Genomic DNA, 72,089 nt, shown 5'->3' on the forward strand with positions numbered 1-72,089 from the left:
ATGCCATAGCTCTATGTCGGAGTCGACTTTCGTGCTTTTCGCGAACATGGCGGATTTCATCTCGTGCAAATTGAGAATGAACATCCGGCCCTCTCTTCTTCCGCGTGCCATGATTCGGCCTTCTTTTTCGATGAAGCACCCTTCTTGGTCGAATCGTACTTGCATCCCTTGCTCAACCATTTGGCCGACCGAGACCAAATTCTTTGTGATGGTGGGAACATGCAAGACATTTTTAATGTATGTTTGCTTACCTCTTTCGCCGAATGGAACATTGCCGATGTGCTGAATCGGGTGCGTAGTGTCATCTCCGGTTTCGACATAGCCGGGTCGCTCCGGCTCTCGAAGTTCGAGAAACCATTCTTTGTGGGATATCATATGGTTTGAGGCTCCGGAGTCTACAAACCATACGTCCTCCGGATTGAGGGCACTAGTTGAGGTAGAGGCCGACATAGAGTTTGCTCTATGTTTCATCATGAACATTCCGCCACGGTCGGAGTTCCATGCATACATTCTGCCACGATCTTCGTAGTCGGAATTGTGTGCGTAATTTGTGAGTTGTCGGCTTGTGGAAGCCGATTCACGCATCTTCTTTCGGCACTCTTCTTCGTGGTGGCCGAGCTTTCCGTAATATCCGCATTCGGTTGCGTTTTGACGGCTCGGGCCGGATTGGAAGCTCCCCCTTCTTGCGAAGGTTCCTCGTTGGCCTCTGTTTTGCGGCCGAAATTGGGAGTTGTTGTCGTAGGTCGGACCTTGTCCGCCTTGTCCTTGGCCGAATCGGCCTCTCGCTCGTCCGCGTCCTCTTCCTCCATTAGAGTGTGTGTAGAGCATGTGGCCTTCTGACTCATTGCTCCTTGTACGCACATGGTTTTCTTCGACCAATAGCATTGATTGAAGCTCGAAGGAGGGAGATTTCTCCCGTGCTAGAACGGCGGTTCACATCGCGCTGAACCGTGGTGCGAGGCCGCCGAGGCATATTTGCACCATCTCATCATCATCTACACTTACGCTTATTGAGCCGAGCGAGTCGCAAAGCTCCTTGATCTTCAAGGTGTATGTCATGATGGACATATCCCTTTGTTGAATGTTGTTCAACTCTTGGCGGAGTTGAAGCTTCCTCGCGGTTGTGTTGGCGGCGAAAATCTTTCGTAGGTTTTCCCACGCTTCCTTCGGCGTCTTGGCTTCTCGAATGTAACCGAGCATGTGATCGTGAACACATGTCGCCAAACAATACATCACGCAGCTTGCGGCTTGCTCCCATGTCGCGTATCCGGGAGCCGCTTCGGCGGGTCGGTCTTCATGCGCTCCTTTGCTGTAGCTCCAATAGCCTTGTCTGACAAGGTATTGGTGCATCTTGTACTCCCAAGATGCGAAGTTGTTTCAATCCAACTTCTCGGTAGGGAGAGCACTCCCCATTTGAGTATTCATTATATCGATTCTTCTTCTTCTTCTTCTCTCTTCAAATGCGAGCTATGTAGCGAAGCTACGATAGCTATGAGCCGGTTCTTGGTCGTCGGCGTAGAGCACAACACACGATCATGATGAGGCGAATGGGCTAGATCGAGCTACCAAATCGCTCTGATACCATGTAAAGAATCAAGAGATGGATTCTTGTGAAGCGGAAAAGATATGAGTTATGTGTGTGTATGAGAGAGAGAGAGAGAGAGAGAGAGAGAGACAAGGAATACGCAAGGTAGATTGTATTTACAAAGGAGAAAGACACAACCATATACAAGGTGGGAGGAGGGTGCTTTATGTAGTCACCCTCTCTCTTCATTAACTACAAGGCTCATGGAGCATGGGGAATGTGAAAGCTCATAAGTTATGTGTCATAGAGCACAACACACGATCACGATGAGGCGAATGGGCTAGATCAAGCTACCAAATCGCTCTGATACCATGTAAAGAATCAAGAGATGGATTCTTGTGAAGCGGAAAAGATATGAGTTATGTGTGTGTATGAGAGAGAGAGAGAGAGAGACAAGGAATACGCAAGGTAGATTGTATTTACAAAGGAGAAAGACACAACCATATACAAGGTGGGAGGAGGGTGCTTTATGTAGTCACCCTCTCTCTTCATTAACTACAAGGCTCATGGAGCATGGGGAATGTGAAAGCTCATAAGTTATGTGTCATAGAATATAATTCTATGACTCATACTAAATGCTAGAATACAAAGTGGTGACATAATGGTGACTCTTGACTGTTGAGGTGTCTCTTCACTCTCAAGGTGAGTTCACACACTAGACCAAGTTGAGCTTGATTCTCAACAATTATTAAAAGCAACATTTTTTTATGACTCTCAATTGTTGTGTATTAAAGATGTGGGCATGAATTAATGTTGTCTAGAGGACAGAAATGTAAAATTAGGAAATTAGCAAACGCCGAGTCCGAGTATCACGGGCCACCGACGGCCCGGTTGTGTATTAGGGGAAAAGTTATTTAAACGAGGAGCAGTACCTCAGAGAAGGGAGAGAAGAAAATATAGGCGGAAGCACTAGCTTAGTCATTCGAGATTAGATAAACTCGTAAGGTCACCGGCCATAGGCCGTGTTCTGTAATCTTTTCTACCATAGTAATATATCTTATTTGTGCCTATTTTTGCTGCATGAGTCTGTGCTTTGATCCATACCTATGAGTTTCACGCCGCCACGTCTATCAAGACCTCGCTAGTGTTTTCTCTCTAAGCCCTGTATCTCTCTCGACGCCTCTGTTACGAGCCTTCACGTACCACGCCCTTGAAGATTGATAGACGCAGATCTATCGAAGGTGTTCACCCAAAGGAACGGGTAACAATTAACCAATGATTGATAAGTCTAATATTTACAATGGTGAGCATTAATGAACCAATGAGTGAGAGGTTCTATATCAAATATGGGTGCCATTAATTAGCCAATGATTTTAACATTAATCCAACATATTTATGGCTTGGTAATGATTGGATTTATATTATACTTGATTTAACTTCATATAGACCTAGTTTGAATCATTATTGATATTTTAAATACAATTACTATATTAAAAATAATATTTTTATGTATTGTATTAATATAATATTAAATAATATAGACATTCTATTGAGGGAGCTTTTGTTTAGAGAGAAGTTTATGTTTAGAGAGGAGTATATGTTTAGAGAGGAGCTTATTAGTTTTTTGCCTTAGCCTAAGCACATAACTTAAAGAGCCTATCTAGACCTTAAGCCATGAGTGAAGATTCACCGTTCTCGATTGAAGAATATTGTTTGTCATCAGACTCATCGTTTTCTACTAAAGAGTATTGTTTGTCGACAGACTCACCATATTCTATTGAAGAATATTGTCTGTCGACAGACTCGCCATATTCTATCGAAGAATATTGTCTGAGCTCATCTTCACTTACAGGGAATGTAAATAATGGCACATGTGAAGAGTTCTCTATTGAAGAATACGATATTAATAAAGATATGGAGAATGAAGGTAGTGCCAATGAAACATCGAATAACATTGGCGATGGTCACAACAAAGAATTAGATTGTAACAAGGTTACACCAACCTCTATGCAGGAAGAGAAATCTGGAAGCCCTATGCATATTAGAAGAATCCCACGAAGAATTCGTCTGGCTAGATTTAGCTTGGTGACATCAGATAAACAGATTGGATTTGATGTCAAAAAAATATGTTGTGCCCGTGGTTGTATGTCTATGATTGGAAAATCAAAGTTGCGAGAATTAAGGCGATACTATTTTTCGATGACTGGTGATGAGCAAGACACTTACCTCGGGTCACATATGCAACTAGTATCTAACAAATGTACGGGGATCAAAGTATCATTCGAGTATTATATCTTCCATGCGCAACAGATATGTAGAGTTGCATTCAAAATTGTGTTATGTGTTAGTAACATGCGGCTACATAGAGTACAACAACGTCTACTTAGTGGGGATCAGATGCTCAATTGTAAAGAGGTTCCAAGTATGAATGGTGCAATTGGAAGACATGTTATTGGTTGGATGAAAAGTTACTTTCAGTTAAATTGTGAAGTAATGGCCACTACAGGTAGGGTGCACCTTTCTGATAATTATACACGTCGGGAAGTTTATGATGTCTATCGATCTGATATGGTGGGCTGACGTAATAAGTCTATCACCTATAGCCAATTCACAAGATTATGGAGAGCTCGGTTTTCAAATGTTATCATTCCACGTAAAGTACACATGGGGTATTGCTCCATTTGTGCAAATCTTAAAAGTTTGGCTAAAGGTGCAAAGACATCAATGGAAAAGGATATGAGTAAGAAGTTACTACAAGAGCATCGTGAGGCACAATCGTTAGAACGAAAGAAGGTGATGCATCATAGAGAGAAGTGTTTGAAGAGGCCCGAACAATACATGTGCTTAATGATATATGGCATGGACCAGAAGAAGACGTGCTTGCCGCATATGCAGAGGCTCCCCAAAGATGTCAATGATGAGTGCCTTGTTCAAATGCACTTGGTGGGATGCTTGGCTTATAATAGGTCTGTTGGACCTCGCGTCTTCATTACATACCCCAATGTTCACAATGACCCTAATCTAACAGTTACAGTCATTCACCGAGTTTTGATGTCGTGGGGCCAACCTTTCCCCCCTGTTCTATACATTCAATTGGACAATACTGCTAGAGAGAACAAAAATTCAACTATGTTTAGTTATCTAAGTATGTTGGTCAACCAAGAATTGTTTAGGAAAGTGAAAGTCAATTTTCTTTTGGTTGGCCACACACATTACCATATAGATCAGATGTTTAGCACATTCTCCAGACAGTTGTCTCGGCATGATGCTTTCACTTTACCTAAACTATTTGATGTCATTTGTGATGCATATACACCACACCCAAAAGTGTTACACTTGAAGGAGGTATATGACTTTAAGAGATATATATCATATGGGGGTGGTGGGAATGTTAAAGTGCTTGCTCAGTTAAACAATATAAGTTTCAATCACATTTTTATGATAAAGAAAAATGGAATAAAACCACGGTAACAAATCCTGAATTGGCTTACCAATTCGTTGAAGAGTTATTTCATTTTTATGGGTTACCGATGGATATCGTGAGTGATTGAGATCTAAAGTTTACTAGTGACTTCTAGACGCAAGTCTTTAAGAAGTTAGAAACTACGTTGAGCATGAGCTCCATGGATCATCCTCAATCCAATGGGCAGACAAAACGAGTAAATTAAATTATTGAGGACATGCTTCGAGCATACGTTGGTGCAAAAACAACAAAATGGGAATGTTATCTCCCAATTTTGGAGTTTGCTTATAACAACTCCAAGCATACATCGACGAGATATAGTCCTTTTATGTTGATGTATGGTTTTCAACCACAAGCCCCGATTGATGTTAATATACATCATGATGAGTTGCAAAGTACGCAAAACTTTCTTCGGGATATGCAAGATATGTTGCATATTGCACGAGATAATATAAAAACAACTCAAGATAGCGCGTTTTTACGCCAACCATAATAGGCAACCTCGTGTATTCAATCCTGGACATAAGGTATTTTTACGTGTACCTCACAATTCTAAGACATTGATTACGGGTAAGTGTGCTAAGTTAGCCCCACGGTTTTGTGGACCTTTTCAAGTCTTCAAACGCATTGGTTCATTAGCCTATCATCTCACTCTTCCCGATGGCGTTGAAATTCATCCAATTTTTCCTGTAAGTCGTTTAAAAGAACTTCTAGGTTCTTGCGACAATACAATTACAACTGAAAATCTGGTTACTTCTAAACCACATGTACCAGAAAGAAATCTCGATGTTAAAACAAAAAATCTGCGTAAAAAATTATCTGAGAATTTAAAATTAAATGGATGGATAAATCTATCAAAGATGCCACATGGGAACACGAAAATACTCTTAGACCTAACTTCCCTAACTTTCCATTGCAAGAGTGCAATGTTTTAAAGAGGGGGAGTATGTTACGGGCATGACCATATAATATCTCGTGGTGAGAATTTACCATAGTATTCTATACACGTGGATAATTGTGAGGGTTTAACGAGAGTGTAAAGAAGGGATGATTACTTTTAATCCTCGAGATTGAGACAACCCATTAGGCCAAGTGTGAACTTGCTTGGGGGCCTTGGGTCTCGCTATAAATATGAGGCCTAGCTACCCTCATTTCATCATCATCTTTTGACTACATCGAGACTCTGTTATTGTGGTGGGTCAACTCTTATAGCGAGCACGCCAGCACCAGGTACGACTCGACACCACGGTGGTGGTATGGGACGTCAATCGAGGCTCGAGTCTGTCTCGATCCCTTCGCTCGGGGGTGATCAGGTGGATCAGCACCTTTCTTTCTCTCTCTCCTTTCTTATTTCTTATATCTTTTATCCTTATCATATGCTTACGTTAGACCATAACTCTAACACTCTCTATCTCTCTCTCTCTTAGTATTTAGCCTCGTCGTCCGTGACAGTAGAAACTTTGTAAAAAAATGGTTTTGGACATTTTCAAACTCTTTCCAAGAAGATTTAGAGATGCTACCACCCCATATTTCCACCCTATAGAGAAGCACTGGTGTCACAAATGTGTCGAATAGGTATTTCTTGAGAACCCTACACTTAATATCTCCATGATCACATGTGTTCTCAAATGCATAATATGCTCTCTTTCCCACCTCTAAGCGGCATGTAGCATATTCATTCTATCTACGATTCGAAGGAATTAGAGGTCAAAATCAATTAGTCAGACAATCATGATTTCAGAAATGGGAGAATTCATGACATTCATACTAAAACCTATGGAATCAAAAGTGAAACATTTTCAAATAGTATATGTGAGGAATTTAGTGTCTTGAAGTTGAAATTTTGTGTTAACAAATATTGCAATTGAGAATGCACATTGTGTCTATACGATGAATGTGTGTAGGGAGTCAATCAGACTAACAATGTGTGGAAAGCAAACTCAAAACGAAGTTAAAGTCAGAGCATTGTATCGTATTTTGATACTCAAATTCTTGAGCATGTTTAGAGAAAAATATGAGGGGATGAGCTCTACCATGTATTAGCAAGTGTAGTTTCCCAATACGGAAAATATACGTTTTTATTTTTTTTGGTGCAACAACATATGTTCCCAAGTCAGGATATATTTGCATTGCAAAAAAATCTCATTTATGAAGGAATATGTTAAGCCATCATTAAGCAAACATAATGCATCCCATTTTCCAACCACTTCTTTGTATATTGCATTTTTTAAGAACCCATAGGTCTAGGATTTCTTTATTGATGATGTTGTGAGTTTCCACTAAGTATTCATGACCTCCTAGTATTTGATTCTTGGAAGTACTACACACAAGCCATCAATATATGTACATGAAGGTTAGCGAACTATTATTTACTTGAAGGTCCTCCTACTTCCCACAACATCTTGGGAAGTGATGAAGGATCCTCTAAGGGATATTCTAACTAGAATGCTCTCTCTCTCTCTTTTTGGTGAAAACACAATTATATTAATAAATATGTATAAAAAACAATAGTTATCATCCTGAATTACCCATATGGCCTCTTAAAATATTCACTTTTCCTAATTTACACATTCATTACTTTACAAGCTATGGCTTTCCAACATTTCACACCCATCAAACAATCAATAACCAACATTTTTTGCTTTATTTATTTATATTTTACATGTTTCCCATGCAAATGTATGAAGTTGATGCAAGGGGTTTTAAAGCCTTATGTACTCAATGAACTTTTTCACGGCCATGGCCCATGAACTCAATGGGAAGTGATCTAAATTCAAGAAGTAGGGGAATGTATGCCATTTGAACTCAATCCGAAGAAGCTTCATAAGGAAACACTTTTTCACGTTTTCAAATTCTTTCCAATTGGTCTTACGCATTCCAACCCCACGAAGAAGCACTAGTATTACCAAAGTGTGTGGTATATTTTTCTTGAGAACCTAACATTTAATTTCTCAAACCTTTTAGATGCTCTTGAATGCATACTAAATCCAAAATCTGGCTTTTAAGTGACATCTACCATATTAATTCCCTCCAATCATGGAGGGAACCTCAAATCAAAGGTAAGCAACCTTCGTTTTGGAGCTATCAACGCATCTTGTTATGCATGCAATAAAATTTGACACATTGATTTAACTTTGGGCATCTTCTAAATTATATATGGAAAGGACCGCATCATGTGTGTATAAAAGCCTTCTCTTCACCGCCATCGTCTTACTTCACAAACTCTTCAACCATTTGTCCCAATTCATTAGTGCACAAAGCAAATCGAGTTGGTAGAAAAATGTTTAAATTATATCTCCCATATGCACACGACATATCACATTCTCATATATTTGAGAAATTGCAAAACCTATATTCACTTGGCACATTAAGTTCTTCCACGAGTCGCCGAACATGCTCACAAGCATTATATAAAAAATCTCATTGTCTATGAAGCAGTCATATAATCCTTTGCACGTTGAATGACTTCCCTCCATCAACATGTGAAGAATGGCAACATGATCGATGATGTTACATTTTTTTAAACCAACTAATATGACAATCGTTTATCATTGCTCCAACAAGAATTGCACAAATGTTCTTCCAATCTTGAGAAGGTAAACACTCATATAGGTCGAGACGTGGATAGTTTTTACATTACTTAAGTAGGTTTAAAATGAATAGAAGGTGACATACACATTATGAATAATGTAAGTGTGAATCTTAAGTCTTTGTCAATGGAAAGCACATGCACATGGCCTGCATAGTCTTTTGAGAAAAAACATGTCAATGAAGACACACAAATAATTATTTAATGACAGACTTTCTCAATAAAAAGACATGACATCTCAGCATAACATGTGAATGATCACTACAATAGATAAAAATTTACGATCCTCAAGGAAGTAAAGATGTTTATATATTATATAATTACCAAAGTATTGCTTTAAATATAAAGCAAAGAGGGATACACTACATTCTATCAAATTGCATGCTTTAGACATCATAGATCATGTAGAACACAATGCTCATAATATCATAATGCCTCCCAATATAGATTAGGGAACTAAAGTTGGAGGTTTGTTGGGTTGATAGTGTGCTTATTCAACAAATGATTCACCTTTCTTTTTATAATCAATTGGTTCATGTAAATAGGATAAATTGCCACATACAAATTTATGGGTAAAGTTCAACCTTTTTGAAATATTCTAAACATCAAGAGATACCCATTTGCCCACACAAATAACATCTCGAACCATTATTTCAAACAAGTGCAAATACATATACAAACTTTTAGTGGTAAACTTTCCCATTTATATGCGTTGTCTATGCACAAATTGTGTAGAGGGCATGTTATGCATGCATCAAGCGTATATGTACATATAAGAGTACACTAAAAGCACAATTTTACTACGCATTACTATGGAAGTAGTGGTTGAACATCCTTTGTTTGTCGCTGAACAACCTTACCAATTGATCTACATTACTGTGATCTCTCTTTTGTCTCCCATTGTATATATATTACCTTATACCTATTCACTAAACAAGGAATAGTAAAATACCTTTATTGTTCCTTGAGATATATACATGATTGTTGTTGCATCCTCAAGTGTGTGTGTACTTTTTTCTCTCACTCAAACATTGTTTTTTATCGTTGATATTTATGTACTTGTTTGCTGGTAGTAGCGTTCTATTGTCAAATGAGCAGTAACCACGATGACAAGCGTGATATAGTCAAATTGTTTACAAGCTACAATGCAAACAATATTTGTACAACATTGTATTCAACAATGCATTGCAAAGCCAAAGCAAGCATATAAATACTCTTATGGTTTCTCTATTTAGGTTCTGAATCAAAGTCTTATTTGTACATTAATGCAATAAATTGAGGAAAGTCATTTCCCCCCAAAAACAATGCATATAATGTATTATAATTATGTTATAGGTTCTTATTCTATATGTTTATGCTTTCCCTCACTACGAGAATCAAGCATTTTTATATAGTATTGCCTTCTTCATCGAGTAAATCTTATCCAATATGGACATATAACATATCTACATATATGATGGAGTAGAGTAAAATGTACACTGACAACCATCATGGGTAGGGAAGCTTAACATAGTTTGGCTTGGGATTTAGCCCCATAAGGATTATTATTAAAGGAAAATGATCCAAAATTATTGATGGCTGCAATATGATATATTGTGTATGTATTTGTTTTCTCAAATACTATAAGTCTGTATGTATAGACAAAGTCACACGAGTATACGTTTGAAGGAAGGACATGAATACTCGTTCGTATGCCCTTTCTATTACCACACAATTTTAGTTCACCGGAGTTGGTAACTGAAAAAATGTAAAATATGAAGAGTACATACTTCTTTGTGACAACCATTGTTATCAATGTATGCTTGGATACAAGTAAGAGAATCTAAGTTTTTTCTTTGGTAAAAATGGCATACTAGTCCTCGTGAAATTGCCGTTTTGATTGAAATCAAAAGTATCATCACGATATTGCTAGCTTAGTTTAGTAGGTGCTCCCATGCATGAACTAGGAACTAGCCAATTTATGTACCGCATCTCAAGAGACAACATGTGAATGGCAAATTAAACAATAGTCTTCTATCTGGTGCTCGTAGGGCATTCGTAGGTACATGCGTTAATATCTAACCTCTTCGCTTCTAATGATCACTATAATGATTGTGGAGTTTGGAAGTGAATGACTTGACTCTGAAGGCAACCTAATAAAAGAGTTGGATGGGGGACCTCATAGTTATTGGACCTATTTCCAACCACATATTGCTCGCATACTACTAGGTTGGCCTATCGACTCCGAAGAGGTTTATGTATATACGGTGTCATTGCAATTGCCTAAGCCAAGAGGTGAGTGAACACATGGAACAATTGAAGGGTTGTGGATACCCATGTCACATAGTTGGTTGGATAGTGGTGGCGAGCTGAAAAGCGCGAAAGCTAAATAAAAGAGTATACACATATTGTAATGTCGAGTGTTGAGTGAGAAGGGTTGTGAAAGAAAGGCAATTGAGAGCAAAGGAAATGTCCGGGCTTATTGGGGATCGTTGTCCGGACAAGTGGGCGGGGTCAATCAATTGTTGGTTGGTTCCTTTGGGTGTGGGTGTGGGTGTGGGTGTGTGGACCATGCGAAGAGAAGAGAAGAGATATGTATGTAGTTACTAGTAATAGAGAGAGAGGTAAGAAAATTGGGTTTCGAACCCAAGACGTAGTAGTCCTTGTAGTGTAATAACTTACCACTAGTGGTAAGCTAATTCATTACAAAATAAATAAATAAATAAATAAAAATTGCTTTCTCTCAAAAACTAGAAGCAAGAAAAGATAAAAACCTAAGGCTTTTAAAAGCTTTCCAAAAGAAAGAAAAAGGCGATTTTTCATATTTCTTTAATTTTGGCATTTTTGTTATTTGTTTATTTCTTTTGGGGGAAAAGGACAGCTTACCACCAAATTTATGTAATGTAATAAATAATGTATGTATGTAGTAACTAGCCAGCGAACGAGCAACTGCTTCCTCTTCTTCTTCTTCTTCAAATATCAAACCTTCTTCTTCCGCTAGCCCTAACCCTAACCCTAACCCTAACCCTAACCCTAACCCTAATTCCACGCTACCTCTATCTGCTTGTTTTTATCAGCTTCCTTCACCTCAGCATTACCTCCTTGTTGTCCACCATCATCATCTTCAGAGAATATATTCCTTCTTTATCTTCTTCCCGCTTCCCAGCGCGCGCGCAGACACAACACAGACACACTCCTCCCCCCCCCTTTCCTTCTCTCTATCTCTCCTGTCGCAGTTTTTTTTCTCCCTGTTTCCTTCCTTCCTTCTTCTGACCCTCCCCCACAGACAGATCTGAACCTTCCGTTTTTTGTTTCAACTCATTTCTTTCTTTGTGCAGTGTTGAGATAGGGTCTCAGACTTCCGCTATTATACATTCTGTACTGATGCGAGAACATTCAGATCTCTCCGACAGGGTGAATGTGTATTCTTCGTCATCATCATTCTTTTCTTCTTATCCAAATGCGTCACTCGGCAGACATATTCGACGCTGTTTATAACGCCAATGATGTAGTAAATGCGAGACTTTCCACTCGGTGTGGTTGTGAAGGAAAAAAGGAAGAAGAAAAAGAAGACAAGGACGCCATAGCTGCAGGATTAAATGGGAAAATTCGAAGAGGAAGAAGGCGCGACAGTTTCTAACTCCGAGGAAAGAGATCCGACATCAGAAACGAACTCTTGCTTCTGTATACAGTTTTCATTGAGATGCTTACTACCTGTTGTTCTCGGTTTTTATGTGTTGGTATTTGCGGTATGGTTGATTTTCTCTCGTGGCGGTGATGGAGGGAATGCCTTCGCTCCTTCGTCAGATTCATGGAAACGTAAGCCTTTTACTCTCTCTCTCTCTCTCTCTCTCTTTCAATGTTGCATATGCTTCTGTGATGATGAAGAATGTGCATTCAGATATTTAAGGAACGTAGACATGACTTGATAACTCTCACAAAGATGTGCACGCAGCTGTGTAAACGAAAACATAATGATAACTCTTACAACCATACAATGATGCATAGAGCATGGTCAAATTGCTTACACACAGACTGTCTATCCCAAAAATTCAGCACTGAATTCTATCCGGCATTCCATTTCTTCAACACATCCTACAGTCAGTATATGCCTCAAAAAGTTCTCTTTATAAGAGGGAATGGGTAAATTATCCAAGCTTCCTCATGGTTTGCAAGATCTCTCTTCAAATAATGGAACTATAACTCAAATAATAACCAGTATGATAGCATTGTTTTATACTGTAAGATTTACATGTTTACACATTTTACAAAAGTTCTTTTATATGCGTCTTTCAAATAAGCAGAAATTGGCTGTATAGTAAACTAGTTAGAAATTATAGAATGTTTATTCATGGATATATCCATGGTATACATACATAGAGGGGGTTTCAGAAAGTTTAATTTTCTGTTGGAGATCTACGGTTATTTGATGACCATATTTTGAAGAAAACTGGAGGAAATTGGATTAGATTTAGGTTTCATAAGGAGGAAAAGGATGAGGAAGAGGAACGAAGTTCAGCTTTCATATGAAGGGAGGGAGATGATGTTGTAGCGTGCATATGTCAAACATTAGATAAATGTTTTAGCACTATATTTGATCCTCTCATCATCATAATTCTATATCAACATTATAAAAATAGATAACATCATAGGCCACTCACATCAGATAATTGTCAAGGATCTTATTGTAATGGTTATTCTGCATAATCAGCCATGGACTTGCCAAAGAGACTAGACACAATAGATGACTATGAGTGATTCTGAATGAATATGGCTTATTTTAGCATCCTTCTTATGTTTTGTCAGCTCATATTGAAGCAAGCTTTAGGCTGCGGAAGTCAGCCACAGCGATCAATGCTAGCCTTACACAACTTCAACTCGACTTGCAAAATGAGATTGGTATCCCAGATACCCAGGTATCACTGAAGTTATTTGTTTGTTAATGTGTTCCTACAATGGGTTTCTGATTTTTTGAAAAACTCCAAATTACCTGTACTTTTCTGCATTTCCTGTATTCAACATTCTCAACCCCCGAAATAGAGAAAAGTGGGTTGAATTGATTATAGGGAAAAGTACCAGGATACCCTTGGAAGTTCTTCTATTTACCAGAATGCCCCTGGAAGTTCCAAATTTACCAAACTACCCCTATGTCCAAAAAATTACACTTTATAAAGTAATTATACACTCAAATTTACAAGCCCTATTTACCAAATATTTGAGTGTATAATTACTTTATAAAGTGTAATTTTTTGGACATAGGGGTAGTTTGGTAAATTTGGAACTTCTAGGGGCATTCTGGTAAATAGACGAACTTCCAAGGGTATCCTGGTACTTTTCCCTTGATTATATAATTGGTCAAATAGCACATATGACTGAGGAAAATGGGATGCATTGTCTATATAGTGGCTATTTTGGGAGCTGACTAAACGCATTTGCAGAAATAATGAAAACCAGGGTATTTGAGGAAATGAAAAAAAACTCTGGGGTGTTTTGTGCTTTTTTTCCCTTTTTTTCTTATTGCTTGGTCATTGATGATGTGAATTTGCAGATTGATATTATTGCCCTAGTTCAATTGCCACCGTCAAATTGGACAGAAGTTCGCTTCTCAGTTTCTCCTGATCCTTCAAATGAATCCATAGCCCCTGCAGAGATAAGCCTATTGAAGGACACATTTATAGAGCTCTTCATGCAACGAGCAGAAAACTTGTCCCTCACAAATGATATATTTGGAGAAGTTTCTCATTTTGAAGTGCTGCATTTCCCAGGTGGAATCACAGTGGTTCCAGAACAACCAGGATTTCCTCTCTCCAAAGTTCTTGTTCTCTTCAATTTTACACTTCACAACTCTCTTTCACATATCACTAGTAACTTTGCCGAGTTCAGGAATCAGCTTGCAAATGGGATTGTTTTAAAGCCCAATGAGGTACTTTCCATGGCTTCCCCTTAATCTTTATTCAGATTTACAAGCATAGTTCCCACGGGGAAATACCCCTTTCTAGGGAAGAATAACCGATTATTTATTTATTTCCACTGATTCTTGTTGGTGAAGTGCTGAAAGTTAGAAAAGGGGATGTACTGTTTTTCCAAGTGCTCAAATAGCAGATATAATTGAGGTTGAGCAAGGGCATTTGTGAATAGTAAAAACTTAGGAATATTTGATATAGAAAATCAAAGGGGTATTTTGTAGTTTTCTGCTAGTTCATATTATTAGTAGACTTTTTCAAGTGATAACACATGCTTTGGAAATGTGCAGAACCTATTTGTGCAGTTGACGAATCTAGATGGATCAACCCTAAAATCTCCGCTCATTGTACAGACATCCATCTTACCTGTGGTAGGTGTTCTGCTTCCGAGTATGAGACTTAAGCAGTTAGCACAAGAGATCTTAGCATCTCCACAAAGGAACCTTGGATTGAACCACACTTTATTTGGGAAAGTAAAGGAAATTGAGTTATCTTCTTATCTTGAGTACACACTCAGACCTACGCAAGCACCTAGTCCCTCTCCAACACCTACACCTACACATACTCCTGCACCATCTCCTTTGTTTAAACCCGATTGGGAATGTAGTCCATGTTCTCCTCACAAGGCACAAGTTAAGCAAAGAGCTTATGAGGGTTCTCCATTGGAAGCTACTTCATATACAACCAAAAGAGGAGGTTGTGGTTGTTCTCAAAATGACCGCCATCATGGTCATAATTCATGGCACAGTGGTGGATTGACTCCAAGCTCATCTACATTAACCCCATCACCTAAGTGCTATGCTCTGCCACCTTCGAGTTCATCATCACATTCATCGAATGCTCCTTACTACTCCCCATCGCCTTTACCATGCCCACCTTTGGAGATGGCACCGTTGCCCGCAGGGAAAAGTCCCTCTACACATAGGAACCCTTCTAAATGGAAATCTCCATTAACATCACCATATTCACAACCACCTTCATCAATAGCACCACCTGACAGAGGAACATCTCATCTCTCTGATGGCCCGATTCAAGCTGAGGTTCCAACTTTCTTCAAAGCTCCATTGCAAGCTCCAGAAGGTTTTACCCCAGGTCCTATATTTGGACATTCTCCAACCTCCTCTGGTGGGTTCTATTTTTCTTTATAATCTATAAAACAACACTGAAATACAGCTGAATTGTTGAAATTTACAAAATATCCCTTAAATTGAAAATACGTATTAGACGAACCCTATAGCAAAAACTTGCTACTACTGAGGGGTTTCTGTTAGTTTGTCATAATCTTTGGGTTATTCTCGTAATACCCTGTGTTTTCTCTAATATTCTTAATGGAGTTTCATGTTCACTGAACTGTTTCTCTATGTTTGCAGCTGCCATATTAAATGCCCATTCATGGATTTTTTCTGTTATGGTAATTTTGCTGCTTGGGATATGCTAATATACCAAACACGATGCAGTGCATGGATATTAAGTGTCAGCTCTAAGAGTTGAGAACTGTTGTGGGAACGATGTACTACATGTTCTATAGAACAAACCTCATGTATACTACTGGAGAGACTGGTATAAAGGGCTGCAATTTGGCCCTATTCCAGGATAAGATATCTCACATTTCGATAGCTAAAGTTTAAAAAAAAAAAACCAAGAATTGGACAAAAAAAGAAAAAGGCTTTTTGGGGGTTGCTCTTGGCTTGTTACTATGGAAAAGCTAAACGTGCTGTGTAGAAACATGCCAAGTTATGTCTTACATTTTTATTGGCTAGCAACTGGCTCAAAAATTAATATTTGTTTTAGTTGGTATCCCTTCCAACCATGTTTTGCACCAAAAATATACTATGGTAACCTTGAAGGCTAAAATCTAGCTTTTTTCAGTATATTTCTGTAGTGCTGATTTAAGATATTTCAAAAGAGCCATTCATGTAAGTGCAGTGTTAAGAGGTTTCCAAAGTCAGATAATTTTGATGTATCAAAATAACCTTTATGTATATATAGTATGCTAAGCTTTGGCTTAAAGATATTCTGGGGTTTGGATATTGTGACAAAATAATCTAGTGGTTAATGGGAGTTAATAATTCTACATCTTTCTAGAAATACAATATAAACTAGTGGTTCAACGGAATCAACACTTCCACATGATTTTATGAAAGTTATTCACTCCAGCTAAAATTTCTGAGTCACTTCTGAAGGATAATTTTTCCTTATGGCACTTCTTCTTGTGGTTTCATATATGTCATCTCTATATTTTATGAGCCAATTCTCCAGTTAATCCTTATAGGCAAATTCGTTTCTCAATACAAATTGTTGAATCAATTATTCATGGAATTGATAGGGAATGTAACATGATTTCCTTTGTGATGGTGCAGGGTATTAATGTACTGATTTCCAATGAATGCAATTTTTTTATGGATGTGTTATTATAGTGGTGTTACCTGAAGAGTGATAGGTTTGCTTTCTTTTTCATACTTGAACTTCCCCTCATCCACTAAATTATGGTTAATGCTTGACCATTTTAGCTGTCTATGGGATAGGCATATACGTACATCAGAAAATGATTCACAACTTCTGTAGCTGTATAGCAATATCAGCTTATGGCAAATTAAGATGGATAATAAGAGATAGATAGCTTGAACGGTTCCATTATGTTGAGCTGCTGTATCCGACACATGTTAAAACATAACAATTAGGTCATTGCTGGCAACTGTTGAATAAGTTTCACCCAAATTGCACATAACAAAGCTATTGCAAATAAACCTATGTGACCAACATTATCATGATGTTTTGTTTCACACTTCATCATAGCAATTGTTACCATCATCTATGGCTTGTTAAAGTGGGATTTCCAAAATCAAGGGTAGTGGTCTAGCAATAGTGTATCCAACGTAAGGATATCCCATCCTATCCTTCTTGTTCTCTGTACTTGAAATAGGCACGTGCATAGTTGAGGATGGCAAGGAGCTGATACACAATAGAAAAATGATAGTAAATCTTAAATCTAAAAAAAGTGGTGCAACACAAGGTTTCATAATTAGTCTGATCCCCATATATCATTAATGTATTATTATTTCAGAAAAAGAATTGATCCGTGCAAAATGATTATATACAATCAGAAAGTGGCAGAAGACTCTGAATTGAGCGTGTTTTATTATTGTTTCCATACTTACAAAATATATTACATTAAATCATGTGCCATTTATAACCTATACACAGTGACAGAAAATGCTGTGGTGAGTATGTTGATAAATGCAATCTGATGAAAAAATAAACAAAAATACATTTGGGCTGTGAGCTTTCGAGAATTTGATCATACAGAAGGTTGTACACTACCAGATGCTGCCATATTATTACTAGATCCTTTCCGACTCAAGGCAGCATTCAGATGATTATTCATGCTCTTCATCATTCCTTTTGCCTTATTCTTTACTCGATGTCTCTTCGATGGGTTTTCAGACCTTTCATCATCTTGTTGCTCTGAATCTGTTCCAATATCATTTTCTGCCACCACTTCTGTTTCTTCAACTCCAATTGATGGATCACCATCTACAGATTTCCGTGCGCTCAGTCGAACAAACTGTACATCACTCATGTTTTTTTCTTTGGCATCCTTACTCTCTTCTTCAAAATATGTCGATACTTTCTCAATCTTCGGCTCTGGAGACTGCCTTTGACGTCTGTCTTTAGTTGCAGAATGCTCCCCTGGGCTAACGATTGATATATAACCATTGTCCTTATTGCCTAATCTTATTACCTCGAACTTCTCAATAGGATATTCTTCCTCCAAAGCATAGTCTGGAGGAAGAACTTCTTTGAGCCGACTGTCTTGCACCTATATTTTCGTCAAAAAGAGATGAATGCTAATTAAAATGACAGAAAAGATGCAGCAAATCAGAAGTACACATAATACAACAATGTTTCTCAGTATATATATGCAATTATACTTTTTCACGTTCAACCACTGTCACAGATATATGCAGCTCTCCTGTTGTAACATCTTCAAGAGCTATCCAGAAATCATTGCACTGACCATTTCTGTATTTAGCTAGGTTGATTGAGCAAAACCTGAAACAAGAATAGCATACAAAAATTATACCTTGCTTTTAAATGAAGCTGTATCAGAGTCAAGGTAACAAGGAACCATATACACTAGCTAAAGTACAGAAAATTGGGCAAATCCTTCAAAATCTTGGAATAGAGAAAAGCGCAGTCACAGAGAAGTAAATCTAGAAAAATCCTTGAAAACATGGCCATTTTCCATTGTATATAAATACATATTAGAGGTCAGGTAAATATACCCTTACCCTAGCTTGTCATCATAAATAGTATCCTTGTCATATAGACGGAGGGATAAGGGAGGTAAATTTTCCCAGCTGAAAATCTGAATATCAAAATCTTGGAACCACTTTGGATTGAGTGTATTCTTCTGAATCTTTGTTGTAAACTTTTCATTTGCACAAGACCCCTTCACAAATGGATCTGCCAAACCTGAGAAAAAAATGCATGATATTTAGAGATCACAATCTGCACTATTTGGTTGCTACAATGCAGTAGTAGTTCTCCATATTGAGAATGCATAGATATTGGTTTATCATGGCATAGAATTAAATAACACCTTTAATAAACCCTATAATTACACTAATCAAATAGTTTCCATATTGGTGGTAACATTCACAAATCAATGTTAAATAGAATTCTCTATGAGATAGATTAACTTGCACACAGATGGCACTACTAGACCAGCGCATACACTTGTTAAATCTCTAGCTTCCGTTGTTTCAGATACTGTCTCATTGAACACTGATGCTATACAAGCATTTTATTGGTTTTTTTTGTTAATAGAAAAATAATATTGGAAACACATTTTTTTGTTTTGATTAAATGATTTTAGTAGTCTCCAACGAAAATAAGAAAGGGTGTATTATTTTATGTTTTTACAAAACACTATGAGAGAAGGTAATAGCTCAGATCAGCCATAAAAACTGAGGAATAAGGACATATCATGATGAATATGAAATAGAGAATATAGTAGGAAATAAGTACATAAAGTTAATAATATACAACAGAGGGAAGAAGTGAGGCTAGACAATATGAAATAGAGAATATAATAGGGAATAAGTACATAAAGTTAATAATATGAAACAGAGGGAAGAAGCATGAGAAAGGCTGAAGGACAAAAAAAATAAAATTGCAGCTCAGCCTAAAAAGTTAAATGTTTCCCATATTTAGGAAAGTACAAGGTATAGATTCAAATTCCATCAATAAAGGATAAATAGTGAATATAACTCCTGAATCAGCAATATTTCTAAATTATAAGTACTAGACGCCATAGGACGCTACAACACAGGATTGGCTGGAGAAACATAACTAATAACTAGTGCGGCCTATAGGAAAATAAATGCTTTGAATGTGGACATGTTTTTAAATAATTTTTATCTGTTTTTTCGCAATTTTGTTCCATTTTAAGGGATACAATAGACCCAAGAAGATCAAAACAATGCAACATGGCAGTAATTTCAAATCATAAGTACCAGAAGCAAGAGGAGGCTACAGCACAGGATGTTGTGTTCTTCCTCCTCATGGGGCCGGCTGAAAGTCGGCTTACGGCTAAGAGTCGTTAGAATTGGCTAAGGGACAAAAATGCACATTATGTATGTATATATATATATGTACTTGGAAAAGAAGATTATGTGAATGTATAATGCTGTATGCAGAACAGTGTGTAAGATATTCAGAGATAGAGAGTACTCTACAGTGTTTTGTGAGACTCAGAAGAGACACAAGGCGACTTCAGAAGATGACTTGCAGGTGTTGTTGCACCACCATCTCTGAGCGAGCTGTCATCATACTAGGTTTTATCGCTCCGTGTTTTTTTCTTATTGTTCTCTGTGTGTTTCTGTCCATTTGTTGGACGAAATTGTATCAAGGTTGTGGCCTTGAGATCTGGTATTCCCCTAGTGATCTAGGGAGGTTGGAACTATCTGTATACACTCCTACACAGTGAAGTTTTGGTGCCCTGAAGGTCCCATGGTTTTTCCTGTTTTAGGGTTTTCCACGTAAATACTTTGTGTCACTGTTTTACAGTTTGTTTTGTTTTTCTCTTAAGATGTAATCTCTTGTTTGGTCTTATAGGCCATTTTGGCCTCTTAAATGATGTTAATATATCTTTCTTTCTTTCTGTTGTAAAATTGTATTCCCGAGTGGTCAGTAGTAGCTTGACAGGCCGGCTGATTCCTTCCTCTAATATTTTCAAACTGGTAATCAGAGCAGTAGGTTTAGATGGAGGGGAAAATGAGTGGCTTCCCGGGAATGATTGTGTTGGGACTCCCACAACTACTCTGACTAGAAGATCAAGATGGAGAATCTCCTAATAGTTAGGCATTTGTATGAGCCGATCTATATGAATGAAGTGTCGACTGGGGTAGTTGAATCCGAGTGGAAAATGCTTAATAGAAAGGCCGTAGCAACTATCAGACAGTTTGTTGACGTGAGCATCCTCCAACATGTGACAAATGACACAAATGCCTTCGCGCTGTGGCATAAGCTTGCCGGCATGTATCAGAGGAAAAATGCTCTTACCAAGGCATCCCTGATGAGAAAACTGGTGAGGCTGAAGTACACAGATGGTGATAACATTGTGGTGCACACCGGTAAATTCATGTTCTTAGTGAACCAACTGGCTTCAGCCAAGATGCCTTTAGATGATGATATACAAGCTCTGTTGCTACTTTCTTCCCTACTAGACAGCCGGAAAACCCTAGTAGTGTCACTAAGCAACTCTTGTCAAGAAGAGAATTTGTCTTTAGAGGTAGTAAAGACAAGTCTTCTGAATGAAGAGACGAGAAGAAAATAAATGGGTGCTTCGTCTCAATCAGAAGCAAATGTGGCACAAGATCCCAGTAGAGGGAATCGTGACCAGTCTAGAGGGATGTCAAAAGCTAAGGGAAAAGTCACATGTTTCTACTGTGGGACACTGGGACATTTCCAAAAGAATTGTCGATACTTTAAGAGAGACAAAGGAAATGTTGATAGTGCTGAGCCGAAGAAAATTTCAGAAGAGAAAAGTACCTCAGCCATTGCAGCCAGTGAAGAAGAGCTTAGTGAACAAGCATGTGTGTCCGGTGCATCATTTCATCTAACTCCCAAGAGAGAATGCTTCTCATCATATATAGCTGGTCACTATGGCCATGTTAAGATGGGGAATGATGGGTCATGCAAAATTGTTGGAATAGGAAATGTTTGTTTGTTAACATCTACTGGCTGTAGGTTAACGCTGAAAGATGTACGCCATGTTCCGATGTTAGATTGAATCTAATATCGGCCGGACAGCTTGATGATGAAGGCTACAGTGGTAGCTTTCAGAATGGTACTTGGAAATTTTGCAAGGGAAGTGAGATTGTGGCTTGAGCACAAAAGCATAACACATTATGTGTCATGCATGCAAAATTGTGCCGAGATGAGGTCAATGTGGTGGCCGACTGAAATGGAGAGTTATGGCATAAGAGGCTTGGCCACATGAATGAGAGGGGGATCTCCAATGAGGAGAGAACATGCCTTAGAACTGGCCCATATAGATGTACGCTATGTGGATGCTAAGTCACATCATGGTGCACAATACTTTGTAACCTTCATTGATGATGACAACAGAAAGTTGTGGGCTTTCGTGCTGAAGAGTAAAGACCAGGTGTTGACGGTCTTCAAGGAGTTTCAAGCCAAAGTTGAAAGAGAATCCGGACAAAAGTTGAAGACTGTCTGGACAGGCAATGGCGGTGAGTACCAGGGTCAATTTGAGTTGTATTGCAAGAGTCAAGGTATCAAACTTGAGTATACAGTGCCAAAGACACCTGAGCTGAATGGTCGGGTAGAGAAGATGAACAGGACCATAATGGAGAGGATGAGAAGCATGCTTTCACATGCAAAATTGCCGAAGTCATATTGGGCCGAGGCAATGATGACAGCTGTTTATCTCATAAACAGGTCCCCCTCAGTGCTCTAAATGGTGATGTCCCACAGAGGGTGTGGACAAGAAGAAATATCTCCTACCAACACTTGAGAGTGTTCGGATGCTTGGCTTATATGCATGTTGCAAAAGATCAAAGGTCAAAGCTGGACAGCAAGTCCAAGCCATGGATATTCTTAGGGTACTCAGAAGATGAGTTTGGATACACGTTGTGGGATCTGGTTGATAAGAAAGTGGTGAGGAACCGTGATATTGTGTTTATGGAAGACAAGCCGATTGAAGATTGGATGCAACAGCCACTGTTGTCTTCCCAGCCGGTTGCCCTTATGGATTCTACACTTGCCGACTCTAGCCCTGTAGAGCCGGCCGGCATACAACAGCCGGGTAGATGCAGCCGAATCTGAGTCGATTGCTGTGGGAAGAAGATACCCACTCAGACAAAGAAAGGCATCCTCCCGATATCCAGCCTATCGCCAGTGAATATATTTTGCTGACTGATGAAAGTGAGCCGGAGTGTTTTAAAGAAGCCATGTCGGATGTGCACAATAGGGAGTGGTATAGTGCCATTCAAGATGAGATAAATTCCTTGCAGGAGAATCACACACCTATGATCTGATGGAGCTGCTGAGGGAAAGAGAGCTCTTAGAAACAAGTGGGTTTTCAAATTGAAAACTGGAGAAGACAGTTGCCCACCCAGATACAAAGCCCACATAGTGGTGAAGGGCTTTCAACAGAAAAAGGGCGACTTTGATGAGATCTTTGCTCCAGTTCTGAAGATGACATCCATTCAGATTGTTTTAAGTGTAGCTGCCAGTATGAATCTGGAGATTGAATTGTTGACATATTTCGGTAGTGATGTGTGTGAACACACTTAGGACAACAGGGGCATTTTTTCCCTCTTTAGGAGGTTTTTTCCCCCTGTCTAAAAATACTCTTAGAACCCTAAAGTGGTGAAGCTTTTTGGGATTCAATGCAAGAACCCAACAGTAGTATCAGAGCTACAAAGCGACATTTGAGCAGCAACACAACGGCTCTCATATGCAGTCCGTCTATGCCATCTGTGGTGGCGTTTTTCTGCTGTTGAGAAAACAAATTTCTGCGTGTTTTCTTTCTCTCCACAGTTTCAGTTGTGTTTTTTATTCTGCCTCCACGTCGATTCAATCCTAGAAAAAGCCTCCTTGAGTCTTCCAAGACATTCCTACAACCCTCAGAAATCAGATTTGCTTCCCTTTTCTCTTTGCTTGTTCATCTTTCAAGTCAAAGAGGTACGCTATTCCCTTTTATTCATTCAGCAGTTCATTTTTTTACATCAAAACGTGTTCAGTCCACGGCCATGGCTGAGAACAACGATGTATTTCAAATGCTTGCTGTTGAGGATAAACTGGATGGAACAAATTACCCTCTTTGGGCTTATATGATGTGCCATGTATTGGTAGCAAAGGGGTTGTGGAATGTGGTTCAAGGGTCTGAAAAACGTCCTGTTGTTGAGAACACAAATGCTGATGGTATTGATTCAGTCGAGGATGTTGATCATCCTGCTGATGCCCATGCTACAGTTTCTATTATACCAACTGCAGAGCAACTTCGTTGGGATGGCAGAGATGCTCAAGCACATGCTTTGTAGCTTTGTCTGTGAAGCGTGCCATTATTCCCCATGTTCACTCTTGCAAGACGGCAAAGGATGCTTGGGATACTCTTACCACTTTGTACCAAGCAAGAAATGAGGCTTGTGTTACTTATCTCCGAAAACAATTGGAGAGCAAGCACATGAATGAAGGGGATTCTATGGACAGTTTTCTTACAAAAATCAAAGATTTAAAGGAACAATTAATTTCTGCTGATGAAATGATATCAGATAGTTCACTTGTGCAGACCGTTCTAAATGGTCTTCCTAATTCATATCAGAGTTTTGTTTCTACTCTTCGTTTAATGATGAAAGGCAATCCCAATGCCTTATCATTCAAGGAGCTAGTCTATGTTTTGTTACAGGAAGATCAGTCTAGGCAAAACAGGTCTATTATGCGTGTTGCAGATCAAGCTTTCCTAGCTAGTCAGAAGGGCAAAGGTAAATGGAACTCTTTTGCTAGCAAGCAAAGATTTGCTAATAATTCACAAGTGAATGAAAAAAAACAAGACCAGAAACAACAACTATTTTGCAAATATTGTAAAGGAATTGATCATATTATAAAGAACTGTCCAAAATTGGCAAAGAAAAAAGAGGCAAGACTCGTTGTTGCAGAAGTTTCTGCACCAAAAATAGAGTCTGCAAATCTTGTGCAGAATGAAGAATGGGCATTTACTATTGTTTGTAGTTTTGACCCATCTTCACCTGAACAATGTATGTCTGTTGCACAATCAAATGTTTGGTACTTCGACAGTGGCGCAAACAAACATATTACCTCGCAACGCAATTTCTTCACTTCATTGGAGCCTGCCCCTACAGGGAATACTATCACATGCGCCAACAACTCATCTTATCCAGTTATGGGTGTTGGTAAGATCATTTTGACTACTGCTGATGGTAGTCCTTTCATCTTGTTAGATGCTTTGTTTGTGCCAAGGATCAAGAAAAATCTGTTGTCGGGTTGGCTTGGTTGTTAAATTTGTTGATGACAGGTGTACAGTTCATGATCTGTCCAATGGGGATATTATTATTGCTTCTGGCATTTTATGTCGTGGGCTGTATAAGCTCATAGATTATGAACGATCTATAAATGATTCAGCCTATGCAATATAGGATTCTCAGGCTATTTCAGATGCAAAGATTTGGCATGCACGCTTTGGTCATCTAAATTTTTCGCCTGCAGAAATCTGAAATGGTCTCCTCCTTGCCCAAACTTCAGGCACCTCGGAAGCATGTTTTTGAAGGCTGCATTTTGGGCAAAATGCATCGTTCATCCTTTCCAAAAGATGGTTCAGTTCGAGCTATGCAAAAATTGCAGCTTGTTCATAGTGATGTTTGTGGTCCTATGCAGACACATTCTCTTGGGAACTATCTTTATTTTGTGACTTTCATTGATGACTTTTCTAGGCATGCATGGGTACATCCATTGAAGGCAAACTCCGAAGTGTTTCTGTGCTTCAAACAATTTCTAGCTTTGGCTGAGAATTTGTCATCATGTAAAATGGGCACCCTCCGTTCTGATCGAGGGGGGGAGTATATGTCTTCTGAGTTTAATGCATTTCTGGCTGAACGTGGGATAAAACATCAGTGTACAGTGCCGTATACACCTCAACAAAATGGAGTTGCTGAAAGAAAGAACGGGTCACTCATGGAAATGGCGAGGTGTATGGTCAAAGTCAAGCCTTACCACATAGTTTTTGGCTTGAGGCTGTCATGTGTGCAGCATATGTACTTAACAGGTGTCCCACTAAAGCACTGCACTCTATCACTCCATATGAAGCTTGGCATGGCCAAAAGCCATCTGTTGCTCATCTGAGTGTTTTTGGTTGTTTGGCATATGCATTAGTGCCTAAACAACAACGCAAAAAATTGGATGATAAAGCAGTGAAATGTATTTTTGTAGGATATAGTTCTGAAAGTAAAGGCTATCGTCTGTATCATCCACAATCTAAACGCATTTTGGTTAGCCGTGATGTTTTTGTGGAGGATGCAATACAGCCACTTCTTTCATGTACGAAGGAGACATCAATTAGCTCCAAAGATGTGTATGACACTTTGTTGCCTCTGTTTACAAGTGGACAATTAAGTGTTGACCCACTTGAGGCACCTTCTCAGCCTTTGGAAGCTACTCATAATGATGCAGATCATTCCATTTCTGATGCAGACTTACATGATGCACTTATTAATGAGAGGGCTGATATAGAAGAGGCAAAGACTGTGCCTAGATGGCTGTTGCAGACTTTGCAAGACAGTAAATTGGATTTTCCTTTGCCATACCGTACTCGTTCAACTTATCATAGTGCTGCTTTTGCATCAGATTGTTATGCAATGGCTGCCTCTAGTCTTTGCAATGAGAGTGAGCCTGTTTCTTTTGATGAAGCACAAAATTCAGAAAATTGGATGGCTGCTATGCAATCAGAATATGAGGCTATTATGAAGATTGGTACATGGTCTTTATGTGACTTGCCTCCTAGCAAGAAGGCTATTAGCACTAAGTGGGTATATAAGCTAAAACGTAAACCTGATGGAACAATTGACAGGTATAAGGCTAGGCTTGTTGTGAAAGGTTATGCCCAAGAAAAAGGCATTGATTTTGATGAGACCTTTGCTCCCACCTGCCGTATGACTACTGTTCGTAGCATCTGTGCAATTGCAGCTCATCGTGGTTGGAATGTACATTAGTTGGACATTAAAACAACATTTTTCAATGGTGATCTTCATGAGGAAGTGTATGTATCCCAGCCCCGTGGTTTTGTGCAAAAAGGGTATGAACACAAAGTGTGCAAGTTGCGAAAGGCATTATATGGCTTGAAGCAAGCACCGTGTTCTTGGTATGAAAAGATACATGCCTATTTGATTGCATTTGGGTTTGAGAATAGTCCAACTGAAAGCACCTTATATGTTAGGCGTGCTGATGATGTATTTCTGATCATGATGTTGCTCACTGGTCCCAATGAGAAGCATATTGCTAACTTTAAGGCTGATTTGCATGCCTCTTTTGAGATGTCAGATTTGGGGCATTTGCATCATTATTTGGGCATTCAATTTATGCAAGTTGATGGTGGAATAGCTTTGTGTCAATCGAAATACATTGACACATTATTGCAGCGTTTTGGCCTTGAAGACTGTAAACCTATTGCCACTCCCATGGAGAAAGGTTTACATTTGAGCCTTCATGATGCTGGAGATGCATTTGATACTGTTCTCTATCAGCAGGCAGTTGGATGCTTGATTTACTTATGCATAACCCCACCTGACATTCAGTTTGCTGTCTCTCAGATGAGCAGGTTTATGCATTGCCCAGGAGTTAAGCATTGGCAGGCAGTTAAGCACATCTTTCGCTGCTTGAGTGGTACCCGGTCACTTGGGTTGTTTTATCCCAAGGGGGGATCACTACCGCCAGACCTGCATGCTTTTTCTGACTCTGATTGGGCTGGTTGTTATGACACTCGTGTGTCCACAAGTGGTTTTTGCTTCATGCTTGGTAGCTCATGCATATCTTGGTTGAGCAAGAAGCAGCCTATTGTGGCCACTTCTAGTTGTGAGGCTGAGTATAGGGCAGCTTTCATAGCTACAATTGAGTGTGTGTGGCTCAGACGCCTTTTAGCTGATTTGGGTGTTGGTCAGTCTTCTGCCACCACCATCTTCACTGACAGTCAAAGCGCAATGGCAGTTGCGAGGAACCCTGTGTTCCATGCTCGCACTAAGCACATCGAGGTGCATTATCACTATGTCAGGGAAAGGTTCTCTGCTAGAGAGATCAGTTTGGCTTATGTGCCCACGCAGGAGAACATTGCAGACCTCTTCACAAAGGCTCTGCCTAGGGAGAAGTTTGAAGCTTTCCGCAAAGCGTTAGGCCTACTACCATTTGTGGATTGATCTCTATCCACGTAGCTTGGCACTTGCTTAGCCATGAGTGCTAGCTCCTTGTTCACCACATCACTCCCAAGGGGGATTTGTTGACATATTTCGGTAGTGATGTGTGTGAACACACTTAGGACAGTGTTGTGTGAACACACTTAGGATAGTGATGTGTGTGAACACACTTAGGACAGTGATGTGTGTGAACACACTTAGGACAGTGATGTGTGTGAACACACTTAGGACAACATGGGCATTTTTTCCCTCTTTAGGAGGTTTTTTCCCCTTGTCTAAAAATATTCTTAGAACCCTAAAGTGGTGAAGCTTTTTGGGATTCAAAGCAAGAACCCAACATGAACGGTTGGATGTAAAAACAACATTCCTACATGGTGAATTGGAATAGGAAATCTATATGCAGCAAGCTGAGGGTTTCGACGTGAAAGGAAAGGAAAATCTTGTATGCAGGTTGAGGAAGAGTTTGTATGGATTGAAACAAGCTCCTTGACAATGGTATAAGAAGTTTGAATCCTTCATGCTGAAACATAGTTTCCACAAAACACAAGCCAATCATTGTGTATTTGTGAAGAGGTACGATGAAGGTGATTTTCTGATTCTCCTACTTTATGTAGATGATATGCTGGTTGTCAAACTGGATTCTAACAAGATTGCAAGTTTCAGATTTTGGGAATGCACGTAGTCCCGGACAGGACTAAAAATATGCTATGGTTGTCACAAGAGAAATATGTGACAAAAGTATTACAAAGGTTAAATATGTATAATGCAAAACTTGTTGGATCTACACTGCTGGTGAACTTTAAACTGAATTCTGGTCAATGTCAGAAAAGTGAAAAGGTTAAGGCTCAGACGGAAAAGGTGCCGTATGCCTCAGCTGTTTGTAGCCTAATGTATGCCATGGTTTGTACTAGGCTGGACATTGCCTTTGTTGTTGGAACAGTCAGCTGATTTATGAGCAATCTTGGAAAGAAGCATTGGCCGCATGAAATGGATGCTTAGATACCTGAAAGGCACCTCGAGTGTATGGCTTAGGTATGGCTTTGGGAAACCTATGGTTGAAGGTTTCACAAATTCTGATATGTCGAGCGATGTTGATTCTAGCCGATATACATCAGGATATGTAATGACTTTGTAGGGGGAGCCGTGACATGGCAATCAAGGTTGCAAAAGGAATTGATTTGGATGAGGGATTTTTTGAGTTAGCTAAGAATGAAGCAAGATGAATTCCTACTTCACTGTGATAATCAGAGTGCCACCTACCTTGCAAAGAATGCAGGCTACCACTCTCATACCAAGCACATACAATGAAGGTATCACTAGTTACGAGAGAGAGTGGATGATGACAATTTTGCTCTAGTGAAGATCCATACCGATGAAAATGGATCTAATATGCTGACAAAGGCCTTATCTATGGAAAAGCTTGTTGCTTGTTGTATAAGAGCTGGCCTGGTTGATACCCCATGCAGGAATGAAGGGGGAGTTTGTTGTGTTCTCCCTCGTCTGGGACCGGCTAGGGGTCGGAAGCTGAGAGCCGAATGCCAATGGTTTATGGCTAAAAGCCGTTAGAATCGGCTTAGGGACAAAAATGCAAATTATGTATGTATATATATATATATATATATATATTTATGCACTTGGGAAAGAAGAGTATGTGAATGTATAATGCTGTATGCAGAACAGTGTGTAAGATATTCAGAGATATAGAGGAGTACTCTGCAGTGTTTTGTGAGACTCAGAAGAGACACAAGGCGGCTTCAGAAGACGACTTGTGGGCGTTGTTGCACCATCATCTCTGAGCGAGCTGTCATCATACCAGGTTTTATCACTCCATGTTTTTTTCTTATTGTTCTGTGTGTTTCTGTCCCTTTTTTGGACGAAGTTTTGTGTCAAGGTTGTGGCCTTGAGATCTGATATTCCCCTAGTGATCTAGGGAGGTTGGAACTGTCTGTATACACTCCTACATAGTAAAGTTTTGGTGCCCTGAAGGCCCGGTGGTTTTTCCCGTTTTAGGGTTTTCCATGTAAATACTAGGTGTCACTTCTTAAACTTAAGATGTAATCTTTTGTATGTAATCTTTTGTTTGGTCTTATAGGCCATTTTGGCCTCTTAAAAGATGATAATATATCTTTCTTTCTTCTTTCTTTCTGTTGGTAAAATTGTATTCCCGAGTGGTCATTAGTAGCTTGACAGGCTGGTTGATTCCTTCCTATAATCTTTTCACAGGACTGGCTGGAGAAACAGAAATAATAACTAAATGTTGACTGTAGACATGTTTTTAAATAGTTGTGTTTTTTTATTTGCAATTTTTTTCCATTTGAAGGAATGCAGTACTTCTTTTATGTAGACATAAAACATGACCATTATTATGATGATTCATAATCCAAATCTCTAATAAAATAAACTTTCCTATAGTGGCTCATAATGTAAAGCTCTAGTAAAATAGTGTAACAGATAGAGCATTCTACTTTATTATAAACCTCGCTCATGAAGACCTGGGCTGACTGTTCTATTTAAGGACCGATGCAAAACTCCATTAAAAAATTTCATGCACGTTTCAAACCCAATCAATATTGATCAGTCTCATTCCATATGCTATGATGTTACAGATATACTATCATTAAGCAATTGGCTACTAGCTGAAGGAATGCAATCGCACATCCTAGTGGCATCCATATACCGTATCTTCATGATAAGATTAAATATACAATGTGCTTCCTATCTAGAGAATAGGCCTTCTCTAAAAGCCTAGGACTTTTCTTGCTAGAACTCAAGAGACATAGGGAAAAGTTGTTGAAGGACAACAGTACAGCCACATAAGCTCATCCACAAAGAGCAATCACAACTTTCTTTAGCCCCATTACTCCTAATCCTACAAGTCAATCAAGGGCTACACAAATGGGTGCTCGACCAGAACACAACAAAGGGGTTACGATAAATCAGGCAATAGAAATTTCTCATGCACATAGGCCCCAGCCCCATGGACCACGATCTTGCCACGTCATCGATATATGAAGGCCATTATCTCCCGCCATCGCAGGTGCTTCCCTCACTTCCGAGACCCCTCCATTCTAAATCGACCTATGCTAGAGATCTTTCGAAGATTTTTTTTTTAATATATCTGACTTGAGAATCTTACATCTGCCGATAACAAGATTCTTTAGTCTGTTTTTATCTTATTTACTTTAAGATGCAATCTCTTGTTTGGTCTTATAGGCCATTTTGGGCTCTTAAAAGATGGCATGAAACTTTTCATAAAGTTTGTTTCAGTCTCACAATTCTTCAAGTTAGTCCTAAATATGAATTCTTAATTTGTTATTTGACAGTTGGAACAATATACCATTAAAGTCGGATGGTTTCAATTTCGATGCTTCAATAATTTTTAGATGAGCAACAGCAACTGGCTCCATTTGTTCAATCTTACACCAGGTTTCTGGATAATCATAAACAACCCAAAAACTTAAAACAGCATTTATACTTTCAGACATAGTATAATGAATATAATAACAGCTTTGATCCCTCTACATGGCTTGCAGAGATAAAGGTGCACTGTGAGAATCAATCTCCTACATTACTATCATTTTGCTTTATTTATGGCTCACAATAGTGCTGCTTGTCTAAATTTTATTATCAGAGCAGGTTATAAAGCTAATATTCAGATATTTGGGCAATTATTAGATGGAAGAGATATGCATCTACTGTGAGAATCAATCTCCTATATCACTATCATTTTGCTTTATTTATGGCTCACAATAGTGCTGCTTGGCTAAATTTTATTATCAGAGCAGGTTATAAAGCTAATATTCAGATATTTGGGCAATTATTAGATGGAAGAGATATGCATCTATTTGTAAGAAATCCTTGATAACTATCACCCTTATGTGTAACCGTGTAATAATCTACAATAACTTGATCTCTCAGGGGTTTTAATCAAAGATCCCCTCAATATTGAGGCATTTATATAAATCACACCAGTTACAACTCCCAAACAGCCAGATATGACACCCGTCTGTATTGAAAAACATGACACTATCAAATGCACGAAAAACCACCGGCATTTCCTAGCAGCCTAACTCCAGTGCATTGACACCAATGTATAAAAAGCGGATGGAAGCCATGTAGAAAAACCATTGCAGGGGGAATGATGTCAATTAAGTAGCTGGTCCTTGTCATAGCGTCCAACATCCCTAGCTTGGCCTCTTCAAATTGTTGAGCCAGGGTGATGTGATGCTCCATGAGTGCTGTTGCAGGAGTACTTCGGTCCACTCTTGTTCTTGCTGCAGCTGGCTCCAATTAGATGGCCTTTACTAATACAATGGCAATCCTACTCTCCACATTGACTAGGAGTTCATCCCACATGAGGAGCTTTGTGAAGATTTGACCTGTCAGTTGCTACCTGCCTCTACATTATGTAGCTGATGTGTCAAACAACCTCACATCTCACCGTGTAGACAGTTGTAGTGAAAAGAGGTTTTTCTCATGGTATTTACCCTCCAAGACTGTCGTCTCCTTACCTGATTGTTATGTGCAGCTCAAAGATATGTGGAAAAGGCAGAGTATAGTATCAAATTGTGAGACTCAAAACTCCCAAACTTGTTTAGCGCAAAGTGAGCATAGTCAACTACACTCATCACTTGTGCCCCTATGGCATGTCTCAAATCGTAGAGCGTGTGAGCTCTGCCACATGAAAGCAATGTCTAGTACCCAATGCATCTCCTATCATAGTTAGAGTGAGCTAAGTCACATGGAAGCAATGGTTTGGATGGCAAACAATGTGATGGGCTCTAACATGTATTGATGTGTGTGGTTTTCTCTTTCGGTGAAGAATTATCGTTTTGAAGTTAGGTGCAACATATGTAGTAAAAGTGTGACATGTGAGCCTCCACAATTTTTTTGATGTCATGATATATTGGTGTTGTAAAAAGACCTTATTCACAAAGGAATCTATTGATGCTTCATGAAACAAATGTGTAACATCCCATCTTCCAAACCAGCTTTCCTCTTACATCTAATTGGAACATGAAAATTTGTTTTTATGCGTCTTTTGCATCATTTCTCTTGCTTCCCATGCGATTTTAGGACGTCGATGTAAGGGATTTGTTTGAACCTTAAGCAAACAAGTATTCGGCAACCCTTTCCATGGAAGTGATCCTATCTCAAGAGGTAGGAGGGTCTATCCCGTTTGTTTCTTGACTTGGAGACACTTTGTAATAAAATGCTTATGGACATTTTTAAAATCTTTCCAGGTGGACATACGCTACCCCATACTACCACTGCATATAGCAGCATTGTTGTCACCATATTGTCGAAAAGATATTTCTTGATGACCCAACACTTAATATGCTCTCTTTCCCACCTCTAAGCTGCTGGTAGCACATTTATTCCATCTATGATTTGGAAGGCCAAACAGGAAACACGAAAGCTATATTAATGACTGCCAAAATGACCTATGAGACTAAAAAAGAAATTACATATTACAATGTCTTCTCATATTTGAGAACACAACTAACATATGGTACTAAAGAATCTACATATGTAAGAACTTAAGAATCTAAACTTCAATCGAAACTTCAGCCTTTGACAAATCTTCAACATGGGCTAGTTCCAACACAAAGAGATCTCCAAAGAGAGGGAAGCACCTTTGGTCCCGCATGATAATGCCTTCTATTTGTCAATGACAATATTCATGTGGCCGTGTTCCAGATGATTGTGGCCTACAGCTAATCTATTGTTATTACTTTTGAGTGTCTTGAAGTTATAGCATGAGTGTTGTGGCTAGTGAAACTTGATTTTTTCTCTGTTGATGAGCTGCTATGGTCGTATTGTTGTCCAACTTCTCTATATGTCTCTTGAGCATTAGAAAGAATGGTCCCACGCATTTTGTACTCCCTGATCTTAAGTGGCAGCCAAAGACTTGTTTTAAGAAAAAGTGGCTCTTATTTCATAAAAAAACATGCTCTACCTATATACTCATATCGAGCCATATAGTTTAGCCAAGTAGTGGCCAATCATGATTGTCCTATAGTTGCTTGGCATCATGGGGTCTCCACTCTTGAGTATTGGCACAATGGTATGTTCTGTCCATCTCGTAGGGAAACCTTCACACATGGCTCTATTAAAGATGTGTGCTAGCAATGGGAGCAAGGTGTCACGGGCATAGATAAAGTGCTCACCAACCAATCCATCACGATCTTGGGCCTTCCCAAATTTTAACCGATCAATGGCATTTCTTACATTTTGCGGAGTAAAAAAGGTGGATTCATGTGGTTGGGGAAGAGGAGGTTGTCCCCAGATATCATATATGACCTTTGCATAGTCATGCCACATCTGAGGTGAGGTCACTGGTGTGGTAGGTTGCCGCTCATTATTAATCAACTAAACACAATGGGCTAAGGGGGTTTTATGTACAAGTGCTCAAGGGACTGCCACATTAAATATGGTTGGTGGAATCTAATCAAGATATCCACTTCAGTACAATTCTGTCATAAGAATATCTGATATTCTTTGACCACATTTACACTTGACAACTACACGGATTACAATAAAGTGTGCTCATGCACTTTTTCACACATTGCAATTTTCTTCATACGTACATGTTCACACGAGTTGAGCTTGATTCTCAACAGCACCTATGCTTCGCTATTTATCATTTTGAAAACCATTTTTTTATAATGATACCTTTATGTGACTAAGTATGGACCACCCCACAACTATGTATTCCTTAATAACCAATAACATTGATGCAAATTCTGGTTTAAGCAAATGTCATTGTGCTCGCATTACACTCACCAAGACAACTCGAGTGCCACCTCAAGAAGACCTATTTGTAAATAATGGGAAGACAAAAGCGATGATTAGAGCTAGAGTTGACATATTTGAGATAGAAAATAGAGATAGGGGTCTCATTTCTATGAAGTCGTTTGTAGGACTAAAGTTCAAAAGGGCAAAGGGGTATGCTGTTGTGGTTGCTTTGGTTAGGTGTGCCACATCCAATTCTAACAACATAGGATAAAGCATTGAATTAAGCCATATATGTTCGATTTGTGTAGATATGGAGGCCTTAAAACATAGGTGGAGGCAGAAATGAGTTAGCCAAAGGACGTTTAACTGTTGGAGATTCATCAGCACTTTCATTCTCTATGGGTCAATTTTGGCCTCTTAAAAGACGTTAAGACGTTAATATATCTATCTATCCATCTATCTTTCTCTTTCTTCCTATGGACTTTATAAAATATCTAATCTAATCTAAATCTCTTGACATAGGATTTTGATTCTTCATTTATGGTACTACTATGATAAGAATATAGAGACGCCCAGAAAGCGGAATGCAAAGGTCCTTCACAAGGATAGATGTTGCATGTAGATGCACAAATGGGTGGGAGGAAGAACCAACCCTTATTAGCACAAAGATTCACCACATATGGAGGGTGCATGAACCTTTATTGGGCCTAGCAGTGAATGCAAGGAGAATACTGTATTTTAGTTGCTAAGTTGCCACTATATTAATGTAGTTGTGTAATCAGAGGGGGATATAACATCCAGCTCGTAAACATGCTACCACTTTATAATTAATGTGTAATTAAAGGGACTAGTCACACCTTGTCTTATGTGAGAGCGAGAGAATGTAAGTGCTTATGTCATTGCAAGTGAGGGGGATTCATGTGAGATCCTGGTAGCCAGCTTGTTTATGGATGCTAATCAAACTTGCCTCTGTTTGGCAGCTTGTTGTTGCCAGTTCTTGCATACCCGGAAAAACATATTATAAAGTTTCTACATAGGGACTAATCGCAAGGCTCAACTCTGGAGTGAGAACAGACTAATTACAATGCTCATGAATGATGCAACTTGACAGAATATTCCAACTGTGATGCCATAGACAATCATAAATAAATGAACAGGCATACTGTATGCCGAAGGTTTCAAAACATCATTGACACCACTATACCTTCAACCTTATCCTTTCATCTTATTCCTATTTTGTTTAGTGTTTTAATATGACATGTCTCGCATGCATCTAAAGATGGTTATACCTTTGGTTTCATTTGAACATGCAAAGAATGTCAATATTACACTATCTCTCTAAGGGTACACAAGCAATCCAAATAATAAGACATCAACCAATAAAAGACAACATCAGTTAGAAAAGACCTTGAGCTGCAGACTTTGGAGTTGCCGATGTTATCTTATTAACAAGCTCCTCTACATCTACAACCACCATATTTGGCTGCATAAGTCAAAGAAAGATATATTAATGTCTTTTAAGATGCCAAAATGGCCTATAATACCAAACAAGAGATTACATCTTAAAATATTTTCTTGCTTTTAAGAAACAACAAACCAAAATAAAGAAATATAACAAAGCAAAAAAGTAAATTGAAATAGACTTAGATGTGAATGAAGAAACTTGTCCTCTATACCATGTAAGATACTCAAATTAGATATGTTGTAAATTTTTGTCTTTGATCCAGAATGGAGAGGTCTCCGAAACGAGGGAAAGAATGAATGAAAAATCAGTAAGCATATTGATGTAGAATATATTACTAAAAAAATATTTTGGTGTTACTACACATAGGTGTTTTGTCTGGAAAACTTGCAACTTGTTTAATCTATTCCATTGAAGTTACTGCTTATTTGTTTAACATGAAATTGGAAATGAAGCTAAGCTCTTCTGTAGCGTCATCTTGGAATGATAAGAATTGTCAAATAATTCTAATAGAATGATTTGACAACCAGGCAAGAGAGCTTAGGGTTTGTAATGATTGATAAATCAAAGAAAAAGAAACAATAGTATCTCTAGAAAACCCAAAATTCCTCTAGCTTACAACCCTACCCCAATTCTGCAACCCAAATTTAAATAACTATGATGTCACTGCCATAAGCTGACATTAGGATTGAGAAGGTAAATCTAATTTGGAACATGTTCAATACACCTAGGAATTCAGAAAAAAATTGAGATACCTTCACATTCAGATGATGTCATGGATGTCTCACTGGTAGACATGAATATCTTATCATAATTTATAATAAAAATAAAGAAAAAATCTATCATATTGATGTCCCACGGTGGTACTAGTATGGAGAATGTAAAACATTTAGGATACTTCGATCGAGATCAATGATATTCCTTTTTGCTACATGAGAAAGTATAATTTTACAATTCCCTTCGAGTGTTGTCATACCAGACATTGCAAGTTATAGGATAGCAAACAAGGGTTCACCTAGTTCTTTATGTTATAGGTCTTCCTCCAATAAAGGCAATGGAACAGAAATACAGTCACCCTTATGCACAAAAAGTAGAGCATCAAAGATAGCAAGTCCATGCACCAAAATGTAACAAGCATAAGCCCAAAACCCCCCCATTAATAAAAAGCCAATCATCTGCAATTTTGAATAACAATTTCCTATAAAGCAGCACTCTCCCTGGAATGGTATTGATCTATAAATCCTAATGTTGGTAACTCTCATAAACGCTAATCTCCAAAATAAATAAAAATGATAAATACCATCTTGGACAGACTATTTTGCAATTAACAATACACTCAAATAAACAAATAAGTTCTATAATCTGTTTTTGAATTTATCGTACAATGATGCAATGCCTGCAATTCCAAGTTTTTGATATACCCATGATAGTTGCTTGTAATTTTGGTGAGCTAGAAATCTATCTTCTTCCATTTCAATCTGTATTATAGATGCAAGAATAATCATATTCATACCTGTACCAAACATTTTTCAAAAATATCTGCTACCAGCCTATCCTGCATATATCCAAAATATTTTCAATGAAATATACCAGTAACATGTTATCAAGAAGATCAGTATGTATTCGCCTACCATCCATCCTGCAACTAAAGGGATGTCACTAACATTGACACCATGCGTAAACAAGGGCCGTACAGTCATTTGTACTTCAGGGAGAGTCTCGAAGTTAAGGCGAACCCGACTTAAGTAAGGCAGTTCATTTAATAGCTTGATTCCAACACGTACCTGAAATAACAGTAAATATTTTACAATATGTCTTTTATATAACATAAAACCTAAGTGTTTTCATGCATATCATTGTACACTCCTGAAGAGACATATGGAACTTGACATGACTACTTAGCCCTGATTGTTCAAATGTAAAGCAATACTATTAAACAGAAAAATATGTACCTTTCCTTCGATCAGCAACTTAGAAATATGAATATTTGTCCATATACCCAATCCTCTCATTTGAGCACTTAACACTGCAGTCATGTCCTCTCCAGCTAGGAAGTGTAAATGAAGTTCCATGATCTGCATAATGAGGAGCTCTTTATGAAAACAAATACAAGTAATAAGAGTCATAATAATTTGTACAGAGGGCATAATTACAAGATGGTCATCTCCAGAGGCTGAGTCAACGATACGAACGCCAGTAAACATAGGTGGCCTCCTTCCCAAAGATAGTTGTTGCAACACAACTTTAGCCTATAAAATGCGCAAATTTTCCTCTATTTTACCAGGCTTCACAATATTGAAGATGTTAATACATAGCCTACAAAATGTGTAAATTTTGCTTTACTTTACTAGACTTCTATAATTATTTTGCTTGGAGAAGACTTGGACCAAACCACATTTCACAATCTGCTGTAATCAGGAGATTGGGAATGAGCAGCATGTCACATTATTGATGTCAAGCATTCACTATGCTTCCTATCTTTAATAACTGCATGCCTACTTCGACATGCCAAGCCCCTCCTCTTAGGCACATATATGTCTTTGCTTAAGCATAAGAGGAATCTTAAGAAACTACATGAGCCACATGTTCCATTAAATCTTGGATTGTCCCAACCTAAACATGAACAAAGTGGAAAAGAATAGAGTGATCATGATGATATTGAGATTCAGGGGTTCGGGAGCATGTCTATCGGGTATAGCTATAAAAATATTACTATACGCTGATGATAGTATTGATTTCTGACCCTCCGGAGGAACTACAAAGACATCTAAATGCCTTAAAACTATTTTATACGGGCAAAGGTTTGTCGATAAACATGGATAAAACTAAAGTGACAGTGTTTAACACCACTTAATCACGGGTAAGACCAGAACCAGAATTCTTCTTGGGAGAGGAAAAGGTGGCATATTCATGTTCCTCTCATATCTAGGAGCAACATTTACAGGGCCTAGGCTCTCCTTACAGGAGGGTTCTTGTGCTGGACTTTCTCGTGGATATGCAGTCCTTGGTGCTCTCGAAAGACGACGTGCACATTTGCAGTTCCAAGAGCCACGAACTAAATTGTGGCTAATTGATACACTTGTGAACCAACTCTGCTCTATAGAGTAGAAACATGGGGACCGAATATTAACAAGGCAAATAACTAGAAAGATTTAGAGAGACCTTTAGTGTTCATGATCGCCTACATGTTAAGGAACAAAGCATCGGTACCTTATGATATAATCCGGGCAAAGATGGGAGCAGCCCCTATAATTATTGAGCCATGATTCGGATCAATGACCTATATCCAACCACTTTGGGAGCTCCCTAAAAGTAATCAAGGTTGGCACTTATGTTATCAAGACAACTCGCTGAACATGAAGACATCCATTGTTGGTATGCTAAAATGCAACAATAGTTCGAGTCACATGGCATGAGTATAAATGCACGACCCTACAGCTTGGACTATCCACATCTAAACATGACCAAAGTGAAAAAGAGTAGTCATCCAAATTGATATTATTAAGTTAGAAAACAAGATAACATGGATCAGCCACAAAATATCACTTAGTAGGACAGTTTTTACACACACCCGACGATGGATTAATCATCAGACCATCTAATACGGGCATACATCTATCCTATGCATTGTACAAGGTGATAGGGCAGTTGTGAACTTCATCACATCAGTTAGAGATTGAGGTGTGCATGCACAAATACATCTAGAAGAAAGAATTTGTGGATTGTGTCATTAGGGAGAGGAATATGAAGAATAACTATGTTTTGTCATTGTAGTGTTTTTTATTAGATAAGACGGAGATACCATTCCCTCTCTACGCAAGGCTAGAATGGTCATTGGGGCTTTTCTTGCTAGAAGTCAAGAGAAACCGGGAAAAGTTGTTGGAAGGACAATAGCACAACTACACAAGCTCATCAACAAAGAACAATAACAAGTTTCTTTAGTCCCACCTCTCCTACTCATGCTACAAGTCAACAATGGCTACACAAATGGGCTCCCGACCAGGATATAACAAAGGGGTTACAATAGATTGGGTGAAAGCAATTTGCCGTTCACATAGGCCTCAACCCCATGGACCATAATCTCACCACCCTTGTCATTGACGGACAAATGCCATTATCTCTTGCCAGGGCAGACGCTTCCCTAGCTTCGAAGACCTCTCCATGTTAGATCAAACTAGGCTATGTTAGATATAATCAATGATCAACCCCATGTTGTCACATTTATCCCCACATGTATTCTTTGAGAGCACATTTTGTGATAGCGCCCCAAATGCGGAGTATCTATTGCAACGTGACCATATGGATTGATGAGGTATCAATGTGGGAAACTGAAGTGAGTAGGAGAGAATGTATTTAGGAAAGAGGGAAGTAGGGTAATGGGATTGTCTAGTAGTAAACTATACAAATGTTCTTTGCTGGCATGGCAAGTTAAGATGTTCTTAGTCTTGAAGCATTTGTCATTGACTTTAAGATAAGTACTATCTAGTACTCCTTAGGAAGGGAATATCCCCGCTACTATCAACTGACTTGCACGTGACACTAAGACCAAACAGAGAATATAATCCACTCTCTCTATCTCTTACACCGTGGGTGTGACTATTATCCATCCCCACTAATTTTGTAGTCAACTGGTCCAGATCCCATCAATGCTCTAAGGTGTGAGCGCACAAGTGGATTACCATTGCGAGCTATTCTCATATGTAATAGAAAGTTTGTATTCACATATACATCTCTGCCATTGTAACTTTCTCTGACTAAAGATCTTTGGAAGACAAAATTTACGATATATCTGACTAGAGAATCTTACATGTACCGATAACACGATTATTTAGTCTCTTTTTATCTTATTTACTTATTTACTTACTAACACTAATTTAATTTGTTTTGTTGTTCTCAAAGACAAGGTAACACTTAAGATGTAATCTCTTGTTTGGTCTATAGATCATTTTTGCCTCTTAAAAGACATTAATATATCTTCCTTTCTTTCCCAAATAGGATCTCTAATTATGATAAGAGAAAATAAAAACCAATTAAGAGTTCTCAATGTAAAGAATCTCACAACTGTCCCCGGCTTAAATCTGTCAAGAAACCAAGGAATCATTGGTCCCAAAATATCTTGAGATATAGCTTTTTCAAGGAACTGTGGCCACATCTTCTCAATAGCTTGATTGAGCCACTGCGCTTCTTGGAAGTCAGAAAGAGGCTGAAAATGCAATAGATGATGTTGAAATTTGCAACATGAGAAAAAATGTAATAAAAACAAGTTTTAAGTATCAATGGGATCTGCAGAAGTACTCTGTCTTGGAGTGCAGACCTCTTCCCCTCACTGCGCATTTGTCTACGTAATCTCTTGACATAAATACGATTTGCCTGTATAATTATACCAAATCCAAGCAACAAAAAAGAAAAAACCACATGTAAGAAACAGATGGCAGAGGTTTGCAATTTATGTTATGGGTTATTGTGTTCACCATACGTCTAGACTTTTATTTACTTTATGTGAAATTAAAAGCCATTACAGAGTGCTCATAGTTGTGAGTTAAATCACTGGTCCCAGTATACAATGTGTAGGCCCAATATGTTCAAAGATACCTTTGAAATTGGTTCATGAACACCCTAAATGACTCTTTGTCAAGTTTATTATGATCAATTTAGTTTGATGGTATACTTGGTTCTACTTTGAGATTAAATTATTCTTGCATATTCACATCCCTTCACAATAATATGAGGAGAGTTCAAAATACTTTCAAATTGTGGAGTTTTCAAAATTCTTTTAGCCATTTATCCCCATCAATTGCAATTTTCCACCATAAAGTCCATAAGTTGGTTACCTCTTTTCGTCATTAATTTCCCTCATCAAGTCCTCTTTTTTATTATATTATAAGGGATTCCATTCATTATCTTCACATCAATTTCCAGAGCATTGCACTTTTTGCTAATAATTTCCAATCCCTTTCTACTTCCCACATAAGAAAATGTTAGGAAAAGATCCATCACGCAAAAATAGAGAGAAAAGAGATTCATTTAAAAAAGAATCAGAAACCCTCAACAGATATTGGGAATGGAAATTTTCCAAAAAGAATTTGGTATGGAGCTTCGCATTGAAAACTTACAAAATTCTCAGAAGATATCGTGATTGGAACACTTCACATAAGAATCTGTATGCAAATGTGCCTAAGGAAAGGACATTGCATCAATAAAGAAAGAATTCACAACTCAAAACATTCCACATAAGAAATCGGTAAGAAAAGATGCATCAGGAAAATGACGAGGAATAAGCAAAGGAAGGGAACCTACTTCAAGAAAGAAAGGTATGCCATGCAAACGTTCCTACGATGATCTGCATCTTCGAGTCAGGCGCCGATGGGCACATCAAACTAACCGTGAGTATGAAAGCCTTCACAGTCCAGGCACAAACTCGAGAATTCTACGTAAGAAGTCATAAGAGAAGATGTGCAAATGTTTAGAAATAAGTAAAACGAAGGGAAACCTCCCCAAAATAGAAGCAAACTTCTCAAAAGACGGCAGAATGGAAGGTTTCACATATCAGAAAGAGAGAATGAGGACACGCAAAATTTGAAGGTAAAATTCAAGAAAAAGGAAGGAATTTTATTTTGGAATAGAAGCAGAAATTCAAAAACATGCAATAAGAATGGAACATTTCACGTAAGAAAGCACCATGAAGGGGTCCATCTTTACTGGAAGATTTCAAGAAAGATAAGAGAAGGGACGGGAAATTCCCTTCAAAATAGAAGCAAAATCTCTCAAAAGACATAAGAAAAAAAAATCGAGATAAGAAATCAGTATAAAACGATACATCCTAGCAGGGAAAAACTCGAGAAAATACAGCTTCACAGGGAATTTTTCAAGAAAGGGAAGGGAAGGGAAGGGAAGGAAAATTCGCCTAGAAAAGAAACAGTGTTTCTCCTAAAATATGAATAATGGAACTATAGATGTAATACATCAGTAAGTAGAAGTTGCAATTAATTTACCTCGAACAAGAAGAGGAAAGCTAGGGCGAAGATCCAGATGGAGGAGACATGGAAGAAAGAAGCCAACCAGAGGAGGAAGAGAACAATTCCAATGTTGACGAGGAAAGGTTGGTCGAGGAAATTAATCGAACTCTGCTGAAGAGAAGATGATGGTGAAGACGAAGAAGAAGAAGAAGAAGAAGAAGAGGGAGGTTCCATGGCACCTCGAAGAGAGAAGGTCTTTCACAGGGAAGACGAATGGACCTGATACGTTAATCCTGAGTCTGCCCTCACCTTTCGCCTGATTCGAAGAATTGGCGTGTAGCGGGGTGCATGGATGGACATCCGATCTTTTCTTCTGCTTCTCTCTCTCTTTCTTTCTTTCTTTCTATCTTTCTTTCTTTCCCTGATTGTTTCTGCTTCTTCTTCGACGTGTGATCCTTCCCAACCTTTCTACTTCGGGATCATCTTCTTCTGCTTCGATTCATTCGACTTCTTCTTCAGACTTCTGAGTCTTCTTTGGTGAGCTGCCCACGTTTGTGCAATTTTTTGGGGATTTAAACGAACCAACTACATACATACATACATACATACATACATACATACATACTCTCTTTCTTACAAGTTACCACCCCCCCAACCCAACCCAACCCAACACACACACACACAAGAAGCATGCAACTCTTCACTTTTATCGTCACGTGCCACACTCGTCCACTGTCGCTCTACTTTTCGGCCTCGGAATACTACTCACACCTGCACTACCACATGATCCAACCCCGAGTAGTTCCTCTACACAACCTGATATTGGAACCGCCCCGAGTAGTCAAAAGAGCTGACTAAGTATGCACATGAACTTCATTGCATGCAAATCTCGAGGCCCGCCCCGACATGGAGGATACTTGGTTATTGATGCTTGTCCTGATGACCTTCGAGCTGATATGTGTGCCATGCAAGCCAACGAATACTAAGCCTGTGACAAACCCATTCAGCTCTCTCTCGTAGTCGTGGAATGCCCACATAAGGAAATCTATATCAAAACTAGTAATGCAAAAGTCAATGAATGACACGACGGAGAGCCACTAAGATAGATGGTATGTTGGGGTATAAAAAGGAGAAAGTAGGTGTGAAGGTTGCGTCATAAAACTTGGAATTAGTACTCCATGTTGACAATATATTATGAATTGATTATGTTTAATATTAATATTGATAATATTGAGAGAGAGAGAGAGAGAGAGAGAGAGAGAGAGATTCTATTATCGTATTGGGAGGTCAAATACGACATATGAGACCAAAAATATTACATTTCACGTAATACATGTGAAAGTGAGTAGCGACTCTCGATGTTCAAGAACTTTACCAATGAATGTTGCAATCGATTTTCCATGTATATGAGGATCAAATGTGTTCATGTTATGTTGATTCTAAACTCCAAGCTTGGTACAAATGGTGTACAAGGTCTTGGAGTATATGATGTGTTGGCGGATGTATTTTATGCATTTAGGGTTTGCAATATTCAATACTACATCAATCTCTAACATTTTGGCACGTAGTCTACGTGTTACATTTTGGCATTTTCCAGTGACTTGAATTTGGTCATAGTATCTATCTCATCGGTGTCGAATCCAATTTTCTAAATATAATTGGCGTAGTTATTTTAATTGTGCATCTTAGACTTATGCAAGTGGATGGTATTAGTACGCACTCATTTGATGGTGTCACTTAGATATTAGACTACTTGTACACGCGTATCAACTCAAGAACTTGTTCCAACTAAGTTGGTGACCTATCTTTTTAAACATTGATTAATTTTTGCAAAAAAGTACAAACATCTCCACTACCATATATATTTAGAGTATATTAATCAATATATTCTTTCTAATGAGAAGTTACACATTATATTCTTAAGGGAAGAAGGTTATACATATGTATGTACCTCTCGTTATAATATATTTAAATATCATGCTTTTCCCCCAAGTTCTAGCTATATGTATACATACATAGTCAAAAGTACTTTTATAATTCCATGAAAATTAAATGAGAGAATATCTCATTTATTATACCTCTCATTTTGCGAATATCCCCCTTCCCCTCCTTAATAAGGATGTTCAACTTCTTTTTCAATTTGAGGATATCCCTCCTTTCCTAGTAAGCACATTCAATTTATTTATTTTTTCGTAAATCAATGTTTGTTATTAAAACAAAATGATAATACACCCCTTGCTATCTTCACTACTTTATAAATAGTGATAGTGCAAGGGAAACCCTCTCAAGTGTTGAAAAACTAAATGACATAAGTCTATCTCCTCTTGGGACAAGATCCACATACAACATAGTTGTGAAAATTGCCAAATCAATTTCCCTTTCATCATACGGATTTGTTGTGTTATCCCATGAAGTCCATCAAACAAGAACTAATTTCTCATGATTCAATTAAACCACATCCCCCAATATCTAAGGTAATCAAAAACCACCTTATATGATGGTGTGGGCATAACTTTATCCTCATCCATAAAAACCCATTTATAAGATGACAAAATATTCCCTGTTATCGAGGCCCAAAATTTTGACATAATCACCCAAATGGCCTTAGCAACCGAACATGTAATGAACCTATGTTTGGCATCTTCTTCAAACACCGTACAGAAAAAACATGTCCCATTCGAAATATGTCTTCGTTTTAAGGCCATCGCCAAAGGCAACCCACCAACTATGGCACGCCAAAGAAATACCTTAGCGCGTAATGGAAGACGAAACTGCCACCTTGCATCTAAAACTCTACGCCACCACTTTACATTTCTAGTAATGCTCCATGCATCCAACACCTTGTTTTCTAACCAAGCTCTATCTTCAACCAACTTATGGTACACATCATTAGTGTGCACCACATAAATCGATTTCCCATTACCAAATGACCAATCTTTCCATGGTTCCTCGACCACCAACTCTAGAATTGGGAAAACTAATGTAGGCAATGCCCATATTGATTGCCAAATATACCCATATCCACGTGGTATATGAAACTTATTTCTGATTGTCCGAAAGGCCATCATTTTCCTACGTGACTCTAAAATACCATCTTCTACAGTGATCAAACCTAGCCATGCCATTCGATTGAACTATGAATTTAGACTTTCTTTTCCCTCCTAGTGTAATATCCTTGAAGCTGCTAACACCTCTAATGCCAATGAATTTATATCTTTTCTGCACTCAGGAGGCCTCCAATTAAACAACTTCAAACACCGTTGCCCAAAAAGCACCAATTGTTGAACCATACTAGATTCTGAACACTTAAACTGCCGAGTACTATTAACAACATGCCACCACGAAGTTGTAATTCTCGTTTTCCCATGGTAAATACCAAGCTTTTCCACAAAATAAGTATTTATTTCTGCCCAAGGTTGGGTACCTATGCACATACCTTTCAGAAGATTGATTCTTCGAGCCACCATATGATCTTCTAAATTTAGTAAAGCAACACCCCCTAACCGTTTTGGGGTACAAATATTGTTCCATGATACCCAACTCATACCAAGGTTTGTGTCTTTCTTCCATAGTGTATATTTAAGTGAACGAGCTAAATGATCAAGTGATTTCTTTGCCCACGGTAACAGTGGCAAAAAATAAGAAATCATTGGAATCATTATAGCTTGTACCACTTTGAGACGAGTACTAAACGGCCATGCTTGAGACTTCCAATACATAAATTTGTCCAAAATGGTTCCCGATATCCAATTCAAACTTTGTGATGATGAGATATCAACACCAATAGGGTAACCTAAGTGTCAACACACATTGCCTTGATCTAATATTTGGCCACCCCATCCAAGATCCACCAAATCACTTTCAGTGCATCTAATGAGCATCGACTTCTACATATTTATATGTAATCATGATGCCAATGCAAACACATTCCACACCTCCATGGTTTTAGCTATGTTATCAACTGTTGCTTTGAGAAATAAAAACGAATCATCAGCCAATGCTTGGGCGATCAAATGTTTCCATGATGGTAGAGCTAATCCAACTATTTCCCCACGTGTCGCCAACTCATGCATCCTCACCAAAATCGGGTGTGTAGCAATTGCAAATAACAGTGGACTCAATGGGCATCCTTGTCTAAGTGATCTTTTCAATGGTATTGCCTTAGTAACTCCACCATTTAACATAACATGTGAGACTGCACCTAATCCCACCAACAACAATATTCGAGACATCCTTTCCCCAAAACCCATATGAGATATAAGTTGAGTAATAAAAGACCAACTTACATTATCATATGCCTCGATGTCGAGTTGTATCATTACAATTTGTTGTTTGGATTCCTTTGCATAATCCACTGCCATTTGCACATTCAAAATATCCCTTCCCTTAATAAACCCATACTGCATTGGATGGACCATAGACGACAACACCTTTTGAAGTCTATTTGCAATTACTTTGGCAAAAATCTTATACATCCCACCCATTAATGATATCGGTCTCCATTGAGAAAAAGACATAGGAGATGCAACTTTTGGTATAAGTGTTAACCATACCAAGTTTCCATGAATCAGGCATTTTACAAAAACTCCATATTTCTTGGAATATAATTGTTAGAGGGGCTTTGAGTTCATGTAAAAAGGCTTTAAAAAACTCATTCGTAATGCCATCCCAACCCAAGCTTTTATCACTTGCAAGATGTGATAATACATATTCCACCTCCTCCTTTATATCCTCCTCCAATGCAATCATGTCATGTTGCCCACCACTCACCTTGACCGAGTTAAATAGCATCGATTGTGCTTGTGTTATGCCATCATTCATAATACAATCTTGCCCAAAAAGATTCGTGAAATGTTTAACACAATTATCAATAATCACTTGTGGGTTTGTATTCAAAGTTCCATCAATCTCTACATTTACCACATTCATTCTAGCATGAGATGCCTGCAACCCATGGTAAAACTTATGTGAATTACAGTTGTGATCATGTACTTCATTTTTCATAGCCCTCACTCGTGATTGTTGATAATTGCGAACCTCTGATACTTGTAAGGCCAGTGACAATGTCTCTTGAATATCCAACAACATATCATCCAATGGAATCTTTACCAACAATGCATTACATCTATCTAGAAAGTGTTGTAACAAACTCATCTTTTGTTTACTGATAGATGCTTGATAAATTCCATAATAACGTGTAAATTGTTGTATATTGGAAAGACAAATATCCCATGACGAAACATTGTGGACATTGACTTGTCTTGTAAACTTCCCCATCAATTGTCCCATAGCATGCTTAAATTTATCATGTCCAAGAAACGATGAATTAAATCTCAATGGTTGTCTCCCCAATAAAGCTCTAAAACCATCCACAGTTTGATGTGTCCATTCCAAAACAACTGGAAAATGATCTGATGATCCAATCCCCCTATGCACTTGCATAGTCAAAAACTCTGGCAAGAATGTATCATCATGCATAATATAAATGTGATCCAGTCTACTCCAAGTTTATCTATATTGTGTCGACTGAAAGGTATAACCAACATCATTTCCATTGATCCAAGTCCATGCATCATACCTTACAACATCCATCATAAACAAATCCCATACCTCTCGTTCAGGAGCATCCATCAAGCCATGCATCAAAGTAGATTGGCCCGCCTCAGAACACATATTAAAATCCCCTAACAAAAAACCGGATCTCCCATGAAGAAAAACTTGATTTAAGCATCTCCAAAGTTCCATACAATGTCTTGCAACATTCGATCCATAAATACCAACCACCCAAATATGTTTCCCTTCATAATTAACTTCAACCACCAAAAACCGACCTTGTACATCTCTTTGAGCCACTACCGGTTTCAAGTTATCCCTTATAATAAGCATTATACCTGAATAAGGGCCCCCATTGACTCTAGCATAAAACACGTGATATTGCTTATGATGAAAAGAAGACCCAGACTTGGCATGCTCCTTATGTTCTACTACACATAATATATCCCATTCACTATTAAAAATACTTTTCCACATACCATATTGCTTGGACGGAGAACAAACTCCCCTTACATTCCATGTGACTATCTTCATCACTCACTAATTATATTGCTTCTTGGCTTGTTGTTCTCGTCGTGCCAATATCTTTGGTATATCACTGAAATAATCACTTAAGACTGCAAATGCATTTTGCACAAATGGTCGATGATTATTGGTGGATACCATTGTACCCCATGAATTATCTGTTTTCCAATTTTGTTTTTCTAATGGTAAACTGATTTTACCGTTCTTATCAAACCTAAGGTTGAAAGGTTTTGTCCCTTGATTGGATTGTTTATATTGTGACCCTTGCCACGGTTTTGACCTTCCTTTCAATTGATCATAATTATGTGCATGTGATAACCCCATAGGATCCCTAGAGGAACTACCCCTCTCTTGTCCATTATGTGCATAAACTTTGTCTTTTTGGTACTTTGGATGATTTACCTTAGAGGCCACCTTAATCCAAGATCCACCCTCATCCATTAAATCTTTTCTTGTTTCTTCAATATCTTTGTCATTATGTTCCAAAATAACAACACTTACCTTTTTCCACATTTGCCTCCTTAGTTTTCAACACGTCATTATCATTTAGTATAGAGTCTGGCATTAACTCATTACCATGGGAATTATTAGTCACCTCCATTTCCGGTGTTTGATGACATTCCGCTATGAAATGGCCTAAATGACCACATCGAAAGCAATGACCGGCAAATGATCCCCAATGCAATTGGCAACAAAATGACCTCATCTCCTCAGTCTTTATGTTTAGCCACAAAGGTCTCTTTTTTGTTGTATTCCATAGCATAGATAACCTATATCGATATCTATTATATGCTTTGGCATTTGGGGCTACTATCACCTTTCCCAATTGTTCCATGACACCTTGAATTATAGGCCATAAAAACGAAAATTTACACTCTACCTCCACCCATATTGGACACTCTTGTTTCAAAATTTCCTGAAACTCGGCTAGTGATTTCCAAGGGACAATATAGACTAAATTATTATTGTAAAAGACCAGCAAACGTGATAACAATCTATCCCGTTGTTCTTCGGTTCGAAAAATGACCTCAAAAAACCCGTGTGGACTGTTATACACATCTTCCACACTATTCCTACCAATCATTGCATTTAGCCATTGTGCCACCCAATTTACTAAAGGATTTTTCCCTATAAAGAAACAAATAATGCCTCTCTCATGAAACATGGAAAATGCCTTTAAGATTTCTCTACGTGGCATCTCCACCTTGACAATCTCATCCTCTTTTACATTGGCCACCATATTTGTATTATCCGCTAAAATCTCATGGAGTGCTTCATTAGCAACTACATGCATTACATCCCAATCCCAATATTGCACATTCCACTCCTCCTCCCCTCCTCCCATCACATGTGCATATGATGATATTGGCATCATATCTATATCCCCCTCATGCATATTATTAATGTCAATCTTTTGTTTCTTCAAAATAACCTCATCTTCTCCTTCTCCTCTCTTAATTTGTATTTGTCTCTCAATTATTCCTTCATCCATTGCTTCCATATATAATACGCCCCAATTATAAGGAAAAGGAAATTAATAGGAGGATGATTAACCTGAAATAGACCCAATGACATTCGAGCTTGCCGTCGAAGAAGAATGTTGTTGTAGCACTTGCCCAATTATGTCGATGTAGCCGCGAATAATTGTTCCTCTCACGTCTCCTCGTCCTTCTTCTTCTTCTCCTCGTCCTTCTTTTCCTTGTGATTTTCTGATTTTATCCTACTTTGTTTCTCTGATTTTCTCATTTCTCCTACTCTCTTTCTACTACTCCTACTCCTCTCTCTCTCTGTCACTTGTTCTCTGTCTCTCTCTCATGCTTCCATCTCTTTCTGATGCTGGGCTCGACTCCTTCGTTTCTCTTGTTCTCTCTCTCTCTCTAAGCACATTCAATTTCTATCATTAAGCTAATTCAACACACACACACTCTCTCTCTCTCTCTCTCTCTCTCTCATGTATGCAATTGTGTGAATTGTGTATATAAAACAACATGTTAATTCTCACGACCTATTTATGTGCTTCCTCTCTCTATCACACCCACACTCTCTCTTCCGTAAATCTATGTTTGTTATTAAAACAAGATGATAATACAACCCTTGTGTTCGCCACAACTTCATTAGTTGTGATATGGCAAGGGAAACACTCTTAAGTGTTGTAAACTAGATGGCATAAATCTACCACATCTTCAGACAACATCCCCATGCAATATAGTTGTGAAAATTGTCAAATCAACTTCCTTTTCGACTTACAGAGTCATTGTAGTACCCCACAAAGTCCATCAAATAATGGTCCAACTAAACCACATCGGCCATTACCTAAGGTAGTCAAAAACCACCTGATATGATGGGGTGGGTAGAGCTCTAACACCATCAACGAAAACCCACTTAAAAGGTTACAAAAAACTTACTATTACTAATGCCCAACTTTTTGATAAAAGTAACCGGATAAATTCATACACACTCAGACTGTCCATGGGTTGACATAGATAGATAGATCCCCCTCTCTTAGTTCCCTTCTTTCTTTCTCTCTCTAAACAAAAGTTATCTTCCTCCTCTCTCTCCTCCTCCTCTTCCTCCTCCTCTCTCTCTCTCTCTCTCTCTCTCTCTCTCTCTCTCTCTCTCTCTCTCTCTCTCTCTTGTTGGGAATCGATGCTGCGATTCACCTTCACCACTCGGCCACAACCGAGTAAGCGCGAATCAATGGAGCAGAAAATAGGGAACCACAAAGAGAAACAAAACGCGAGCACACAGGGATTAACGTGGAAAACCCAAGATGGGAAAAAACCACGGGAGTACAAGACTCCAAACCAACACTATACAAAAGAAGTATACAATGGCGAGCTCCAAGGCGACGACCTTGAGCTTGCTGTCCTCGCCACAGGCGGCGGAAATACACAGAGGCGTCTACCTCTTCCTCTCTCGCGCTCTATCTCTCTCTCTCTCTCTCACGGCTGCTCACACTTCACTCCTCTTGAGTGGAAAAAACAGAAAAATGAGTAGCAACTGTAAAACAGTTTGCCCTAAGTCATATTTATACTTATATGACTTTGGGCTATTTACAACTATAGCCTCAGGGGCCCATAGCGAACATATTCACGGATATGTCCCTGCATCCGGATCGCTCTCCGGGTACATTCGTCATCCGGTACCGAAGCCGGGGTCTTCGTCATCCGGATCCGAAACCGAAACCGGGCTCGTCGGCATTCATCTCCGACATCCGACCATCCCATCCGAAGGGACCGTAATCCCAACAAACTCCCCTTTCACTTCGGCATGGGATGTCTCTCCAATCCGATCCTCTTTCGGCATGCTTCCAGCTTGTCGGGTGTGAGGACCTTGGTCAGCATATCCGACCCGTTCTCGTCCGTGTGGATCTTTGTCAGCACGAACTCCTTGTCTTCTATCCTTTCCCGGATCCAGTGATATCTTCGCTGGATGTGCTTCGTCCGGGAGTGATAGGCCGCGTTCTTCGCAAGGTGGATTGCACTCTGACTGTCGCAGTAGAGTCGGTACTCCTCCTGCCGGATACCGAGCTCTCTAATGAAGTCCTTCATCCATATTATTTCCTTGCCGGCTTCGACAGCCGCCATGTACTCCGCCTCCGTGGTTGACAACGCAACCGTCTTCTGCAGCCTCGACTGCCACGAAACAGCTCCCCCTGCATACGTCATCACATACCCTGATGTGGACCGGCTGGTATCTGCATCAGCCGACATATCCGAATCGGTGAAGCCGTCGAGTTCGGGCTTACCGGAGCCGAATCGGAGGCACACGTTTGCCGTGCCCTTCAGGTATCGGAGTATCCACTTGGCCGCGTTCCAATGCTCTTTGCCGGGATTGCTCATGTACCGGCTCACCACTCCGACTGCATATCCGATGTCCGGTCTCGTACACACCATGGCGTACATCAAGCTCCCGACGGCTGAGGCATACGGCACTTTCATCATATTCTCCTTTTCAGCCTTTGTCTTGGGACTTTGCTTGCTGGACAGCTTGCAGTTTGCCGGGAGGGTCGATCCGACCGGTCTTGCTTCCGACATGTTGAACCGTTTAAGCACCTTTGTCACGTACTTCTCCTGTGACAGCCACAACTGCTTCTTCTTCCGGTCCCGGATGATGTGCATCCCTAGTATTTGTCTCGCCGGACCCAGGTCCTTCATTGAGAAGGTTCGGTGAAGAGCCTTCTTCAGCATCCGTATCTTGACCTGGTCTCGTCCGACGATCAACATGTCGTCCACGTACAGGAGGAGTATTAGAAAGTCTCCTCCTTCGAACTTCTTCACAAACACGCAGTGATCGGACTGCGTTTTGTGGTACCCTTCGTCGGTCATGAAGGAGTCGAACTTCCGGTACCATTGCCGGGGAGCCTGCTTCAGTCCGTAAAGGCTCTTCTTCAACCGGCATACCAGGTGCTCCTTCCCTTTCTTCTCGAATCCTTCCGGTTGCTGCATGTAGATCTCTTCATCGAGGTCACCGTGAAGGAATGCCGTCTTCACGTCCATCTGTTCTACCTCGAGGTCCATGCTTGCCGCTATGCTCAGCACCGTCCGGATGGAGGTCATCTTCACTACCGGGGCAAATATTTCGTCGAAGTCGACGCCCTTCTTCTGCTGAAACCCCTTCACCACAATCCTGGCTTTGTATCTCGGGGGGTTTCCGGCATCTCCCGGTTTCAGCTTGAACACCCACTTGTTTCGAAGTGCCCGCTTTCCTTTCGGCAACTCCACAAGTTCATATGTGTGGTTCTCATGCAGGGAATCCATCTCGTCCTGCATGGCACTCAACCACCTGCGGCTCTGGGTGTCGTGCTTTGCTTCTTCAAAGCTCTCCGGCTCCCCCTCGTCGGTTAGCAGCACGTGCTCTGGTTCCGGAAATCTCCGGGGGGCCCTTCTCTCTCTTAGAGGATATCTCCGTTCCGGAGCTTCGGTAACCGGTTCTTCCGATTCTTCTTCTTCATCCGAATCCATTTCGGGATCGGGGCCGGTTCCGGTATCATTTTCATCTTCTTCGGCCGGTTCTGTTTCTTCACCGTCTTCGGCCGGGTCCTCGAGTGCTAACCGGTCCCTTGCCGGTCGGGACTGCTCCTCGTAGAGTTGATCCTCACCGGTCGACTTGGAGCTCTTCATCTTCTTCTCCGACTCCCAGTCGGCGAGTGTCTTGTTCTCCATGAAGATGATGTCTCGACTCCTGAATATCTTCTTGTCGACCGGGTCCCATACTCGGTAGCCGAACTCGTCGTCGCCGTAACCGAGGAATATGCATGGCCGGGTCTTCGGATCTAGCTTTCCTCTCCGGTCCTTCGCCACGTGCACGTATGCGAGACACCCGAACACCTTCAGATGCCGGTAGGATACTTCCCTACCGGTCCACACTCTCTGCGGCGTGTCTCCGTCCAAAGGTACTGAGGGTGATCGGTTTATCACATATGTCGCCGTCGACATTGCCTCAGCCCAAAACCCCTTGGGTAATTTCGCATGCGCCAGCATACTCCGAACCCTCTCCATTATGGTCCGGTTCATCCTCTCGGCCAGCCCGTTCAGTTCCGGTGTCTTCGGCACAGTAAACTCGAGTCGGATTCCCTTCGAGCGACAGTACTCCTGGAACTGCCCCCGGTATTCCCCTCCGTTATCCGCTCGTATCGCTTTCAGCTTCTTGCCGGATTCCCTTTCCACTCTCGCGTGGAGTTCTTTGAAGACGCACAACACTTGGTCCTTTGTCTTCATCGGTGCCGTCCACAGTTTTCGGCTGTGATCATCGATGAATGTTACGAAGTACTGGGCTCCGCCATGTGACTTCGTTTCTACCTGACACACGTCAGTGTGCACCAACTCCAATGGTGCGCTACGTCTCGTCGGTGGCCTTGAGTGGAAGGAGGTTCGGTTCTGCTTACCGGCCAGGCAATCGGTGCACTTCTCCAGGTGCACATGCTTCACTGGGATAAGGTTGTCTTCTGCAAGCCTCTTCATCCCCTTCTCACTCATGTGGCACAGTCTCTTGTGCCACAGCTCACCGGCAGTGTCGGCTGCCACATTCAGCTCTTCCGGACATAACCGGGCATTCATCAGGTACAGTGTGTTGACTTTCCGGGCCCGAGCCATTATCAGGCTCCCCTTGCTGAACTTCATTACGCCGTTCCGGATGCTACCTGTGTAGCCTTCATCGTCTAGCCTCCCGGCTGAAATCAGGTTCAATCGAACTTCCGGAACGTGTCGGACATCCTTCAGCAGCATTTTGCATCCAGTCGGGGTTGTCAACCACACGTCTCCTATGCCGGCAATCCGGCACGTACCTTCATTTCCCATCCGAACACAGCCATGCTCGCCGGCTGTGTAGGATGAGAAGTATCTTCTCTCCGGGGTCAGGTGGAACGATGCTCCGGAATCGACCACCCAGGTCGTCTCATCGCCGACAATGTTTAGTTCACCTTCTTCGGTGATGAGCATGATCTCCTCTTCACTTGCCGCGAGTGCCGTCGTTCCTTTCCGGTCCTGTCCTCGCCGATCCGAACCATTTCGGTCCGTGGCTCCCCGGTATGCACCGTTTCTCTCCGGTGACTTCTTCGAATCGGTGTTGTCGGTTCCATTGTCCTTTCGGTAATGCCGACAATTCTTTCGGAAGTGCCCCGGCTTCCCACAGTGGAAGCATGTGGGCCTTCCTCTTGACTGCGACCGGGTCCCCGACTTCTCCCGTCTTTGCGGACTCCGGTTCCATTGTCTTCCCCGATCCGATTCGGTAAACAACATCTTCGGGTCGGAGGCCGGTTCCTTATCTCTCCGACGCGCTTCTTCATTCAAAATACTTGTCTTTACCGTTTGTAAGGACAAGTTATCTTCGGTGCAGGAGGTGCTGAGAGTCACCACCAAGTTCTCCCAGCTTTCTGGCAATGTACACATCAGGATGATGGCTTGCATTGCATCCTCCAACGGGAACTTAATCGCCGCAAGCTGGTTCACGAATCCCATGAACGTGCTTACGTGTTCAACCATACTCTCGTCGTCCCGGTACTTGAGGTTCACTATCTTCCTCATCAGGGAGGTCCGGTTCAACGCATTCTTCCTCTCATAGAGGCCCGACAGCTTCTTCCACATCTCATATGCGTTGGTGTCGTTCGCCACATGTTGTAGGACGCTTACATCGACATATTGTCGGATCGTCGCTACGGCTTTCCGGTTCAGGAGCTTCCACTCCGACTCAAGTACCCCTTTCGGTATTTCCGACCTGTCAATCGGTTCGTACAGGTCCCGAACAATCAGAAGATCCTCCATCTTGATCTTCCAGTCGGCGTAATTCTGTGCATTCAGCACCATCATCATCGGCTGCCCGCTGCCGCCGCCTTCCATTTTCTGCAACAGTCGCTCTGATACCAGTTTGTTGGGAATCGATGCTGCGATTCACCTTCACCACTCGGCCACAACCGAGTAAGCGCGAATCAATGGAGCAGAAAATAGGGAACCACAAAGAGAAACAAAACGCAAGCACACAGGGATTAACGTGGAAAACCCAAGATGGGAAAAAACCACGGGAGTACAAGACTCCAAACCAACACTATACAAAAGAAGTATACAATGGCGAGCTCCAAGGCGACGACCTTGAGCTTGCTGTCCTCGCCACAGGCGGCGGAAATACACAGAGGCGTCTACCTCTTCCTCTCTCGCGCTCTATCTCTCTCTCTCTCTCTCACGGCTGCTCACACTTCACTCCTCTTGAGTGGAAAAAACAGAAAAATGAGTAGCAACTGTAAAACAGTTTGCCCTAAGTCATATTTATACTTATATGACTTTGGGCTATTTACAACTATAGCCTCAGGGGCCCATAGCGAACATATTCACGGATATGTCCCTGCATCCGGATCGCTCTCCGGGTACATTCGTCATCCGGTACCGAAGCCGGGGTCTTCGTCATCCGGATCCGAAACCGAAACCGGGCTCGTCGGCATTCATCTCCGACATCCGACCATCCCATCCGAAGGGACCGTAATCCCAACATCTCTTGTAACGGCTCTCTATGATACCACCGTCGCCGTCGTTGTTGTTGTCACAAACCGCCGTCTATGGCTGCTGCCATGTCATGCCGACCGTCGTCGCTATTGAGTGACCATCACTTTTGTTTGTTGTGGTCGTGCATACACGGGTTTCTCAGTAGAGTGCGTTCCTACGGTGTGGGTACTTGTACTTAGCGCGCGAGGTCTCTCTTTGGTGGTTTGATTGGAGCTCATGAAGTGAACGAGACATCCACCGATGCTCGGCTAAGTTTTTCCCTCTCTTTTCGTCCATTTTTTTTCTTTTATCTTTTGAATTACAACATGGCCTCTAAACGAACTAAAGACTATAAGGAAACATACGAAGAAACAACAAGTAAGGAAGAATTCTTAGATGTTGTTAATCTTTTAGTTAAAATGGAGAGTGAAGTGAGAAAATGGGCAAATGAGACCGAAACTCAAAAGCAGATATATAGGGAAGACAAAGACATGCTTTTAACTGAAATAGCGAAACTCAAAGACTTGCAAGAAGAAACTATATTGTTGCTTTGTGGACTTCCGCAAAACCTTTGACACGATTCCTAGGGAGCGGTTGTTTGATAGGCTTAGAAGCTTGGAGATACCAAATGACATGATTTGGGCCATCTATGATCTATATGAGCAAGTCTTTGGGTGCGTCAGATGCCCAAGAGGCGGCCTCTTCGATTGCTTCACTAGCACCGTTGTCGTGGTGTGGCGTGTGTAGTGTGAGAAAAAGTGAAGCTTCATGTACATCTCATAAAGTAATATATCAATAAAAATATAATAACAAGTAGTAGCTTAGTGGTTAGGGCTTATAAGTATACATGGGGAGGTGTAGAGTTCAAGTCTCTCTTCGTGCAAACCAAGGAGAATTTTGTTCCCCTTCCTTTTTTGTGACAAAGGAAATAAAAAGCATGTAATGTTAAAATAAGCTCCTCTTTCCTCTATAAAAGATGAGCGATAGGGCTTACTTGGGGGTCGCCCATTTTGCCTTAGGGGTGTACCACTAGGTTTTCATCTTCTCATCTTCTTCTTGGGTTAGGGTTTTGTGGCCTCCCTTTCTCCTTATCCCTTTCTCCTCCTTTTTTTTCTAGGGTTAGGGTTAGAGAGCTTCTACTTTCTTCTTTTCTCCTCAACATATTAGAGGACATATGATTTTAGGGTTTGTGAGTTTTGCTCCTATTATACTTCTTACTCGAGATTTTAAGGTTTGGATTTCCTAAACAACGGGTTTTTCGGCATCTCGGTGGTAGTCAACTTAGTGGCCGATTGCGGAAGGGAGGTTGTAGTGGCACGAGGGCTACTCCGAATCGAGGCAACATAGCCGTCAGAAGTAGTCGAGCTCGGAGCCCACTAGACTGGCCTTCGCTAGACTATTTTAGCCTTGATCATTTCATAATGATTGTTGTAAAAACCACTGAAATCGTGGTGTCAAGCCTAGCAATTCTAAAGAAAATAAAAACCCGTTTTGATCCATAACTGTTTTTATTAATCATGAAACCAATTCTATGTAAAAAAAACCCACCGAAATCGTGGTATTTAGCCTAATTGTTGTTTAAAGCCTATTTTATATCTAAACTTATGTATATTTTCCCCATGTCATTGACATCATAATCTCCCACTATCCTCACTTCTTTTGTCTCCCCGGTCCAAGGCCCTGGCGGTCCCGTTCGAGCGACACACGCATGCAAAACTTCGCGACATTTACTTTATTATGTTGTGAAAATCCGCCAGCTACTGCGGATCGTGAGGCGAAACTACCGGGGTTCTGGACTAGAAGGATTTAGGGTTGAATGATTTATGCACTTTAAGTTTTAAGACGAGATATTTCCCTCAAATAAGAGTAAGATAGTATGAGAAATTGAGTAATACTTAATTATATTAATGCATGAACAAATCTTCGAGTAAGAGAGTATGCAATATTGAATAATGATTAATTATGCTTATGAGTAAGAGAGTATGAATAGCACTAAATTATATCTATACGTACAAGCAAAACTTAAATTAAGAGAGTATGAGAGAGGAAACATAGAGAGTTTTTATTACTAAATCATCCATATAATGGACTTATTTTGATACATGATTTTTTTATATCCCCCTTTAGGGTTAAGAGTACGAGAGAGGAAACATAGAGAGTTTTTATTACTAAATCATCCATATAATGGACTTATTTTGATACATGATTTTTTTATATCCCCCTTTAGGGTTAAGAGTATGAGAGAGGAAACATAAATATTTTCTTCTTCAAATCCCTATCCATCTCCTCTCCTTCTTCTTAAGAATAGCTCTTATTTATAGGGTTTCTATGGCTTGCTTTATTTTTCTCCTAAACAAAAGTTTGTCTATATGAGTCATGTTTTATTTCTATCATTAATTTATGTTTGTAAGTCAAAATTAGACATATAAGTCATTTTTAGAAAGCCTTTTGAGTTAGCTTTCTTATGGATCTTTTCTTGTCTAATTTGGACATCGAATGAGGAAATTATGAGCTTTTTTCTCTACCTTGCTCCTCAATTCCACGCCTTGCGTTTTTTTTCTCTCTTACTTTTTCTATTTTTTTCTATTTCTATTTTTTTCTATTTTTATCTACCTTACTATCTTTTCATCATTTATTACAAAAGTTGACTTTACGATGTTAGTTTATTTGGACCACTACTTTACTCTCTTTTGAGGGTGGTTTCGCACTATGTGTCGAAAACATCACGACACCGTTGGCGTAAAACAGGGTTGCCCCCTATCACCAACTCTTTTTGGGATCTACATTGATGAGATTATTGGTTTTATTGCTCGTAAGGGAGGCAACGGAGTAACCATCGGGGGCACGCAAGTTAGTCTCTTACTCTATGCTGACGACATAGTTTTGATCTTAGAGTCTGAACACGACCTACAAAAGCACCTTAATGCCCTAGATGACTTTTGCACACAACGGGGATTGGTAGTGAATCTAACTTATCTTTCACACATCGTCTCGAGTTAGGAGTAAGTGTCACTTACTCCTCTCTCATAAACCAGTTGAGGTAGTTGGATCATATGTATATCTGGGAGTCACTTTTAGTGCTCGTTCAGGTAAATTCTCGATGATCCAGGCAACCAAAGATAGGCTAATGAGAGGGTATGTATCCCTCTCACTCTTAGAGAGACAATGCCACCAGACATACTTTCAAGAGACACGGACGAAGGGATGGCTCTTTGACTCATTTGTGACCCCTTCACTCATATATACATAGTAGTATGGCCTCCAGGTTTACCATCCTTCATGTTGATGCAATTAGAGAGACCTTTGGTGATGATGTTATCACGTCAACTCCGAAGCAAATCGACAGTACCACATGACATTATTAGAGCAGAGTCCAGTCTACCCCCAATGTTAGTAGAAACACTCTTCCAACTGGTAGTTTTTATTCATAGGATACAAACCAACCACAAGATAGGATATCCCGTCAAGCTTTTGAGGCATCCCGATCCCTATATGAGTTTGGAGATAGTAGCTCGTGGTATAGCATTGTAGTTCGTTGGTTACTTGCAAATGACATAGACATTAATAACCTACCTCCCCTTAAGTACAACCATGGGACTGATCAAACTTTAATATCTCATGAGGACCGTAATAAAGTAATACACCAAGAAATATGGCTAATTTATACCCGATATAAATGGATCACCCCATGAGAGCCACTCCTATAAAAAATGTTGTACTATAACGAACACTTCATGCACTTCTCTAAGCCAGGTTTTATTACACAACCAAAATATCTAGATACATTATTGACAAATGCACTAACGGTGGCCATTGGAAAACTTAGGATATCATCTCACCAACTTGAATTTGAGAATGGTCATATTAATGGAGTCCCTAGAGAGGAAATGCTATGTAGGTTATGTCACATAGAGATAGAGGATGAGTATCACTTTACATGCAAGTGTCCAACTTATGCCAAGATAAGGGCTAAATACCAAGACATACTAGGACCCCCTCCCACCCTTTCCAAACTATTAGATACCCCAGATATAAAGAGACTAGGTAGGTATATCTTAGAGCTAAAAGAACATAGGGAGGGAAAACTACAAAATGTTAACCATAATCATTTTAATATTCACCAACATGTAACTAATATAAATTTTTAGGAACAAGGGAAGACGATGAATATGGACACACCTACACCACTCGACCTCTCTCTTGATGAAGCAGAAATGCAACGAACAACCAAACGCCCTCGGATGTCGGGCTTCAAAGCAACTCGGTGTGGAGTAGAAACAATTAAGAAGATTAGGGAACATTGTCGTGAAGCTTCTAGGCCATAGTGAGAAACCGGGGAATATTGGAAGAGTCAGTGGTGGGCAACATGTGCACATGTATAGTTGGAGACAGAGTATAGAATAAAGGGGAGAATTTGTCCCACATTGTAACGCCCTCCCCTCCTTGTTCTATAAAAGGAGGGAGGGGTCCCTTGATGAGGGGTTGCCCATTTTTGAGTTAGGAGGGTATACCATTAGATTTAGGTTAGGCAGTTTCTCTTATTCTTACTTCGTTCTAGGGTTTCATCTTGGTAGTTTTTCTTCTTCTTCTTCTTCGTAGTGTGGGTTGAGAGCTCGTGTCTGTTTAGGGTTTGCTTTTGCTCAGTCTCTTGTGCAAGACCCCGCTCGGCGCGACGAGCCTGAGAACTCCCCGATCTGCGGCTTGGCAGCATATTGTTGTTGTAATCTACCCTACCTTGGTCTGGCTCGAAACCGGGGTCGTATTTTTCCCTTGTAATATATATACTCATATCTGTTTGTGCATATTGGTGTATTTGGTGGTGTCGGGAACATAGCCCCTTGTTTCCTGTGCATAAGAGTCGGTGTCGCGTGCATGCTCTCTCTCTCTCTCTCTCTCTCTCTCTCTCTCTCTCTCTCTCTCTCTCTCTCTCTCTCTCTCTCTCTCTCTCTCTCTCTCTCGTGTTCGGTTGCCTCCGGGACGTGTCCGGAGTCGGTTTCTCGGCATCCCTTCCTCCCTTGTCCGAGACCCCCGTGGTCCCGCCCCTTCTACATGCATGCGCGTAATAACGCGACATATTTGGTGAACCCGATGTGAAGGGCGGCTAGGGAGAATGGAGTTGGAAGAAGACGACTTTGCACAACTTTTTGTTGAAGCGGTGAGGGAGTTTGGATGAGCAACAAAAGGAAGAGAGACGATGTAACAAGCTGTCGAATGCGTGGCCAAAAGGGTCGGTCGTTTCAACGGGGACAAAGTATCATCTTACATGCAAGCCTACAACGAGGAGATGGACGCGCGAGGCGTAGATGATGCGTTGAGGCTGGAGTTCTTCTGTCGGATCGCGGTCCCTCGGGTATACGAGGAAGTAAAGTAGCTCGGAGAGGCCCATACTTCGTGGGAAACTTTCGAAAGGGCACTCTTACGGGCATATGACTAACCGCCAAGGAGTCGAAACCGGCGCGACTTCGACCAATGGGTAGCATTGTCCAAGACCCACCATGGAGCACCTAAGGCGTTCCAGGAGTTCGGGCGGCGCTTCGCACGGCTCCCGGAGTGGGAACAAAGACTTGTGGGGGCGGACAAAGTCTTTCTATTCGTCAGGTCGATAGACTAGGCGGAACGGGAGGTCATCGGAATCAAGCTCGAAGAGGATGACGGAACGAATGGCCTCATGGAGGACTAGTCGAAAGTCGGAAGGGTATGCCAATGGCTAGATGATGAGCGAGCCGATAAAGCCAGGTGGAAGGCACGTGACGGCGCACCATCACAGCGGGAAGAGGGCGAGCGGCAAAGAGAGTCAGCAAGGCTCGACTTCGGGGACATGATTGCGGAGGCGTACGCAGCTCTCGAGGCAATGCTCGAGGAAGAGGAAAGATTGAGGCCGCAAGCTGACGCCGAGGAAACATACTTGCCCTGCGCCATGGCAGAAGATCGGTATGACGGTGCCACGAGAGAGGGTGTGGAGCGAGAAGCCCTCTCGACTTGCAGAGAAAGACTGGCCAAGGAGGAGGTCAGAAGTAGAGAAGAGCCCTCCACGCGGATTCTGGAGACTCCGGCAATCGAGCCCATGTGCCGACATAAGACCGAAGAGATGGAAGGCGCAAGTGAGGAGTCCTGGCACGATGCCAGTGAAGATGGATGGGAAACGGCCTACGAGAAGGTTGAGGACAGAGTCGCGGTAGAGGAGGAAATGAGAACCGGCGCCCAAGAGAGCGGAATCGGAAGTCGAACCAACCGGGGAGCAAATTGGTCGGCATTCCGATTCGGGTGGAGCGCAATCTGGTCATGGATTGTTCAACGGGGCCCAGAATCGGCATGTAGGTGCCGATACGGAAGAGGGTGCGGAACAAGCTGCCCTCTTTTACATGGGGAGAAAGACCAACCGGGCGAAGGTCGGGAATCAGGAAGAAGATGATCGAGGGTACGAAATGAGTCCGGTAGGATCGGCATCGGAGCCGAAACTCCAGACATTGGAGAATCAAGCCCAGGCGGGGCTTTATTGATCATAGAGCGGATGCTTTCCACCGACACCACTAAAAGAGTCGGTGGCCCCGGATGAGTCGTAGGGAGTCGTTACGAAATCGGTGTCCCCACATCTTGACCAGAGACTTCGGCAGTTCAGGCGGCGTGGCAACATGAGACCGAAAGAGATGGAGGTGGGAACGCAACAAGGAGAGCGAAGACGAGTCCGGTAGAAGTACAAGGGACGAAGCGGAGAGCGAAGACCAGTCCTATGGGTCACCTCACACCGAATCTAGAGACTTCGACAGTTGGCATCGGGTCCGACGTAAGACCAAGATACTGACGGTGGCAACAGGAGAACGGGACCCGACAATCCAAAGAATGACGGACGGACCCGGACGAGAACCGGGTGGAGCGGACTTTCGGATAATCGATCCGGAAGAGGGGAGAGAGCGGCCCTACGAAGAGGTCAGGAACACAGTACGTCGGTACCACGGGAGAGGGTGTGGAGCGAGCCACCCTCTCGACTTGCAGACAAAGACGACCCGGGATAAGGGTGAGAGATACGACGAGCCCGAGGGGGATCCTTCACACCGGTTCTAGAGACTCTGACGGTCGGCCCTAGATCCGGCGTGAGACCTAGAGTGATGAACGGTGGCGGCGAGGGGACAAAGGTGAAGGGTTGCGGATGGGCGGTCTACGGAGATCCTCACACCGATCCGGCGATCGGCCCGAGTGTTGGCGTGAGTCCTATAGGAGAGATCGGTGGTGGTAGGTGAACGTGACCAGCAGAAGAGACCGACGCAAAGGTCAGGACTACAACAAGAGAAAATGGCAAGTGGTGTTGCCACGACCTTACAAACACCGGTTCTAGACACTCCGGCGGCTGGCCTGGAAGCCGACGTGAGACCTAGAGTAAGGAACGGTGGCGATGGCAAGGCGGGCAACTGAAGGCAGAAGGGGAGGTCCCACAAGATCCTCACACCGATCCAACAGTCGGCCCAAGTGTCGGCGTGAGTTCTATAGGAAAGGACGGTGGCGGCAGGTGAATGTGATCGGACGACAGAAATCAGAGCGAAAGAAGGTATGAGGCCGGCGAGGCGGCCACAAATCGAATACATACCCAACCGGCAGAGTCGGCAAGACAAAGATCGGATGCGCTTGGTACGAGAGTCAGTGACCCAACAAAACGGAGGCCCGAGAAGGATCCTTTAGACCTGCCCGGAGAGCCCGGTTGTTCAGCCAACGTGGCAAGGTGAGACCGAGGGTAATGGAAGGTGGCGGCAAGGGGACGAAGGCGACAACAACAGAAGCACCGACCAACCAAGGCGTTACGTGAACGAAGGAGGCCATGCGGGTTGGGACGCGGCAAGGGTGATCTTCCGGTAAGCTGCCGGGAACACCAAGTTAAGGAGCGGTGTGCCAAGTCGGAAAGGGCGCACCCGAAAGCGGAACGGAAGACGTGCATGTGGCCACCAAGGGCCAAAGCGAAGCACGACTACGGGACGGTGTTCGGCCTAGGCGGTGCCTAACAAGGAAGGCAGAAGACGGCACACGGAGGTGTCGGGAACGACAACACGCGTGTGCGTAAACGGACTACGCGGGATGGAGACCCGAAACAAGATCGAGGGCCGGAGAAGGATCCTCTACGCCCGCTTCAGTGATCTCGCCAACTCAGTTGGAGTGGCATGCCAAACCCGAGATAACAAGCTGGTGGGGGCGAGGGGATGACGACAAGCGGAAGGCTCCAAACCGGTGGCAGCAACGCAAAACGAATGTGGCCAAGCGAGCTACTACGGGGTGTTCCTCGGATGCGAAGGACACTAGTATGCGGAGAAGCGGCGATGCACGATCCGCTCGGGCGAGGGCCAATGACGTGTGCATAGGACAAAACCGGAGTTCGGCACGAGCGGAGCCGAACATGAGAAGGGGGTTGCACGGTACACGAAGGTGCCAAAGCGGGAATAGAGGCGCGAAGATGGTTTGCCGGTTCAGGTGATCTCGCGTAGAAGGCCGGAGAGGGATCCTCCACACTGGTTCCGGAGACCTTGGTAGTTCGGTCGTCGTGGCAACGTAAGACTAAGGAGAAGGTAGGTGGCGGCAAGGGGACGAAGGTGGTGGAGATCAGCGTGGAACGAGAACTGGGACGACGCAAAGATCGACGGAGGCCAAGCGGGCCATCATGGGTGCTCCTCGGACGGAGGACACCGCGTATTCGAAGGAACGAGAAGCGTACAAGCAGTTGAAAGAAGGGCCTACGGGGAGGCAAACGCGGAAAAGGAATCGGAGCCAACGGTTCGGACCGGCGAGGCCAATGCGGTAGCCAGAATGCGGATTACGGAAGACCGGTTTCTCACCGGTGTCGTGAGGATCCGTCTCTATGTGCGGATCGTGAGGCGGAACCGCCGGGGTTCTGAACCGGAAGGACTCGTAGCACCCACTAGCTTTAGCGAGAAAGGATTTAAGCTAGTTTGAGGGAGAGAGATTGAGATGGTGAGAGAGAGATAGAGAGTGAGAGAAATAAGGTTGATCTTTTAGCTTTAGATTCGAGAGACAAGATATATCATTAATTGGAGAACAAATTTTTCTTCTTCTTAAATTCTTGAATCCCAAAACATAACATAACCTTGATCTTTTTCCCATCCATCCTTTTATAGATGCTCCCATGCATATGATGCATGCGAGTACAAGACATGCATACAATGCATGGAATGCATGTGATGCATGTTTGCCATTTGGCATTCATGCATCACATCTCACTCAATTAAGCTCTAATATGAGAATTTAATGATACGGAAAACATTTCTAAAGAAATGATATAACTTAGAGGTAAGTTTATAGACTCTTAATGTGGAGGTGCAAGGATCAAGTCTTCACTTGCACTCCTTTTGAATACACACACACACACACATATATATATATATGTTTCTTTTTTTATTAATGTATTTTTACAAGGCATTCCTCCGTCCGGTCGTTGTCTAGTCGGCTCCGTTGATCACGGTTGTCGTTTGATGTCGGATGTCGGATCTCGTCGGACATCGTTGTCAGTCGCCATCGCCAGTTACCGTCGCTAGATTCGTCCAAAACACATAGTTATATGCATTTGGCTATAACCATTTGTTAAGTCATATAACTTAACCTTTATATATTCTACACATGAACACAAAGATAATAGCTTTTGCTTTGCATTATATATGGTGGGTTCCTTATTTGTCCTGTCTATGTGGGATATCACATATTTTTCTCTTCTTCTTTGCAAACTTGATACCCACATAACTTGACACTTAGATGTTTGTTTCCTACGTAGTAAAGCACATTCAAAAGCTCTTCAAGACCTCCATCTTTTTGTATCAAGATATTAAACTTATTTAAGATAGTATCTTTACTATTATTGTTTTATATTTCGTGAGAAGAACCACGCTCGATTTCGTATGTTCCTTACAAGTTTTACACTATCGTTGAAAATTTTCACGACACCGTCTGGAGTCTCTCACACTTCTCCGAACTTGGCACATACCGGTGGACGTGCGATCTAGTGGGGCCGGATGTCGTGAAGCTTCCGGGTCATAGTGAGAAACCGGGGAATATCGGAAGAGTCAGTGGTGGGCAACATGTGCACATGTATAGTTGGAGACGGAGTATAGAATAAAGGGGAGAATTTGTCCCACATTGTAACGCCCTCCCCTCCTTGTTCTATAAAAGGAGGGAGGGGTCCCTTGATGAGGGGTTGCCCATTTTTGAGTTAGGAGGGTATACCATTAGATTTAGGTTAGGCAGTTTCTCTTATTCTTACTTCTGTCAGGAATAGTACTAAAACAGAGATGGAATTAGTACTAAGAAGAGTAGTACTATTAGTACTATTAGTACTAAGAGGACGGGACTGCGTAAGATTCCCGAGAGAGAGGAAGTGAGAAGAGGAGAGAGAGAGAGAAATAGGATGATGACAGCAGCTCTTATATTATATGAAAGATAAGTACAAATCGACTAAGAGGCTTAAGACTGGTGTTGAACCAATTTGGTTCAACATAATGCTTAGTGCCTTCTTTTATAGTGTTCTCAGGAATAATCCTGAAGCTTCTAGAATGTTCCAGAGAAATCTGGAATATACATTACTTTCTTATAATAAAACATAAATGAAAATAATATTCTATGAATTACAATAGATGGTGAGATGGTTAAGAGCTCGACCCATATACCATAAGGTCATGGGTTCGAGTCTTGCCATCTCATGACACTATCTCCCCCTTAAAGACGACGAGTGGAACGAGTCAGCGCTACTTGCGGACCGGGTTTGTCCGGATACTTTCGGTGGAAATCAGCAAGAAGATCTTGTGCATTGGCAACATTCTCGACGGGTTCCCAAGTACGTTCGCTCGGACTATAACCGAGCCAATCGACCAAGTAATAGAGTTTGTTGCGAACAAGTTTGGAATCGAGGATGGCAGCAACTTCATACTCCGGGCCGGCGTCCAACTCCAGTGGGGGCGGCGGTGGTGTCACACGATCGGGAATGGTGTTTGCTTTATAAGGTTCAAGAAGAGAACAATGGAAAACCGGATGTATCTGAAGCTGCGGAGGGAGATCAAGGCGGAAGGTGACATCATTAATCTTCCCCGTAATACGGAAAGGACCGAGTCGTCGATAATCCAACTTGTCGCACGGTCGAGTAGTCTTGATGTGACGACGTAAGAGCCATACTCGATCTCCGATGGCAAAAGAGGAGGGAATCCGATGACGATCCGCATAAGTCTTGTGTGTGTGTTGAGCATGACGAAGGTGAGTAGAGAGATCCATCTGGATCTTGCGTAGCCTCTCCAAATGATCCTCGGCACGAGGGTTGGTAGGTAGCTCCGGAGTGTCGATCACCGACCAGCGAGGATGGAAACCGGTATAAGCGAAAAATGGGGAGACCCGAGTCGAGGAGTGAATAGCATTATTATACGCAAACTCCGCAAAGTGGAGAATCTCGGCCCAATCGTCCTGTTGATAACTCAGGAAACACCGGAGATATTGCTCCAGCGTTTGGTTTGTTCGTTCCGCCTGTCCGTCGGTTTGAGGATGGTAGCCGGAGGAGAGGTTGCAGGAGACCTTGAGCATCTTGAAGAGATGTTGCCAAAATTTGGAGACAAATTGCGGGCCTCGGTCACTGATAATACTGTCTGGGAGGCCATGATGCCGAAAAACCTCACGCATAACAAGAGCGGCGGTTTCCTCGCTAGTGATGGCTTTAGTACATGGCACAAAATGTGCCATCTTCGTATATCGATCGACGACGGTTAGGATAGCATCGAACCCTTTCGAGACCGGCAGATCTGTGATAAAATCAAGACAAATAGACTGCCATGGCTTACTTGGAATTGGTAAAGGTTCCAACAAGCCATATGGATGGTGTCGTGGCATCTTTGCTCGGCAGCAAGCATCACAGGTCCGAACGTAGTCGTCGACAAAACGGCGCATGTGGGGCCACCAAAAAGATCGTTGCACTAGCTCCAACGTCTTAGTACTACCGAAATGTCCCGCCGTATGGGTGTCGTGACAATGTTGGACAATTTGAAGGCGACAGGAGCAATCGGGGACATATACGCGCTTTTTAAAGAATAACAAACCATCATGATATTCGAATTGTCGGTAGTCAATACCTGGTTGTTGAGACTGAGAACAGGATGCCCGAGAAGTATCAATGTGCGCCAGGATGTCTTGAGCAAAACTATCCGTCTTCAAGGTTGCACGTATGTCATCGGTAATCCGTGAATCCATCGGGGTGTGAAAAATCCGCGTCGTGTGCAATCGTGTTGGTCCCAAGATTACTTGCTTTTGATTATCAAATGTTGCTTCACCAGGACGAGGTGCAAGATATGAACGTCGTGATAGTGCATCTGCTTTTCCTTGCTGCTTCCCCGGTCGATATGTGATTTTGAAGTCGAAACGCGTGAGGAATTGCGCCCACCGAGCTTGCCGTCGATTTAGTACGCGAGCGTTCTGAAAATAAGCAAGATTTTTATGATCGCTGAAGACAATGACCTGATGTGGAGAGCCCTCTAAGAAATGCCGCCATTGTACAAATGAATCCACGATGGCTAATAACTCCTTGTCATGTATTTCGTAGTTGATTTCTGCGACATCGAATTTGCGCGAATGGAAAGCCACCGGATGCAACTCTTCTTTATCACCTTGTTGAGAAAGGATGCTACCGAGGGCGAAATCTGATGCGTCGGCCTCCATGATGAATGGTTTGCTTGTATCCACATGAGCTAGAATCGGTGCTGAAGTAAAGGCTTTCTTAAGATGCCGAAAAGCCATATCTGCTTCAATGGACCAAAGAAATGCTTGGCCCTTCTTCGTAAGTTGTGTGAGAGGTAAAATAATCTTCGAGTAATCCTGTATAAACTTACGGTAGAAGTTAGCAAAACCTAGAAAACATTGTACATCTCGTACCGACCGTGGAATTTGCCACTCTAGTACAGTTTGGATCTTAGCTGGATCCATGGCGATGCCCTTTGAGGAGATGACGTAGCCTAGAAATTCCACTTGCTTGCAGTCAAAGCTACATTTTTCTAGCTTGGCATAAAGACCATTCTCGCGGAGTCGCTTTAGTACTAATAGTACATGAGAGTCGTGCTCTTCCTGGGTCTTCGAATAAATCAACAGATCATCCAGATAAATGATCAAACAGATATCCAAGAGGTCTCTGAATATATCATTTGCCATGTGTTGGAAGACTGCGGGTGCATTGGTTAGGCCAAACGGCATAACAGTATACTCAAAATGCCCATACCGCGTGCGGAAAGCGGTCTTCCACTCATCTCCCGGTCGGATCCGCACGAGATTATACGCTCCGCGTAGGTCGATTTTAGTAAAAAACTTGGCACCATTAACTCGCTCTAAAAGACTTGATATAAGAGGAAGTGCATACCTATTCCGGATGGTGACTTTATTTAATCCGCGGTAATCAACGACAAGACGAAGTGAGCCATCTTTCTTCTTGACAAAGAAGATGGGTGCACCGGCCGGAGATTTCGAATGACGGATGAACCCGCTTGCCAAGTTCTCCTCTATGTAGGCTCGAAGGACTTCTAACTCGGTGGGTGACAGGTTGTAAATTGGTCCCCATGGTGGCTCGGTTCCTGGTTGTAAATCGATGGGACAGTCATAGGGACGGTGATGAGGAAGGGTACCGGCTTTTACCTTGTCAAATACATCGGCATAAGGATGATATTTTGCCGGAAGTTGTACTGAGGAGTCCTTCTTAATAGTGCTGGAAGGATGTACTGATATGGAAAATAGGAACATTGCCTCCTTGGGTCCTTCTTCGCGTAGTTGATGGAGTGAAATGGTCGAAACTCGGCGAGTTGATTCTTGGGGTGGTCGATATCGGACTTCTCTTGTTCTCCAATCTATGGCTGGATTATGTAACTCAAGCCAAGGTAATCCTAGGACAATGGGATGCTCTGGACTACTAATTATATTAAATGATATTATACACACAAAACTACCTAGGACAACTTGAATGGGTTCTGATTCTTCTACAATATTCCCGGAAGCAATGGGACGACCATCAATGACCACTACAGATGCGGGACAAGGAAGTTTTCTTAAGGATATCTGAGAAGCTTGGGCAAAATTTCGATCCATGAAACAGGAATTAGCTCCGGAATCTAAAAGTGCTAGGACGGGTACTGGGGGAGTACTTTTAGTACTAACAATGACTTGGGCTAGGAACACATTGCTAACTTGCTTGGAAGGAATGGAACCACTAATGGGCTGTACAGATCTAGGGCTGCTGTCCAACCAAATGGCTCCTATTTTGGCTGGACTCAATCGTTTAACTCTTCATCTAATTGACTAAGGATTTCAAATTTATTTGAGATACTTGGGCTATTAGTATTATGAATACTATCTGACACTCTATTAGTACTATTACTACTATCAGACACTCCGAAGGGAAGAATTGACTCAGGTTTAGTACAGGCGACAATTTGATTTACCTGTCTTCTTGGCCTATGGGGACAATTGATGGCGATATGTCCTGGTCCACCGCAATAAAGGCATAATCGATTGGCACGTCGTCGTTGCTTTTCTTCTTCCGATAACGGGCCGCGTCGACGCATGGTATCGATCTCCATCGGTGTCGAAGTATTTGCTTGAGGTATGTCTCGTGCAAACGGTTTAGCCGCGACTGTGGCGTAAGTGGGCTCTGGCCTAGAGCGTGGTATCTGTAATTGACGTTCTGAACGCCGTTCAAAAAGGCGGTTGTCACATCGAACTGCTCGACTGATTGCCTCCGTAAGAGACTTTGGTTCTTCGGGGAAAGTTAGAAGTAGATCTTTGACATCGTTTCGCAAGCCATAGCGAAACTGCTCCATTAGTGCTTGATCATCCCAGGGTATATCTGAAGCAAGTAGGCGGAAATCCGCCGCGTAGGCAGAGGCTGGACGATCGCCTTGACGCAATCGCCG

At 41.2% G+C, this 72,089-nt stretch overlaps 2 protein-coding genes across 5 annotated transcripts; one reads left to right on the forward strand and one right to left on the reverse strand.

Moving 5' to 3' along the window:
- Positions 1 to 11,806: 11,806 nt before the first annotated feature.
- Positions 11,807 to 16,390, forward strand: LOC147868967 (uncharacterized). The gene is made up of 5 exons (XM_087325224.1): positions 11,807 to 12,375; positions 13,363 to 13,472; positions 14,105 to 14,479; positions 14,810 to 15,644; positions 15,890 to 16,390. The coding sequence occupies exons 1-5, from the start codon at positions 12,156 to 12,158 to the stop codon at positions 15,955 to 15,957; spliced, it is 1,608 nt and encodes a 535-aa protein (XP_087181350.1). The 5' UTR covers positions 11,807 to 12,155; the 3' UTR covers positions 15,958 to 16,390.
- A 1,260-nt stretch (positions 16,391 to 17,650) lies between these two features.
- LOC147868968 (C2 domain-containing protein At1g53590-like) lies at positions 17,651 to 43,475 on the reverse strand. 4 transcript variants are annotated; one of them, XM_087325234.1, is made up of 12 exons: positions 43,160 to 43,470; positions 41,463 to 41,537; positions 41,227 to 41,370; positions 38,321 to 38,416; positions 38,120 to 38,242; positions 37,799 to 37,951; positions 37,681 to 37,722; positions 36,113 to 36,188; positions 31,305 to 31,397; positions 18,812 to 18,995; positions 18,452 to 18,572; positions 17,651 to 18,339 (listed from the first exon to the last, which is right to left on the reverse strand). In XM_087325234.1, exons 1-12 carry the CDS (start codon positions 43,355 to 43,357, stop codon positions 17,818 to 17,820), a joined length of 1,827 nt encoding a protein of 608 aa, XP_087181360.1. In that variant the 5' UTR covers positions 43,358 to 43,470; the 3' UTR covers positions 17,651 to 17,817. The 4 variants fall into 4 exon arrangements, with proteins under 4 accessions (XP_087181360.1, XP_087181384.1, XP_087181376.1 ...); XM_087325258.1 differs by lacking the exon at positions 41,227 to 41,370 and having other exon boundaries at positions 43,160 to 43,475; XM_087325250.1 differs by lacking the exon at positions 38,321 to 38,416 and having other exon boundaries at positions 43,160 to 43,474.
- Between the last annotated feature and the right edge of the window lie 28,614 nt (positions 43,476 to 72,089).

Source organism: Azolla caroliniana, unplaced genomic scaffold, assembly GCF_043228905.1.
Source record: "Azolla caroliniana isolate FFs.n. ecotype wild unplaced genomic scaffold, voAzoCaro1.0.p SCAF_1, whole genome shotgun sequence".
Lineage (NCBI taxonomy): Eukaryota > Viridiplantae > Streptophyta > Polypodiopsida > Salviniales > Salviniaceae > Azolla > Azolla caroliniana.

Coding starts and splice junctions, on each gene's coding strand:
- LOC147868967 (XM_087325224.1), top strand. CDS start 12,156: ATGGGAAAATTCGAAGAGGAAGAAGGCGCGACAGTTTCTAACTCCGAG. Junction 12,376..13,362: donor TTCGTCAGATTCATGGAAAC/GTAAGCCTTTTA, acceptor ATGTTTTGTCAG/CTCATATTGAAGCAAGCTTT. Junction 15,645..15,889: donor ACATTCTCCAACCTCCTCTG/GTGGGTTCTATT, acceptor CTATGTTTGCAG/CTGCCATATTAAATGCCCAT.
- LOC147868968 (XM_087325234.1), bottom strand. CDS start 43,357: ATGGAACCTCCCTCTTCTTCTTCTTCTTCTTCTTCTTCGTCTTCACCA. Junction 38,417..41,226: donor GATTTAAGCCGGGGACAGTT/GTGAGATTCTTT, acceptor CGCATTTTATAG/GCTAAAGTTGTGTTGCAACA. Junction 18,573..18,811: donor ATTTATGATGACAAGCTAGG/GTAAGGGTATAT, acceptor TTCTTGTTTCAG/GTTTTGCTCAATCAACCTAG.